The 61101-nt window shown below is 43.4% G+C and overlaps 4 protein-coding genes across 11 annotated transcripts; 2 read left to right on the top strand and 2 right to left on the bottom strand.

The window, feature by feature from the left end:
• The first annotated feature begins 1071 nt into the window (after positions 1–1071).
• On the top strand, positions 1072–14986 carry LOC308479419 (uncharacterized protein). The gene is made up of 8 exons (XM_081010120.1): positions 1072–1314; positions 6634–6753; positions 9013–9329; positions 10098–10201; positions 10951–11165; positions 12273–12383; positions 12825–12969; positions 14018–14986. Exons 1-8 carry the CDS (start codon positions 1214–1216, stop codon positions 14168–14170), a joined length of 1266 nt encoding a protein of 421 aa, XP_080866246.1. The 5' UTR covers positions 1072–1213; the 3' UTR covers positions 14171–14986.
• A 3035-nt stretch (positions 14987–18021) lies between these two features.
• On the top strand, positions 18022–30837 carry FANCE (FA complementation group E). Of its 3 annotated transcripts, none has more exons than XM_081010082.1 (11): positions 18022–18276; positions 19572–19819; positions 21052–21709; positions 22680–22724; positions 22893–22952; positions 24054–24197; positions 26714–26837; positions 27372–27447; positions 28641–28707; positions 29111–29236; positions 30212–30837. In XM_081010082.1, exons 1-11 carry the CDS (start codon positions 18223–18225, stop codon positions 30326–30328), a joined length of 1719 nt encoding a protein of 572 aa, XP_080866208.1. In that variant the 5' UTR covers positions 18022–18222; the 3' UTR covers positions 30329–30837. The 3 variants fall into 3 exon arrangements, with proteins under 3 accessions (XP_080866208.1, XP_080866210.1, XP_080866209.1); XM_081010084.1 differs by having other exon boundaries at positions 18022–18447; XM_081010083.1 differs by lacking the exon at positions 22893–22952.
• Positions 29749–41771, bottom strand: LOC308479415 (uncharacterized protein). 4 transcript variants are annotated; one of them, XM_081010116.1, is made up of 8 exons: positions 40537–41771; positions 38246–38641; positions 37558–37968; positions 36862–36910; positions 36188–36291; positions 34961–35016; positions 33786–33904; positions 29749–30135 (listed from the first exon to the last, which is right to left on the bottom strand). In XM_081010116.1, exons 1-8 carry the CDS (start codon positions 40592–40594, stop codon positions 30117–30119), a joined length of 1212 nt encoding a protein of 403 aa, XP_080866242.1. In that variant the 5' UTR covers positions 40595–41771; the 3' UTR covers positions 29749–30116. The 4 variants fall into 4 exon arrangements, with proteins under 4 accessions (XP_080866242.1, XP_080866241.1, XP_080866240.1 ...); XM_081010115.1 differs by lacking the exon at positions 29749–30135 and having other exon boundaries at positions 33547–33904; positions 34961–35013; positions 40537–41763; XM_081010114.1 differs by lacking the exon at positions 29749–30135 and having other exon boundaries at positions 33547–33904; positions 40537–41757.
• Positions 41772–43249: 1478 nt separating this feature from the next.
• On the bottom strand, positions 43250–54408 carry LOC308479447 (triggering receptor expressed on myeloid cells 2-like). Of its 3 annotated transcripts, none has more exons than XM_081010172.1 (5): positions 54257–54408; positions 51312–51656; positions 49939–49993; positions 44494–44660; positions 43250–43563 (listed from the first exon to the last, which is right to left on the bottom strand). In XM_081010172.1, the coding sequence occupies exons 1-5, from the start codon at positions 54297–54299 to the stop codon at positions 43559–43561; spliced, it is 615 nt and encodes a 204-aa protein (XP_080866298.1). In that variant the 5' UTR covers positions 54300–54408; the 3' UTR covers positions 43250–43558. The 3 variants fall into 3 exon arrangements, with proteins under 3 accessions (XP_080866298.1, XP_080866299.1, XP_080866297.1); XM_081010173.1 differs by having other exon boundaries at positions 51312–51653; positions 54257–54405; XM_081010171.1 differs by lacking the exon at positions 43250–43563 and having other exon boundaries at positions 43570–44660.
• Positions 54409–61101: the final 6693 nt, after the last annotated feature.

Raw genomic sequence — 61101 nt, 5'->3', positions numbered from 1 at the left:
ATATTACCTAGTGGCTGGAGGGGATGCAACCCTCACAAAGGAATCCACCTTCCACTGGTTGTAAATTCTACCCTGAATGGCTGGATTTCCATAAGAAAAAACCCTCCTAAATCAATAGTTGGACAATGCCTTTATTGAGCTATAAAGCCCAATATAAATTGTCAGAAATAGTAATCAGTCATGACTGCTTTATCCTAGAACCGTAGGTGTACCTCGATACTTGCAGCAATTACCAGAAAGTATTTCAATCTGTAAACTCTATTTTGGATCTAAAAGAACCAGGAGTTTTGTAGCACCTTATTGGCTAATGAATTTATTGTGGCATAAGCTTTCATGGACTACAGTCCACTTCATCAGATGCATGAAATGTTATCCTGAGGAGTGTATAAAAATCACTAACACATACAGAGTTGCGGGGGGCGGAGTTGTAAACAGTGAGGTCGGAGGGAAATGAAAGGCAGGAAAAGTACTGACGATAATTAAAATTAACATTGGCAATTCACAAAACTTGATGCCAAAGGGAGCCTGGCATCGGTAAGCCAATTGGCACACGTGCTAAAAATCCTTTGTTTCGGTTCAGTCCACAAGCGACTATAAATTCCACCTGCTACCACGTTGCTTGGGCGCTTAGCCTGCCCTCCCCTTACGAGTAAACGTTAGTAGCTCTAATTGTGCTACAAACGTCGCAATGTGCACAGTTCCACCCTTTGCTAATAAAATAGTGCACTGTCTTACGTTGCAAAAAACATAAGCATCCTCCTCCTTTTATTATTCTGGAAGATCCAACGAAGACGTTAACAATGCAATCGCAGGCATTTTCCCTGGAAGAAAATCCCGCTCCGTTCAGTGAGTCTTACTCGTAAGTAAACGTGCACAGGATTGCAGCCCCCCAAAGTGCAAGCGGCAGGGCACCGGAAGCCAAACATAGGATGTTGCGCCGCCTGGCCGTCCCTCCATCCCCGCGCCTGCTGCGTACGAGGGCGAACGGTTTCCCGTCAAGGACGGCTTTATAAGACCGGCACGGCGGGGGAGGAGAGTCCTTTTCGAATTGAAGCTCTTCCATTCGACGGCCGACTAAAAAGCTGGGTGTGCCCGCCTGCTCTTCTCCAATGGGCTCTCCTGTCCTAAACCACTCCCCTGCCCGAAGTATTTCTGCAGGGAGAGGAGGCGGGTTGCATTTCGGAGTTTCTGGGTCCGACTGCAAGGGACACCGATGGAGCCGTGGCTATCTGTTGGAGAAGGCGGCGCCGGTGGTGGTAGCGGTAGCGGCCGCCGGGCTTCCAAAGGGCCTGGATCCCATAGGATCCCTTGCAGGTACCTGTATAGAGAATGTGCAGGAAAGGGGTCGCCGGGCTCCTCGAGCGCTGTCTTTTCCTCCGTCCCGTCGTCCAGAGGCGCGCCAGGCCCCGAGTGCGCTCGGACGGCAGCGGCGCTCCAAAGCGGAGTTTTCCCTCCGTCATGGTTGTTGGGCTGTATGCTTCCATATAGGTAGCTGGGACAGGAAGTCGGAATTGCAGGAAAGTGATTCAGCAGCACTGTTGTTTTGCTCGACAGCTGAGCGGCTTCTTCCCAGTGACTGGCAAACTTTGGCGACCTCGCTGCTAACGTGCATCTTCTTCCCCCAGCAACCGGGAACTTGTAGCGCACTTGCTTGCTTTGCACCCCTCGGAGTTCCGGAGACCTTTATCGGCACCGGGCAATCGGGTTGGGTTTGCACCCCCGTCGGAGAGGGGGGTGGAGGAAAGATGGTGGGGGGGACTCCTTCCCGGCCTTCCCGTAGTAGTGTTGCTGCTACTTTCAGGGCGTGGCGGTGGCTGTAGTGTGGCCCGAAACAAAGCCGTGCACAACAACATGATCACGCCCTGCTTTTCGGCAGCAAAAACTTCGAGAGGGTCCCCTCCCCATTCGTCTTGTATGTAAAAGGATAGGGGAAAGCGCACGCGCGCGCGCCGTTACCGGGTGTATTTGCTTTTAAGTAAACCAGGCTAAGGAGTGGTGTGTTTTGAATGGCTGGGTTCCTTGCGGCGGGGGGCGCTCGCAACTTTTGTGCAAGGAGCTTTCCAGGGCTGGTGCCTCTTAGCCAAGGGACTGAGAATTTCTAATAAACTTTTTCAAACGCAGCCCCCTTGAAAGGGGCTAGAGCAAAAGTCTCCCATAGCAAGGGCAGAGTCTGAAATAACACTCGGAACTTCATAGAGCAAGATTTGCTGGTTTTACCAACTCTAGTGCTGTTTATATACCGGTGAAGTTTTACTGGCTTGGGTCAATATATGGGAAACCTAGTTTCTCCTAATAACTTTAAAAAGAAATATATGCACCCCTAGTGGTTCTGCTGATTTTAAATATAACTTGGTGTTGGGCAGTTCCTACTGAGGTGAGGGTCTACTAGGTGCAAATCACATGCCTCGTTTTTAGGTGGTTTATGGTTCCCTTCTTCAGTTACCATGCACTCTGCCTGCTCACCCACTTTAAAGCGCTTTGCCCACTTCAAATGTCTCCACACAAAAGGGAGGGTACATTTGCTTTGTATACAAAAGTTCCCAGGTTCAATTCCTGGCATCTTCCATTAGGGCTGGGAAGTACCCCTTTCTGATACCCATGGAGAGTCATTGTAGACAAAACTTAATCTGCCCTTTATTCTCTTTCCCTTGCCCACCTAAAACATTAAAGCTTATTTTGAAATTGGCATCGATCCTATTTGTGCACAACTATAAGCTGTAGTCTGGAACAAACTGTGGCTTGCCACAAGTGAACAGTGAGCTGGTGGTAACCCACCTGCCACACTGCTCTTTTCTGAGCTGGAGGAAAACAAACCACAGTTCTGGATTAGTGTTGTGTGAGAACCGGTGTTCATGGTTTGTGCTTCTTCAAACAAACTACAGGTACCGGTTCCTACCCTAAGCCAGCACTGTAGTTTGTTTCCAGTTTAGAAAAGAGTGGAAAGGGGCAAGTACCATTTAAGCTGCTGTAGCCAGCCCTCTGCTCATTCCTGTTGTTGTTGTTAAAATTTCTATACTGTACTGCCCTTCATTTGAAGAGCACAGGGTGGTTTACCATATAAAGTAAGCTGTAGTTGTTTCATACTGGCTTACGATTGTGTGCAATCCAAGCCCATACAAGCTATTTGCTTAATGCCTTTGTTGGGTGTGAAGCTGAGATGCTATCCCTGTCCCGTCTTGTAGATATACAAAGTTATCATTGGAGGTTTGGTTCATCTGAGCAAATCTGGACACATTGCAAATGTGATTGTCTGAATATTGTAATGATTTCTTCCTGACCTTGGCCATGCAGGGAAATTTGAAAGAATGCTGCCTGATTGTAGTCTGAGAATGGATGGGAGATAGTATGATAATGGCAGGAAATAATTCAACCTGCCAGGGGTGTCAAAAGGATTTTCTGGGCCCAGGACACTGTTTGGATTGGGCTCTATGCTCCTCTTGTGAAATACGACAAGTTTACATTACAATTTTATGTGCTTTGTGCCACATGCAAATTTCGATCATCTTTTGCAGGGCCCAAAAATAAGTCTGGGATCACAAGCAGGTAGTCTTCGAAATTAGCTAGGCGGATTTTGCACCTGGCTGTTGATCACTTGCAACCAAGTGAAGATGCCTGGGTGCCAGGATAGTGCCTGATATCTCCACCATCTGGAGGTGCATGCCTGGGGATCACTGAATCTGGACTGTTTTCACACACTAATACTACACCCTCTAGAATTCTATCAGTTATATTTTATCTGCACAATCAGAATGAATTTCAAGAACCAAAATGCTTTTTCTGTGCAGCAGGAGCAGTGAGCCACATTTTGGTTAATTGTTGTAGCTTGTCTTCACTTGCACCACTCCACTGTCCTGCTCACAGTTGTGAAGAATATCCATATGTTATGAATGGTCTATGTCACCATTAAGAAAAAGAGGCAGGAATATGCCTATATAGTGGTACCTCGGGTTAAGAACTTAATTCGTTCTGGAGATCCATTCTTAACCTGCAACTGTTCTTAACCTGAAGTACCACTTTAGCTAATGGGAGCTCCCACTGCTGCTGCACCGCTGGAGCACGATTTCTGTTCTCATCCTGAAGCAAAGTTCTTAACCCGAGGTACTATTTTTGGGTTAGCAGAGTCTGTAACCTGAAGCATCTGTAACCTGAAGCGTCTGTAACCCGAGGTACCACTGTATACAGGGTAGGTCATTTAAAAGAGGCCCCATGGATACAAAGCACACATGTTCCACGGGGCCTCTTTTAAAAGACTTACCGTATTTTTTGGCTCTATAACACGCACCCGACCATAACACGCACATAGTTTTTAGAGGAGGAAAACAAGAAAAAAAATATTCTAAATGAAACAGTGGATGTATGATTTTTGTGGTTCATGCTGTGGCCACAGACATGTGATCTGACGGTGAGTTTGGGGTAGCCCAATGCAAAAATCCTGAGGATCCATGTGGATCCATGCTTTGTAACCATGTTTTTGCAGCACTGTGGCCCCAGGCAACAGTGGGTGCGTGATTTTTTTGGTGCAAGCTGTAGCCATGGACATGCTATGTGATCTGATGGTGAATTTGGGGTGACCCAGTGCAAAAATCCTGAGGATCCGTGCTTTGTAACCACATTTTAAGTGGGGAGGGAAGGAAAAGCACTCAAGGGACAAGGAACACGCATGGGGTGGGTGGAGAGAAGGATGCTGTTAATAATGCAGAAGAGGGGTATAAGAGGAGAAGGCTCCTCTCATCTCCCGCTTTGCTCCTTTAAAGGTTCTGCTTCTCTCCCTCCTCCCTGGCTTGCTAAAAAACTTTGCTGCTATTTAGCCAGCTGGGTGGGGAGGAGAGAGGGACAGAGAGCCTGCTTGCGAAAAAATTTGCTGCTATTTAGCCAGCTGTTTTCTCCCTCCTCCCCAGCTCGCTGAAAAAAACAGCTCTGGACTCGTGTAAGCGGCTCCTCTCCTCTCCCGCTTTGCTCCTTTAAAGAGGCAGGCTCTCTGTCCCTCTCTCCTCTCCACTCAGCGGCTCTTCTCCCGCTTTGCTGTTTCAAAGTGAGCCACGGAGGAGGGAAGGAAGGGGAACCATGGATCCTCTGCTCAGATCCCCCCGCCACCCGTAGGCATTTGCTCCATAACACGCACGGGCATTTCCCCTTACTTTCTAGGAGGAAAAAAGTGAGTGTTATGGAGCAAAAAATACGGTACCCTGTATATATGTGGATTGCCCCTGGATCAAGTGACTTTTAAGTTCTCAATGTTCTTAACATAGATCAAGGTAGTTGTCTGAATTAGCCAGATGTTTAACTGATAAGCACAGTCACTCTATCATGTGAAAAATAAGACTTTAGAGCTATTTTACCCCAAAGTGGCAACTAGACATTCCATTTTGGCAACTGTAACCTTGGTTTACCCGTTGCTCGGTCCCTGCTCCTGCCAGCTTAGCAGTTCGAAAGCATGTCAAAGTGCAAGTAGATAAATAGGTACCGCTCCAGTGGGAAGGTAAACAGCGTTTCCGTGCGCTTCTCTGGTTCACCAAAAGCGGTTTAGTCATGCTGGCCACATGACCCGGAAGCTGTACGCTGGCTCCCTTGGCCAATAAAGCGAGATGAGCACCGCAACCCCAGAGTCGGGCACGACTGGACCTAATGGTCAGGGGTCCCTTTACCTTTACCTAACCTTGGTTTAAGGAACCATTTGGCACCACGCTTATATATCTGAGTGTCTAATGCTGTGAACAAGACACATCTGACAGTGTGAACAGACAATGCTTTCCCCCATAATTGTATTTTCATACTAGAGAAAGCTTAACCTGTTTAAATTCTGCCTGTCACAGTTCCTAAAGACATAAGAACCATGCTCTCCCCTAATGGCAACCCATCAGTACATAATACATACTTTCTCTATGACAATGCCTATCCCTCTGCAATATAAATATGCTAAATAAAAATTTAATGTTTACATACTTGGGGTAAATTTTGTTTGAAATTAATCCTGAGTTAGGAAGAGAATGAGCTCAGTCTTTGCTGCTGCCTTTTGCTTTTGTGTGGACATGCTGTTGCCCAGTCACAGCTACACTAAAATCCTGGATGTTGCCATTATTTTCTATAGGCGACAATCAATTTCTCTGCCGGTTAAGAAGACAAAACAGCTTCAAAATGAAGCAGGAAGTTTCTTCAAAATGGCAATCCTTCTTCATTACATGAATTTCTAGAGAACTCCATAGAGTGACCTATCTATCCTGCCACCTAGAAAGTTCTAAAAATGGCTTCAGAATAAACATTTTTGAAGCCATTTTGTATCTTCCCTTTGACTTGTATGACTAAATTTCTCTAGTAGTCACCATTCACAGTTCTGACTTCACTTGTTGGCTGACAATATTGACTGGTGGGGGAGCAAGGTCACATATCACACAAAGCTCTTGCTTTGAATGGTGCCTGCATATTTTGCTGTCTGTCATTTGTTCTAAGGGGCTAAGGACTTTATCATTTCCTTTTCATCTCTTTGGGAAGTGTTTGGTTCAACCCCAGTCCAGAGCGGAAAGATTTTTGCATCTCCTATTTGGCATATTGATTTTACTGGGACTTTGGTCTCTTGGTCTCATTTAGGATTGAACTCTGATTCTTACTACAATTCTGCTTTTACTTCGTTTTCAGGAACTTTGCCCGTGGGACTTGCAGATGGGGTCAGAACTGCCGATTCTCCCATGATAGGAAGTCTACTCAGATCTGCAGATATTTCCAGAATGGGTTTTGTGATTATGGAGACCGCTGCAGGTAAGGGCTAGTTTTGTTTTCTTTTTGTGTTTTGTAAACAAACCCAAAACCACACTCTTCCTTCATCCCACTTCCTGCAAAAATCTGTTAGATTGAAGGTACTAGAAGCTTGATGATTGAATATTTTTGGATGCATTAGAACTGGTTGTCCTAGTCTCAAAGTTAAGCCTTTAAGGAAAAATAAAATTCAGGGGAGGCTTAATAAGCTGTGAACTGCACAAAAATGCAGTAGGGAGAAGGAAATTTAACTCTGTGCTTATATTGCCCACCTGTAAATATTCTGATCACTTGGGTCCAGTGGAAAGTTTGAGGGGAGATGTTATTCTACCGTCTCTAGTCCTACAGACATTGACTTGACTAGATGTAGCAGAAGCCTTTTGGAAAAGACCAAACTAAGTCCTTGAGGATAGCGCTATCAGTGGCATTATTGTAAATAGATGAGATTCAGAAACTTGGACATAGACCTTATGCCCTCGTTGTAAGCTTGGTGATTTGGTAGATCTCTGGTCTGATACAATAAGGCAGTATTATAAAAAAATGTTTTGGGATGGGTAGTAAAAGTACAGTAAAACCACATGGTGCATTGGCCAAGTTGAAGATGCTTCATACTAAGGTACCTGCTGCATGATGGGTGGAGATTGTGGAAGTGGTGACTTTGCTGGGCCAACATTAGAAACAGGTGGAGGAGCAGATTATCTAGAGTGGTAATGAAATAGATGGACCAGCACCCTCATCTGGGCTTTAGTGGTTGGTTTCTGTCACTGCCAGCTGTTCAGAGAACAGGGCTCTATCTGAACTCTTAATGAAACACTTCCCCTGTGATGATTTTACAGTAGCTGTCTACTGAGTCGGTCATGTCTCTCCCGACTGATACCTAAGCTGTATTAGACAAAGCTTTGGGGCTGCAAGGTGATGGTGATTTATATAGTTCCCCTAGGAACCTTATATTGGCTTCATAATGTAGAACTGGAGTGTGTAACTTCTAGCCTGCAGGCCTGAGAGGCCTCCCTTTTTGGCCTGCCTGTCCCATTTTTGGCTAAGCCCCACTTATCTGACTTAATATATTACATCAAGTGTGAGTCAGGTACAGATGCAGCTGGATAAAAAGGGTGTGCCTTGATTTCCTTGTTGACATCAGGTAATTGACACATGGGCAGCCCCACCCACCTGCCAAACCTGACCTGTGTGGGAAATTGGGATCTAGCCCACTAACCAGATCCAGTTTTCCACCTCTTTGTAGGTGGAAGGGAAGAGGGCATAGATGGGTAAAATGCTCACCCTTGGATATTGCATTGCAGTCATTACTGCTAGACGTTCATAAAAAATTTTTTTCCTCATGTTCTTTTGAATTCTTCAGTGCTGTGGTTCCAAAATAATAAAATAAACTGCAAATATGTTTGCCTCAGCCCAGGGGAGGGGGAAGAATTGCCATCAAGAGGAGAATTGGAAAATAATGTTTGGTAGAGAATACAGTGGAACCTCGGGTTGCGGATGTGATCCGTGCGGGAGGTACGTTCGCAACCTGTAGCGCCACGTCTGCACACGCACGCACGTGACGCGATTTGGTGCTTATGCACAAAGCGTGATTTAGTGCTTCTGCGCGAGCGCTGGAACCTGGAAGTAACCCATTCCAGTACTTCTGGGTTTTGGTGCGTCCGTAACCTAAAAACGCGTAACCCGAAGCGTCTGTAATCCAAGGTATCACTGTATTGAAATTTTAAGTTCTCATACTTGTGTCTTGGTGTTTATGAGAAAAGCCTGATTGGAACAGTGGGGATAAGTTTGTTCAGTATTGGAAACAAAACCCTGCAACTGTTTTGAGAGAAGAGATATAAGAGGTTATGTAATAAAAAATGAATTGGCGGGGTCAGAGGAGAGCCCTCTTCCTATCCCCCCTGCTAACTGGGCAGTGAAGCACCTGCTTAAAAGGTGGCTTCTCCCTTGTATATGGTGTTTATTATCCCAGCATGGTATCCCTCCCAGTGTCTGCTCCACGCTGGGGAAATGGAGTTCAGCTATATACCAAATTGTGCATAGAGTTCTAGTCATCCTGTCTTGCTGCTTGTGGAAGGCCAGCTGCTCCCTTGAATGTGTGTGTGTGAGGGGGAGATGTGTGTCTTATCTCAAAGGCAGCTATTCCCTGTTTGAGCAATGAGGTAATTTTTGTTTTTCTGGGCAAGAGGATACACTTTGTTCCTGTGCTGTGAATGAGTTGCTCCTGTGCTGTGAATGACACACTATTGACATTCAATCTCTCAGCTACCAGCACGTCCTGGAAGCACCGCCCTTGAGCAGATGTGGCTCAGAGGCTGCCTACCATGGACTGCGTGGATTAACTGTGAACCGCCGAGGCTCGGAGCCAGCCATCTTGCCAGAAGCTTCAGTGAGGAGTTGGGGAGCGGCCCGGCGTGGCTCAGAACCAGCTGTCTCGGGCATGGCACAGCTACAGATGAACTTTGGGAGCATGAGGATGTCATTTGAGGAGGAGGATGAAGATGATGATAAAGCCATCCCTTCCTGGCACCCTCCAAATTGGGCCCTCAGTAAAGAATTTGTTCCCAGGCAGGCTGCTTCAGGTAAGCTCATGGAGAGGCTGGTTTTTGTGGGCTTGGGCTCTTGTTGCAGCCTTTGTTGTAGCTTCTGGGGATGGACCTTGTAGTGGGGCACATGAGCAAAACAGTTCTATTCTCTCGCTTCCCTATCTCCACCCTGCTTCTCACAATCTTTGTCATCTGACTGCTAACTCATAATTCTCTGTCAAGATGACTTTGTTATTAAGACACACACAATGGGATTTTGATTTGGCAATGTTCTAATGGAGTCGAAAAGGAATTTCCGCACACATGCCCCACAGTCTTGAGAAGTGCATCTGGGGTCCCTAAACCAATATCCCAGTTACATGGAACATGCTTTTCTGTGAGAAACTTCTGTTTGGATAGGGCGCCATTTTGAATGACTTTGTCCAGTCCCAGCCATGGAAGGGACCCAACATGACACGTTGGCTCATTCTCCAGTTCCCGTGCAGCTATAATGAAAGGCCTCTTGTTTGTGAGGTGGGGAAAGGGAGCCAGGTCACCATCAGTTGGTAACTCTGCATGGATGGAGACAGGAAGGGACTCTTCCAATGGCATCTTTTAAAGGCTATTCATTCCAGCTTTCCCCAACTGATTCTCCTTTTCTTCCTTACATGTTGCATCTTTATCTCTTTTTAGAGAAGTGTTGGGGGAGATTGTAAGCTTGTTATTATAATGTTTGCACAGGCCCTTGTATTTTTAGACACTTGATAGTATAATAGTTGGACTGGTGGCAGCAGCCTCCTAGTTAGCTGTTTCTCTGCTGCTCAGGTTCCACATCCCATGAAGAGAGACTTGACACCACTTCCCTGATGCCAGAAGAAGCATCAACCAAGGAGGCTGCTCCTGTTTCTGTGGTCTCGGAAGAGCCAAAGGTAGGTGGGATGCCTGCAAATGTAGAGTGATGAGAATAGACACTGCCATTTCAATAAAAACCAGTGGGATTCTCCTGAGCTCTCTTAGACTGAGGGATTTTGGAATGCAGTTGGAGCAGGAAAGAAGTATTAGGAGATGTGAGGTGAGACAAGGAGAGGGGAGGGATGCTTGAAACACACCCGGATTTTTAGCATCTGCCAACCAGGTGACCTCCTGATGCTCTGGATTACAACTCTTATCAGCTCCAGCAGATTAGTGAAGGCTGTCATTTCATCACCCATAAACCTCTTTTGGTATGAGCCTCCAAGAAACAGATTGCACAACGACAGGAATTTATAACTTCAAGCTTTTGAAATGAGATTGATTAATAGGAAATCAAGTTTAGGCATGTGTGGTGGTGTTGCACCCAGCTGCGTGGAACCAGTGCAGATTTTAGGTGGATGAACTTTGGAGAAGCTGGAGTGTCGTGGAGAAGGCTTCCAGGACCTGTTTTAGAAAGTACAGTGGTACCTCTAGTTACGAACTTAATTCATTCCGGAATTAACCTGAAACTGTTCTTAGCTAGAGGCGTGCTTTCACCAATGGGGCGTCTTGCTGTTGCTGCGCCGCCGGCACACAATTTCCGTTCTCATTCTGGGGCAAAGTTCTCAACTCGAGGTAACTCTTCCAGGTTAGCGGAGTTTGTAACCTGAAGTGTTTGTAACTCGAGGTACCACTGTATTCTCCAACTGTTGTGTTTCTTTCCCAGGCAGTTGGAGGTTCAGAAGCGGCAGAAGCTGCTGCTTCTGCAGAGGTGCAGAAAAGTGAGGATGTGGTGTGTGGAATCTGCATGGACAAAATCTCTCAGAAGACCTTGCCTCAGGAGCGTCTGTTTGGCATTCTTCCTAACTGCTCCCATGCCTACTGCGTGACCTGCATCCGGAAGTGGAGGAAAAGCCGGGACTTTCACAATGCGGTGATTAAGTAAGTGCTTCATGGCCCAATTTGCTTGCCTTGTGCTTGTGTAAACTGCGTCTTCTGGAAGGTTGCTGTCTGAAGTGTGTAGACTGGGTATTGGCAACCTTTGGCCGGGGATCTCCTGCAATTGGGGCCCCAGCTGTTTTTGGACTACAACTCTCATCATCCCTAGCTAGCAGGACCAGTGGTCAGGGATTATGGGAGTTGTTCTGCAAAAGCAGCAAGAGGCCCAAGTTTGGGAAAGCCTGCTTTGACCCATCAGATGCCGACAAACAACAACCATCATCATTGCTGTCCATTGGCCATGCTTGCTGGGACGTGTAGCTTTAACCCCCTTTGTGAAGGCACTTTTTATCAAGGAGGTTTCTGGCTCTGCTGTTCTGGACCACACCCCCAGGAAGTTGCTGTTAGGCTTCCATGTTGCTAAGCGTTCTGATGTTAGTGCAGTTGGGTTAGAGCGTGGTGCTAATAATGCAAAGGTTGCAGGTTTGATCACCGTACAGGGCTGCTGCATATTCTTGCATTGCAGGGGGTTGGACAAGATGAACCTCATGGTCCCTTCCAACTCTACAATTCTTTGATTCTATGATTTTGTTTAGTCATCTAGTCGTGTCCGACTCTTCGTGACCCCATGGACCAGAGCACGCCAGGCACTCCTGCCTTCCACTGCCTCCCGCAATTTGGTCAAACTCATGCTGGTAGCTTCCAGGACACTGTCCAGCCATCTCGTCCTCTGTCGTCCCCTTCTCCTTGTGCCCTCCATCTTTCCCAACATCAGGGTCTTTTCCAGGGAGTCTTCTCTTCTCATGAGGTGGCCAAAGTATTGGAGCCTCAGCTTCACGATCGTCCTTCCAGTGAGCACTCAGGGCTGATTTCCTTAAGAATGGATAGGTTTGATCTTCTTGCAGTCCATGGGACTCTCAAGAGTCTCCTCCAGCACCATAATTCAAAAGCATCAATTCTTCGGCGATCAGCCTTCTTTATGGTCCAGCTCTCACTTGATTCTATGATACGTTAGGCATATCATGCAGATTGCTTTGGGCCAGAAGCAGAGTGATTGCCCTTCTAGGGTTTGTCTGGGTATATTATATCCTCTCTATGTGCATTCCTCAGGGGCTGCCCAGAGTGTAGAGTCACTTCAACTTATTTCATCCCCAACCAATACTGGGTTTCTGATTCAGAAGAGAAAGAAAAACTGATTGAGAATTTCAAGGCACGGACCAGGTAAGCAGCTAGGTCACTTCAGCAAAAAGGTCACTAAATATGTCTAATGTTGTTGAAGCATCTAGGTCCTTGTTCTCCAATCTTGAAACCATTGTCAATAACTCCGAGAATGCCAGGCTGCTGACTGGCTTCGTGAGATGAAACTGATGTTCTCACTGTGGTCATTTGCTTAAGAGCCAAATAGGAATTTGACTGGCTTGATTAAGGGTGGAATAACTTAATCCATGTGCATACACTTTGGCGTTCCCTTCATGGTTAAGTAATGCCCGTGATTCTGGGTGCCCTTCAGTTGTTTTAGACTACAGCCTCCAAAGCTGTGCTGACTAGGGGTGGAGGGGGTGGAGGAACCAAGCTAAGTAAGTCTGATCTACAATATTTATTCAGATTTCTGAAAAGACTCGTGCCTCTTGTGGCCTAATTTCATGATTTTTATTCCTCTAGCAAAATAAGGTGCAAATTCTTCGTCAGAAGCAATGGTCACTGTCCCTTTAAATCAGAGTGCATCTACCTGCATGAGCTGCCTGGAGGTCGGCTCCCGGCTGCAAAGCCGCAACAGAGGCCTGAACGGCGGAGACGGCGGACCGTTGTAAGTAACAAATTCCTTGATGCAGTCATGATACGGCAAGCCATTATAAGCTAGTCATTGAGAGGTATATATATATTCTGCTTCCCAAAGCCCTCCATACTTAGGATCCCTATGGGATGCAACATGGAAATGCACACACTCTGCCTAGAGAGACAACTGCCTCGGTAGTTGCTGGTCCAGCCCTAGGCATTGCTGTTCATCAAGCTTTGTTTTCTGGGGGTTGAAGATGACAGCTGCAGGCTAAGTCGGTGGTTCTCAGCTGGCATACTTGGGGCTACTGCCCCTGCTCACATTGCTTCCCAACCCCCAACTTCCTTCCCCTATGCCATGGTATCCCTCTTGACTAGGGTTTCCCAAACGTGAGTCTCCAGCTGTTTTGGAACTACAACTCCCACCATCCGTTCAATAAGCCCCGTGTAATCCTTTCTCCTCCCAGTTCCACCAGCCCTCTCAGATGCCACACATATGTCTCTCCCGCCTGTCGACGCATACATCTCATACAAAGTGACAGCTCTTTGCCTCCCCCCAGCCCCCTTCAAGAGCTCCCTTTTAATCCTGCTGTGCCCCCTTCCCACTTCCACCAGGCCTGTTTTAGCAACAACACAAATTATGGGGGCTCACAGCGTATCCGCAGCCTTGACTCAAACCAGGTTTGCTGCAGCTGCTGCCCTTCCTTCCCTCTCCTTCCTTCATGCTTGTTCCCCAGAGTGCCGCCATTGGCGCAGGTTGGTGGTGGCATTCACGAAGGAGATAAAGACTTTCTCCCCTTCATTCTCCTCTCTGCTGCCAGTGGTGGTAGCATGGGAACGCCTGGCTGGCTGCTTCCCCCACCTATTCATTCAGGGCTCCTCAGGCATTGCCTTGCAATGTTGTGTGTGTGCATGTGCACTCAATTGCCAGCATGACAGCGGATAAGTACAAATTTAGTATATAGAGACATGATTCCTTTAGCTTTTCTAGTGAAATGTGTCTATGCATTCCCTGTTCCGTGACAGGTCAGTGGTGTGATTTCATCCAAAAGCCTTCTTTCTTGTGTCCTATATTGCAGGCCTTTAACCCATCTCCATCTGACAGCTCGGATGAAGATGATGACGATATGTACTTCATCCAGTGGGCTTTGACTGTTGCACTGTTGCAGAGGGAGAGGGACTTTGACTATTCAGACTTTCTCATTTGGGATTCGAGTGATTCTTCCGACTAGATGATGACGGTGATGACGACATCATTGGAGGCTGCGGGAACAATCTTACTGACATGTGAAGCTGTGGCTTGGGGAGAATGGGTGGGGAAAGAAGGGATCTTGATCAGTTGAATGGTTGTCTGGGGGGGCTTCTTAGTTGTCTGGCGGGTCTTCATTGCATTTTGCCTGGAATCCGTAAGCTGGGAGAACATAGTGCAAGGACCTGTTTTATGTTGGGAAGGCCTCCTGATTCCACAGGGCAAGATAATGGCTGTCACCACTGTTGGCATACGGTATCTTAACACGTCACCCAAGTGCACTGCCATTCTCCTATCCCTTGCTTGGCTATATCTTCACGTTCCTTTTCCCCGCCCTCAACATTTTATCACATCCTGGGCTTCCCAGCATTGGGATCCATGAAGACCCTCCCAGCTGTATCTCTTCTAGGAGGGTGCCAGGTTCTGCTAGTGCTCAGGAAGTCTGTGTATACTGGAGACACTGAGTTTTCAGGTGTGTTCATGGTGCTGCTAGTTGTTTCCTCAGGAAGGCAGGCTTGCTGAGCAGTGCTATTATCTGCAGCAGGCAGCACCTGCATCTTGCTTTTTGTCTAGCAGTGCTATCGGGTATCTATCGTAGGCTTACGGAGGAGGGGTGTAACATAGGGTAGTGTGAACTAAATCTTGAATTTTTATTGATGCAGTGATCAATTTAGTATTGGAGGCTTAGAACTCGGTGATTTAAACCCTTAGGATCTGGGATCAGTAAGCCCCCTGAATGTATTTTTAATCCTAGAAGGATCGGGAGAGAGTATCAAATAAAATGAGCTTTAAAAATGTAGCCATGCAAAGTCTCTTTTTCTACCCCTCTGTTAACTTTTTCCTGTTAACTTGTTAAAACGTGTTGTAGTGTATGAACACAAATATATTCAGTTTTTTTCTATCTTCTATAGTATCCTGGTCCGTCCCGTCCCCCGAAAAAATACTGCACATCTCTAGCTACAAGACTGTAAGAATGGTAACATTTAACACTGCTAGACATAGGGGTATCACTCTCTTGGCCTGTGGAGAAAGTACCAAGGAGTGCAATTTTAGTGCCATTCAAACAACATTCCTAAGCATGCAATCTTGTCAGTGCATTCTCCAATCTGATGTAGTCAATAGAGGCTGCCCCCACCCTGAAATCTGAGTCCAGAGACTTGGTACTTCCAGCTAATGTAAGATGTCCCCCCCCCCGTCCCCCCCGAAGGCCACCTATGCTTTTGACTGATTACAGCCTGTTCTCACTGCGTTTCTTATTTTGTGACCACCCTCCATAAATAAGTGACTATTTGAAACCTATAAATGCTTCAGCTTGCATCAGTGTCTGGGTTCTTCTAAGATGCTTACGTTGACACTCAGAATGTTTAAATGCTGAAGAACCATTTTCTGTCCTCCATTGTGTAGGCAAAACATGTCCTTGATTCTTTCCAGTAATACTAGTGAGATCATTCCAGTACTAAATTACAGCACTCAAACCCATGACATAACCTGACCCAAATAACTCTATCAGGTTTTGTCTTGGTTCATGCAAAACCTGTTCCAGTGAGTACATCACCAAGGCTTACAATACTTGTTTGGATAGACAAGCTGTAAATCACACATAATTAAATTGTGTCAGGCTACTTGAGTATGGCAGCTACCAAGTCCTGCCTTGTGGATGTGTTGAATTTGCTCTGATTGAAATTTTCCCCATTGGAAAGCAATCCCATTTCATCTGTCCCCCAGCTATGCAGAGGATGGGCTAGGCTGTATGTGGAAGAATTTAGTTTCTAAACTTAAGCAAGTGGTGAAAGCATTTGCTTGTCTTGAGACCATGAGTCCCAAGGATGTGTCACTGCAGGATTTCCAAGATTTAGAGTTGGAAAGGGACTGCAAGGGTCAGCTTGTCCAACCCCCTTCAATGCAGGAATCCTGCCCACAGCCAACCCTGGTTAATAGCCAGATGCACTGACCCATTGCGCCACAGGAGGCCCGTATATGTAAGCAATGTAGGTTATTTTCACTGGAATACATTTAATTTTAAATATTTGTTTTTCAGTTTTTTTAAAGCATTCTCTCGATGTGTGTTGCCTCTCCAAAACAAAACAAAATAGTGAAACAGGATTACATATGAGTAAACGTACATGAAACAGGAAAGTGTATGACTTAGTTAGATTTTCACATGGTAACTAATCTCATGAAGACAGACTAGGGACTGGCATTCATATGTTGAAAGAGAGAATTAAAATCTTGCATCAAACATGATCTACTGTTTTAATTAAGGATGTGCACAATTGTACGCCTGCTCACAATAAAATCAGTGGGACTTTGCTGCAGAAAGATGCATAGGATAGCACTGTTTGTGTCCCTTTAGACACATAAAGGGACACTCCTTGAAACTGCTACTGTGCATGTATAGGAGAAAAATACAGCATAATAAGAAAATTTTATTGAAAGAACACCAACACGTCACTTAACTCTCATATACAGTGGTACCTCTGGTTACGTACTTAATTCGTTCTGGAGGCCTGTTCTTAACCTGAAACTGTTCTTAACCTGAAGCACCACTTTAGCTAACGGGGCCTCCCACTACCACTGTGCCGCCGCTGCACGATTTCTGTTCTCATCTTGAAGCAAAGTTCTTAACCTGAGGTAATATTTCTGGGTTAGCGGAGTCTGTAACCTGAAACGTATGTAACCTGAAGCATATGTAACCCGAGGTACCACTGTATAGCAAGGTTTTTTGCTGAAAAGACATGGATAAATGATTGCAGTTACAACCACTTTCTGCTGGCAGTAGTTTCTGATTTGCACACAGAAAGGGAGGTGTATTGTTACATTACAGGCTCTTCCCAAAATGAAAACAAAAAGGCAAATGTACCCCTAGAGACAGAATGTATATAATTTAAACAGCAAACAATCATTGCAGTGGGTATTAAATGCCACAACAGCAAATGCTTCTGCAAATGATTCCTAAATGAACAAGGTTACAAGCTGAGTAATTATTGCTGGCAGCTGAACTACTGATGGCCCTGGTCTGTGTTGCTACATGTTCACCTTATGCCTTGCAGCAATAAAGTCTCCAGTGACTTACTGAAAAATCTCATGGTCAAGCTGGGAGGATCCAAATCCCAAGTTTCGCTGGGCATGTGCCAAGCAGGGCGCAGTGCAGGGTTTGGGGGCTCGCATGAGGCAATGCCGAGAGTTCTGGAGAGTCGTGACTGAGCAGGGTGGCCCTCCTGTTTAGACAAGCCCTGCAGTTCAGTCCACCATTCATAGTTAGTTAAAAGGCGAGGCTGGCATTAGTTTGACTCTAGCCAAAAGTTCTCCATCCACAACACAGGCCGGGATGCGGCTTGTGTGTCTCCCTTGCTCCCAGCTCCCGCTCTGCTGCAACCAGAAGCCTTCAGTCCCCGCTGAGCCGCAGGTAGGTAGCTACACGCTGCCAGGGCGCTCCCCCGCAGTTTTAAATCACGACAACGTGGAATTGATTCACAAATGCAACATTGAAAACAGCAAACAAAGGTAGTCCTCAGGCAAAACATAACCTTTAGAACATCAGGCAAAAGCCCTGGCAGAATAAAAGTGGTGGGTTGATATTTTTTTTTGCTGGTGGTTCCATTATGCGTGGATAGGTAACTGCACTGGCATTTATTATTTTTTCCTATCGTGAAATAAGACCAGTTAGAGCAGGAACTCTCTTTTATTGTGGGGAGAGGAAGGTTTTTCGGCTGTTTTCAATGGTTAGCTCTCTGCTCCGCCCCGGTGGAGAACAAAGAAGGCGGGTCTCTGCAGCGGAGTGAAGTATATACTGAAGCATATGTAACCAGAGGTACCACTGTACTCTCACTTTTTCTATGGGCAGCAGAGGGAAGTACTCTTTCACTTTTCCTATATCTTGGGGCCGTGAGACGCCTGCTAGCCCCGCCTCCCTCCCGCCGGATTGGACATTGTCTCTGAGCACAAATAGAGCGCGGGAAGGAAGACGAGGAAGGCGGAGGAGAAGGGCGCGGGGACTCCGGCCTGCGCGCTTTCCAAAGAAGCGGCTCGGCTGAGATGCAAGAGGGACGCGCCTCCAAGCAGGACTTCGCCCGGGCCACACCGGCAGAGGTAGCTGCTGCGTAGTTTGACCCTTTTCTCACTTCTCTTAGGATTCAATTCTATTGAATTCGGTGAGGTTCACTCCCAAATGTGCGCCAGATTGCAGCCTTACAGCGCGACCCTACTGTGCGTGTCTCCTCTGAAGTAAGCCCCGCTGAGTGCAATGGGTCTCCTCCCCAGGTAAGTGTGCACATGCTTACTCAATAGGATTGCAACCTCCATCCCGGCTGCGATTGGATTTACCTTTCCGTTGGACGCCAGTGGATCGGAATTTTTGACCAGGAAAGCGGCGCCTCTGCTAAGGGGCTTCTCTCACTCGGGCAACAAAGCAAAAAATGCAGTTTAAAAGATAGTGTCGGTTACTGCATTACTGTTTCCCCCCATTATTCGACCCAAGAGCATGTATGCTTTAGTTGAGATTCCTGCATTGCAGAGGGTTGGACTAGATGACTCCAGAGCAGCGGTTCTCTGGGGACCCACAGGTTGAGAAAGGCTGCTCTGGAGGCCCTTCCATGATTTTATGATCAGGCTCCAGCAAGAACAGAATCGTCTTACAGAAAGAATTACTTATTGTAGGTAGCTTCAGTGTTCTGGCAGTATGCTGAGAGGAAATTTTTTTTGTTGGTTTGCTCATTAATAGATTTGCAGTCTTTATGAGTAAGTCCCATGGCTCTTGGAAAGATGAGGAAACTGTCAAACCCCCAAATTTCTAGAATGGGTTTGTCTTGAGGAATCACAACTTTTCATTTAATGTTTGACAAAGACAAATACTTGGTGGGAAATACCTCGTAGCTAAGGATTGATTGTGCTCAGTCTTGAATGTGTGTTTGTGTGTGTATATAAATGTTTTTGAGCATGTGCAGAGTACAGTTCTACATCACTTAGTAAGCATAACTAGGAGGGCTTCTGCAGAAGATGGCAGTGCTTGCTTTCTTCTTCCTCATTCCTTTTCTCTTTTTGTATTTTTCTAGTAGATTGTGAGCCTGCAGACAGATACTGTACTAGTTTATCATGTATGTATAGTGGTTCGAAAACGTTATAGGTGAAATACAGAACATTGCAAAACCTGGAGTTCTGTGGGTCCCACTGTTGTAGTGCATCTTGTTTCCTCCCACCACTTGTGATGTGTATTATTATTACTTACAAAGCACTTAATATATTCTAAGCACAGGGTGACGATTTAAGGATGAGCTGTTGATTGTGAAAGAAATACTTGTCTGAAAAGCTAGAATGAGACCAGGTGACTCTTGGGTTCATCCCAGTTCTGCCGTTGATTTGTTTTGTATGCTTTTTATATTCATTAGAGCTTGATCAACAGTGCTATCAACATGGATGGTCCGCCCGTTCCTTGGTTGCAACGATTTGATAAAGCTTCTCGTCTCCTCCTCTGCACACTGATGTCTGGGCATTGGGGGGCCCTGGCTGCTTTCCGCACTCTTCAGCGCTCCCTGTCTGGGCAAGGAGCAAGCCAGGGCTTCAGCTGGTGGACCTTCACAGAGATTCTGTGTTCTCAAGAGCCCGTCCTCACAGGCTCTGAGAAGACCCTCACCTTGTGAGTTGCTCAAATCTCTCATTTTAAAAAGTATAGCATAGTGTCCTCATAAATCAGAATTATTTCAGGTCCTAGGAACTGCAATCATGCAGCATCTGACACTTGCTTCAGTGATGATCCAGTAGGTTGTGGGACATGCTCAGAACCAGAAAAGGTTGTGTTGACATGTGTATTCTATCCCTGCTGATTTTAGCAGACAATCTGGGTTATGAAAGATGGTAGAACTGGTCCTCTGGGCATGGGTGAAAGTTTGTGTGGCTTTAAAAATCAATTTATGTGTACTGGATTCTGGATTGTTTTGGTGAATAAGTATAATTTGCAGATAATAATGCCTATAATATGCAGTGTTGGAACGTCATTTTCTTTTCTTGCATTCATAGCCTCTCAATATTCTGGTCTCGTATTCAAATTTTGGATCCTAATGCTGCCGGATATCTAGAAGTGACAACCTGAACACACTTGTTAAAATTATGCCCCAGGTTAACCAAGGTTGTATCTACAAAGGAGAAGGAACCATAGCTCAGTAGTACAGCACAGGATTTCCATAGAGAATATTAATTCTGAAGCATCTTCAGTAAAAGAAGATCTCTGTTAGCTGAACTCAGAAAGCCCTCTGCCTGAGAACTGCTGACAGTCAGAATGAACAACACTGGGATAAATGGTTTAGCTTCATATAAGGCAACTTCATATGTTCATATAATACCATATTTTATGGTGTCATATAATGGCTGGGTCTTGTTCCTTCCTTTCCCCCATATGTCTCAGAAAAGCACACATCCAGAACATGCTAGAAAGTGACTATATATTGAGGGGAAAGGACTACTCAACACAGAGAATGTATTTTAGGGCAGAGGTGGGCAACCTGTGGCCCTTCAGATGCTGCTGATCAACTTTTCACCATTCAGGCTGGGGCTGATAGGAGCCCGATTCCAGCAACAACTAGAGGGCCACAATTTCTCCACTTTGTTTTAGGGCCAGATGCTCATAATCCAGTTTCCATCATATGGATATAAAATCCCAACATTTTATAACGGCAAAATAATAACAAACACCATTAAGACAGGTGGAAACCATTAGCAATAAAGCAACAGTAATAACAACATTCAACCCAGTATAATGTCACCAAATATTCAGGTGTACTGCATGTTGAGTTGTACTTCCTATGTTACTATAGAGTTATCATATTTCCCTGGTGATGATCTTGCTTTTCTTCTTCCAAATGGTTATTTCAGAAAACCGTTGCTGTTGCTGCTTCCAGTGTTGTGCCAAAGAAACCTCTTTTCCCTGTTGCTTACAGTGCAGTCTACAGTGCCAGAAGCATGCCTCCAACACCTACTTCAAGCTTCTAGGCAGGATCCCAGCCCTGATCTATGGGTGCAGAGATTGAGGGATTTACTACAAGTGAGGGTGCAAGAGAATAGCTCTGTGATGCCAGTCCTACTATCTGATTCATGTCGGCAGCAGCTGAAATATATTTGCCAGAAAGTTAGTTGCGGCAAACCTGGATTAGAAAGGAAATTAAGCTGGTGTGCTAAACAGGCAAGTCCCTACATAGCATGGACTGGAGATGCTCCTGGTTCTGTGCCTCAGATAAGGGAAAATAAGGAAGTAGCTGAGGAACCACTGGATCCTGAAGAAAAGGTGCTGGAGAAGAGGTCCAGACTGGAAGTTGAATTGAATACAGAACTTTGTGAACCACATGGTCTAATGCAGGGAGTTGGAGTTAACACAGGGAATGAAGTCATGATGGAGGTGTCTGAGAATGAAGGTGTTCATAGCACAAGCAATGATGTATATCAAAGTTGCCCAAAGGAGGAAGCAGAAGAAGCAAAAGTTGCCAATTGGAGTCCCCAACAGGACACTGCAGCCGGGGTCCCTGATTATATCAAGGTATGAAAAACGATTAGATTCTTTTCCTTCTTTGGCAAACTAGCAGTGCGAACATGGAACATAAGCCCTTCTTACCAGGGATGCTTCACAAGTATCATTTATCCTCCGCTAATGCCCGTTAGGAAATATTGGCCCCTTTGACAACAGAATGATCCCTTGGACAGTTGGAACAAGTTTTGCAATTGCAGGAAGATTTTGTGGGATAACCAGCTTCATATAAACAACATACTTAAATCTAATTAATGCATGAAGGGGTTAAGACCATAGAGTATGCTGTTCTGCCAGGCTTAGCTCACCTTGAGAGGAATTAGATAATCAGTACTTTGTTCTTCAGTCTACCTGAGAAGCTCCCCATGTGAAGAGATTTGAGCTGGTTGCTTCAGCTCAGACTGCATGGCTCTAATGTGTCATTCTTGAGTTCCTATTCCAATAATCTAGGAACTTTCACCACTTTGTAAGTAAGTTAATCAATTGGGGACAATTAATTTGGTATGTATTTATTATTGGTTGTTTACATGCAAGCCTATCATTTCAGTCTCTATATTGTAATTGAATGTAATGGATTTCATTTTATATTATTGCCAGCTGATGAAGAATTATCATTGAAACTGTTCATTATCCTGGCAGAACTGTTCTGTCTGCTGCTGTACTTGGAGCACCCTATTACTACGTTTGGAGCGCCTGTCATCTCACATTTGTAGGATATTGACTGTGGAAAGGCATTCTGCCTCCATTTCAGTGATCTTTGACGGTGACTTACCACTCCTACCATTCCTGTTCATGGAACATTTGATTCTTATTAGTTTGTGACTCCATAAACACATGTGTTTTGTTTATGAATTTTGAAACAGTATAGTGTTATAAAAATGTTGTCAGTATATTATTAGCCAATGTGTTGCTTGTTGTTGTTCAGAGTGTGCAACTTTCTGAAGCACATAAACGATTTAACCATTTTTCTCTTGTATTTGAGGACCATGTACCAAAACTAAAAGAACTTCTAGAGATGCAGTTTGATGTAAGTATTTGTTACCGCATTTCTGCTTGGGGCAGATGCCCTGGCAGACTTCCTTATATACCCCTTGAATAAAGTTCTGTTCAGTTGGAGTAGTTTCATTTTAAGGAGAAGCAGATTCATACCCTGCCTTGTTACATTATCTGTATTCCCCCCCCCTTTGACTTTTAGCTTTCTGATGGGATTGCTCCACCTGAGCTACAAGTTTTTAATGAATGTACTCCAAGCCAGGTTAGTAGGGCAAAATGAATGTAAGTAATTTACAGCCTGGTCTTAAGTAGGTTTACTTGAAATTAAGTCCCATTTAATGCATCTATTTATTTTTTTTAAATGTCCTTATGCCAATTGAATATTCACGATGTCTGTCTTATTTACTTATTTAAACCATTTATATACTGCTTAACTACAATCCTCTCTAATTGGTTACAATTGCCTCTTACTGCTGTGCAAGAAATACAATACAGAAAAGGTTTTTTTTAATGGTTAAACTATAAAATTAGACCTCAGTTAAAATGCCTGCTGAAATTAAAAAGAAAAAGATTCCAGTAGGCTCTGGAAGTTCAGCAGGGAGGGAGTCTGTCTGACCTCAACAGGAAAGTAGTTTTGCAGAAGTGGGCCCACGATACTGATTGCATGACTCCTTTTGGATATGAGCTGTGCATCCAAGCAGTGGGATACCACTAACAGTGACTCCCCTGAAGACCTCAGTGATCAGGCAGGGATTCAAGAGATTAAGGCAATCTTTGAGGTATCCCGAACCCAAGTTGTTAAGGGTCTTGTAAATTACCATATTTATTCGAGTCTAATGCGCCATCGAATGTAACGCACGCCTCAATTTTCAGAATCTTGAAACACAAAAAATATTAAATGTAAATGTGCCATCGAATCTAATGCGCACCTTAATTTTTGCAATGTAATTTGGCCAAAAAAGGTGAGCATTAGATTCGAGTAAATATGGTAATACATATATGTGGGCAGCTGGTGCAAGCAAGCCTTTGAGCACCAGAGTTATGTGCTGGCAATCATTTGTCCCCTTCAACATTCTAGCCACTTGTTTTTTTGTGAGAATAGGGTGGTTTTACTATTTTATGCAAGTTGTAATGTGATTTTTTCAAAAAAATTCTGTATCCATTTTAAGACACATTATTATTACTATTATTATTACTCTTATTATTAAACAGCATTTAAGAAATTTAATTAACTAACTCACTTAATGAGACTCCTTCCCAAGTAACTATATTTCCAAACCTTGCTGAAACCAACCTGCCCAGGTACTAGTGATATTTGGGAAACAGACTATTGGGTAATATTTCATGTCCTCTTTTCCTTTAGTTGAAAGTTCTGTGCTCATTACTGCAGCTCTCGGAGTGCCCAGAAAACAAACTTCTGCATTTCTGCACTTGGTTAGTCTCACTCTCACCTGATCTTGGCTATAGTAATGCAGCAGTTCTTGCTGAAAAGCTCTTTCTACCTCGGGTAAGTACTGAGAATATAAATCAGGTGAAGAAGAAACCTCCTTCAGTGGTTTATTGATGTGTGTAATGTTAGCTTATGGATGGTAGAGTCTTTTCCAGTTCTTTTGGGAGTGAAATCTTCCAGGCCTACTACCCTGAAAAATGTTTTTTTTTTAAAAAATAATAATTTCTTTCTCATATATATATATATATATATATATATAATAGCAACTTTGTATTAATGTAATATTTTTATATGTAATTGTATTTTTGTAAAATTTTAAGTTGTCTATTGTTGCTTTAGTTTTCTGTGCGTTGCTTATAGATATTTTTAATATCTTAAGTGGCATAGAAAGTAAACAATCCATCAGACACAGAATTACGGGGTTGGAAAGGACCTTTATCCAATCGTCTGCTCAATGTAGGATCTGCAGTGTAGGATGCATAATAAAACATCGCCTAGTTTTATCTTCACCTTTAACGGGGGCTATGGATTTTAATGGAGTAGTACTATATAAAGCACATATATTTCCTGCCCCCTCCTAAGTCAAAGCAGTAAGGTATATAACAGTCTCAAGTTTTTTATATTCTCTGGCAGATTTGCATGTGGGGGAGGAATTGAGTGGGAAAAAATCTGGAAGAAAGAGCTGAGCAGCCACCACCCCAATTCCTTTTTTCTTCTTGATTGCAGCCTTTCACAGCTACCTTTCATGGTTTTAAAAGAAATAAACAAACCAGGAGACTGCTACACTTGTGTCTCCTGTGGAAATATCTTAGCTTGGTGCTAAAGAATATTGCATTCCTCTCTCGGCAGCCTATTATCCCTGCTCCACATACATGTTGTTTCTTGTCCTAAATATGCACCTATGAGTTTAAATGTAAGCATTCATGCTCATTTTTTTGAGAAATTAAATTAGCCAGTTAATTCAAGTGTTTACAGCAGATTAAGTCAGGAATAGGCAACAGAGATCTGTGCATCAGGATTGAAATGCTGGAGAAATGTGAGGACTAGGGGAGCAAACCATTGAACCTAACAGAAGTGGTTTGAGGAGCAGAAAAAGGTCAGGTTGGGTGGGTGGAGGGAAGCCAGCTAATCCGATAATGGATGCAGGCAGCCTTTTATACAGACAGTTTTCCTAGGATGCTGATATGGGCTGTGAAACCTGTGTGTCTCTGTTTAGGTAAGTTTTTAATGTCTGATGCTTTATTGTCTTTTTAATTCGGTTGGGAGCCGCCCAGAGTGGCTGGGGAAACCCAGTCAGATGGGCGGGTTGTAAATAATAAATTATTATTACAGTCATACCCTGGAAGTTGAACAGAATCTGTTCCAGAAGTCTGTTCAACTTCTGCAACATTCGACTTCCAAAGCATGGCTTCAGATTGGCTGGAGGAAGCTCTTGCAGCCAACTGGAAGCCCTGTCGGACCTCGGCTTCCAAAAGAACATTCAAAAAGCAAAACACTCGCTTCTGGTTATTGATTGTTCAGGAGCTGGAATGTTCCACTCCCAAGGTGTTCAGGAGCCAAGGTACGACTGTGTTGTTGTTGTTGTTGCTGCCATATTCTGTGTTTTAAAAAGAGCAGTTCATTTAGTAAGTAAGGCGCAAAGCAAACCTACCCTACAGTTGGGAGAAGCAGGATGGAGTGGCATGGCAGATTCACTGTTACGATCACATTAGAAGCCTACTGCTTGTGTTGTCTAGAGCTGGCACAGCTCTGCAGGGACCTGCATCCTGTGGATACAAAGCTGTCAGTGCTCCATGCTGAAAAGTCCCCTTTGGGGGCTTTTTGTTAACAGTAGCCTTTTACCTACTAGCACAGAGCCCCCAGAGTGGCCTGTAGAAAGGTGACTATGCGCCATCCTAACTCCTTTCCCCATACTTTAACTTTGGGGAGCTAGGACTGCACTCCCAAGTGAAATTATTTGGCAAAAAACCATAACAATATTATACCAAAATTGGGGCTTACAAACATAGTTTTCATTTTTTAATGAGCGGAAACCACCCTGAAATATTATGCTTTATGCTACTCCGAGTGCAGATGCCATAGTTTCCTATGAGGATATGAACGTTACTGAAACTACTTTGAGCTGAGTGCAGTACTGGAGATTGCTATAGACCAGTGAGGCATTCTATTCGCAAATATCAATAGCTAGAGGATTGCAATTATTTTTGGTGCTACCAGGGCTGGCCCACCCTTGTGGCAAGGCATGGTGACTGCCTGGGTGCTATTGATCTGTAGATGATGGGACAATGATCACTAGTTATACCTATTATCCATAACTTGAGTTCTCTATCCTTCAGTGGAATAGCGGAAACACAGCTCCTGTAGATGTGTTTTGCATTTTGAGTTTCTCATCTCGTATGACATGTTGCCATCCAATTTTAAATGCAAAACAACCTGAAGAAGGTTGTCTGTTTTCCCCATCAGCCTTTTTCACTCTTTGTTAAAACAGAATTATAGCTGCCTCTGTATCCCCAAAGTATGCAAGGTTGCTGCTGATCCAACAGTATTATCTCCCTGCTGCTTCTGGTCTGTAGGTTCTCTCATTGACTGAGCCACCTTCCTGGCCTCTCACAACTGCCCTGATGATGTTCTGCTCCAAATATTCTCGCCCAGTCTGTTGTACCTTGATTTCTTCAGTTATACAGGCTCCAGCGAAAGGTGAGCTTATTTTACCTGAGCTTCTGTTTGTAGAGGTGGCATAAATCCTTCTCTCTAATAGAGAACTCGAGTGGTTGAGCGGTGGCATGATTAGAGAGGAAAATGGGACCTCTAAGAAACAGGGTGGTACTGACATGTTCTGGTAAACAGAACATGAAAAGGGGTGCAGGGCTCAAGAGCCTATTGAGGGCTGAGCAGGCCTCAGGAGATACAGAATGTTGAGTATCAGATGGAAAGGGCTGGAGGGAGAGAATTGACCTGCTTTTACATCTTACTGCTTGCGACAGGAGTGGGGAACCCATAGCCCACAGGTTCTAGGCAGGCTGGCACTACATTTATTTTACTTTTTTAAGAATCAGAACTACTGGCAGTAAAGTACAAGACACTTGTGAATCACCAGCCTCTGGCATTTAAGAAATGAGCAGATAAGAATGTCCACAATTTAGCTAAATCATCAGATTTCTGAAAACAAAGTTCTCATTAGCCCCTTAAAAATATATAAAATGCAAATTTTTGGTATCTTTGCTTTTGAAGGCCTTGAGCAGATGAAGCTGGTGTGCAAACTAATTGAGGAGTGTTTGGAGCCTGAGTATGTGAGGCTGGTATTCAGGTAAATTCTCCTAGTGTAAAATGAAATGTAATATAGGAATTGCATGAAAGAGGATTTGATTTCCAATGACGGGAATGAGTGTCAAGGTGTTCTAGAATTCTCAGTTGCTACCTTCCGATATATGAAACTATATACTGGGGAAGTTTCTGTGTCTCCCTAATGAACATAAGTTGCAGAGCAACATTGCAAACCTAAGCACTTGCTGCATGTCACACAATCTCTTTTTTTATTTCTGCTTTTTCATTATAAAGTCCCTCCATACTATCACACATATGACAATGAATAAATAACAGTCACAAGTTTTCTTACTCCTCTTCAAAAGAATTGACTAAAACAGAGGAATTTGTTGGACTCCAACTCCCATCAGCCCCAGCTAGCATGGCCAGCAGCCACAAATGATGGGAGTTGTAGTTCAACATCTGGTGGGCCATCCTGTGTCTTCCCTGTGGACCTTTTACTTTTATATGTTTTCTAGGACTAAGATTAAAGAAACCTGAGTTGATTAATAAGATGTTTTAAAATCAATGAATAGTCATAAATTTGCATATGACTAAAATAATAGTTGAGCAGGGGAGAAGTATACAGTGGTACCTCGGGTTAAGAACTTAATTCGTTCCAGAGGTCCGTTCTTAACCTGAAACTGTTCTTAACCTGAGGTACCACTTTAGCTAATGGGGCCTCCCACTGCCGCCGCTGTGTGATTTCTCTTCTCATCCTGAAGCAAAGTTCTTAACCCGAGGTACTATTTCTGGGTTAGCGGAGTCTGTAACCTGAGGTACCACTGTACTTTTGTTTGTTAGATGGTACATGCATGTCACAGTAGGAGCAATCTTAGAGGCATTTCTGTCCTTTGCGAAAGTTAAGGTGGTGCACCTAAGATGCTGCCTGCCATCTGCAGTTTTCATTACTTACATTAAAAATAACTTTTATTAAAAGTTTGTTGTTCATTTAATTAGAGATGCCCTTGAGCTGTTTTTTATCCATTAATCAAAGGTTGCAGCCCTAATGTTACACATCTTCTCTAACCACTGCTCCATAGAAGAGACCTGAAATCTTTTCAGTACTGCAATATTGTTAATAACCACATGACAATTAACATATTCTTGAGTCAGGGAATAGCCTTAGTGAGTGGCATAAAGACTACCCCTCATATAATTTTGTTATCTTTCTCCCTCCTCTGCCTTTCTTTGCAGCCATATTATAGAAATGCCGTGGTCAGAAGATCTCCTCGTAGCTGTGCATTCTTTGCTGGGAAGACAGGTGACTATGAATATAAGTCTTCCTGTGCTTCCATATAGAGTTTACTAGCTGGGTAGCAATAGAGACTAGAATCTGTTCTCTCCAAACTAGCATTTTGCCATTTCTCTGCTGCCTGCACTTTTGTCCTTTGTCTTGACAGCATGGTGTGCACCTTTGCTGAATATGATTGAAGTAAATGCCAGCATCTCAAACTGTAGTGCAAAGCTAGTTGTGATACTAGTTTCTTTTAGTGTCTAAGGAAGCCTCTGTCTGAGCAACATTTTACTGTCCTAGTGCTAATTCATTCTTGTCCAGTATGGCTTGCACCTAGTCTATCTGAACAACTAAAATGTACGCAAGGGCAATTAATATTTAGGCTGCCTCTCTCACCTCTTCCCCCTTGTTTATCTTCTTCACTTTTCAGGTAGTGTTATCCACTGAGCTCTTCAACATGTTGGTCTTGAATCTTTGCCAGATGGCTCAAGAATTTGCCGCATCAATGCATTATGCAAATCTGGTTCTGACAGTGTTGACGAAATACCAAAGCAGCGTGAGTTACTTGCAACAGGCGCTTGAAAAGAAATGAAAAATGGCAGCTTGCTTTCTTAAATATTTCTATGGAGCTTTCCTATTCTATTGCGATAGTGTGTACTGTAGTGTTTCTTTCACTTACCTTCCAGCATACATTTGAATTTCCTCTTGAGATTGTGAACCTAATTATTAGAAGTGCTGAGCAGCCTCTTTTCCTATAGCAGAACACAGATGCTCCTTCAGCCTGATAATGAAGTTTGGGCATTAGGCTGAGTTTACAAGAATTAGTCTTACAGTATTATTATATGTTTCTCTGCGTGAAAAGTATGGTTATTTTACTGTATGTGGGCAGGGTGGTGACGGGGGTTGGGGCAGAGAGAGAAGGGTGGGCATATGTTTTCTTTGCTGAGTAGAAAACCTGGTTGAAAAAGCTGGTAAGACAGAACCGACATAGATAATTTTGGTGCTAAGACATAGTAGCAAAATAGCAATCCCCACTCCCAGGTTCTTAGAGAGTATGGCACCACAAGGTGTGACTTTCTTTTTATTAATGCATGATGGGAATATCCATGTTGGGTTTGGTCAGTTAACATGCTTTGAATTCAATGATATGCAAATAATCATAGACCACAGTCAGTATACCAATCTGAAATTAAAGGTACAAGTTTATATAAACCCCCCAGATGTGCAGTAGCTATCCACATGAAATCGATGCCTATATGAAATATGTTTGAATGTTGCCAGAGTAGTGAGGTCCTCAGACCATTGTGGAATAGTGATTGTCCATTCTTCCATGCTCAAAGTCTAAGTCTCTTAAGCCACCATAAGGGCTTGCAAAATCCTCTTTTGTCCTTCCAACTTGTGTGTTTACTGTAGACAATCTAGGCAACTGGGGCAGGTCATGAGAGTGGGATCAACCTGCATAAATGTAGCAAAAGGGTTATGAGTTTTTACCAGCATGCGCTAAGCAGCTACATTTTGTCCTCCTTTTTAGATTACATTGGCCCATCAGCATCGCTTATCCTGTGCCTTGGACCTCAACAGAACAATCTTGAAGAAGTCTCTTCAGGCTGCACTGAAGCGAGTGCCTTCAAATAAAGAGGAAAGCTGAGTTCCTTTCCTATGTGGAATAATGCTAGAAGGCGACCTTTCTTTAGTATTGGTAACCATAAGATGGAGAAGACTAAAGACCCATTGAGAGGCTGGGGAATCAAAGAGGACCTGTGTCTTTTCAAATGTTAACTCTTTCTCTTGTCTTTCAATAAGAGCCAGCTGGATTTGTCTGAACAAACGGTGTGCACATTGTCTGGAGTATATCTGGAGTGTACCTGATTGCCAAGCAATTTTGCATCAGTAGTTGTGAGAAGTGAAACTTCTTTCATTGCCATTAACACTGGAAGCTCATGCAAATGGGGAGCTTTATATATCTTTGTCACTTTCCTGTGGCAAGGATGTGCCTCCTGAGAACAACAACTGCTGGAACTGCCGGGGTTGGAGATAAAGATGCCTCTAGGGTAGCCGTAGTATGAAATAACTACCCCCCCCCGATAAAAAATAAACACTCCATAATCTGGCTATTTGTGTGAATTCTGCAGTGACAGATAAAAATCAGTTAACTAATTTGTTATCTTTCAGCATGAAAAGCCCACAAGGAGTTGGTCCATGGTATAGTCAGTGCAGCTGTAATCGTCTAAGTAGCAACTTGAATTGCCTGGTTAAAAAAACTGAACACACCTGAAAGCTGGTATTTATGAACTACATCACTTTTCCAACAAGTTCTGTTGGATCATGAACCATTTCACACCACTCAGGGGGGAAAACCATGTCTGGAGGCAAAGGCTGGCTGATGCTCTAACTGCAGCATGGATTTTAGATGTGACCCATGCAACCATTTCCCTCATTCTATGGGGCACCAGCCCACCCAAAAATCAGCTGTGACCAAAAAAGAGGAGTAGAAAAGTATATGAGGAGACCTTAATGCCTTTGCATGTTTTCTCATGTAATTCAATCAACATAAAGCACTAGACTACTATATTTACTACACTTTTAAGTATAAGATAAAAGGTTATTTGGGCATTTGCCCAACAGTTATTGCTTAGGGCCAAAGTAGTTGCAGCAGAGGTAAGTTCTGTATTGTTAAGCACAAAGCTTCCTTTGTCATGTTCAAAGGGCGTGATGGGGATGCAACTTGAGCTTAGCAAAACAATTAACAACAGCAACAACAACAACAATAATGGTATTAGGGTACAGGGTACTAAACTTCCCTGCCATGGGTCTCCCCATGGCTCTTCACAAGTGCCGTTAACATCTTCAAATACTTGCAGTGTTGGAGATAAAACTGGACCTGTTTACTCTTATTCCCCCAAGTGAAAAAAAGGATGCTTGTGTGTTTAAATATACAGAATGTGCTTCGGGGGGGCCACTAGGGGGTGCATTGGAAGATGGCCGACAATACCATCTCTCCGACCCACACGGGGTAATTAAGAGGCTGTTATGGGAGTAGGAAGCCTCCCTTGTTGCCCCAAGGAAATGGGGAACACTGCCCTTGCCTGCTGTGCCCATAAATCACCCCCTAATTCGAAATAAGGGGGTGAGGGCCCTAGGCAGAATGCCCCCATGTGGACATCGGCTCTCCTGGACGCTGTCTCTGATCGCGCACTAGTTGCAGCAATTTGGAATAATTAATTACAAAAGAAGCAAATGCACATATTTCAAGTGAAGAAGGGGAGTGAAGTCTGCTAATTTAAGTGACCTCTGCAAAAGAAGACGACGGGCTGGAGAAACAGGAATATTTTACGATGAAGATACACCAAAGGCGGGGTATGTTGACAACGGGGCTGAATGGGGGGGGGAACCTTTTTTACTTTCCTTCTATGTGATTTACAAGAACCCCTCCTCATTAGAACCGTCAGTTGATCTGACCCAAGCAGGATGATTAAGGTCTGTGTGGAGATAAATTTTAACCAAAAGTATGCTTTATGGAGACCGAGAAGCAATAAGAGCTTTTGGGAATGGCGCAGCAATTAATTCGGAGTCACCATCTTGCCAAAGGATTTACAGCCGGGAGGAAGAACGGATTTGTTTTCAGACTGCATTCCTAGTGAATCTCCTGAGAGGTTTTGAGAAAGGAGGCAGATTGGTGAAGATTAATGACGCTAAGACTGTTTTGATGTATGGAAGTGATGTTATATGGAAAACGTCTGGATATGGCTACTGGATAAAAAAAAAAAAATCCACGCAGGATTACAAACTGTTCTAACCAGCTTGCGGAGACTATCAGAGGTCACAAAGAGAAAGGAAAAATATATGAAAATAACAACAAGAGATGTGGAAAAATAATAAGAAAGGACTGGATAGTACTGTGAACATCATAAGGTTAGATTTGTGGACATTAAAACAGCAGTAAGAAGCAAGAAGTTGATTGGATCCCTTCGGAACTTGAAATATGGGTACCCCCAACAAAAATTTAAAATTCGGCTGTGTAATTTGGAATTTATGTAATTTGGTTTGATTTGATGTGATTGGTCGGTTAATAAAAAATTATTCTTAAAAAAATATATATACAGAATGTGCTTCGATTAGGTTTGACCTTAGATGTTCACAACTTAAAAGCTAAGTACAACCATTTAACTAGAATATCTCCTGTCCCTTCCCAGGTTTGTAAGCTGTTGTCCAATTGTTGAGAAAAAATGGCCCAATGCTTTCTTATACAAAGAGCACTTATTCATACATGCACTACCTGCTATAACTCCTGTTACATTTTTAACAACAGGATTTTAAACCATCCATAACATGAATGAGAACTGGACTTGGGAGCCTGGTATGATGGGAAAGCAAAAGCACATTACAGTGGTACCTCGGGTTACGAACTTAATTCATTCCGGAGGTCCATTCTTAACCCGAAATTGTTCTTAAACTGAAACTGTTCTTAACCTTAGGCATGCTTTCGCTAATGGTGCCATGCCGCCGCTGTGTGATTTCCGTTCTCATCCTGGGGCAAAGTTTGCAACCCGGAGCAACTGCTTCCGGGTTAGCAGAGTTTGTAACCTGAAGTGTTTGTAACCCGAGGTACCACTGTAGCTTGATTTTTGCATCCATGCTATTCACTGCTAGAGATGGTGGCTGCTTTCCTGTGCACAGACTGGTTCAAGCAAATATGTCTCCATCTCATAGGGTCAAAGCTACTTTCATGGGCGTACCTGCCCATGTGAACTGACATGCATACAAGTTCCGGATAGGCTGATCTAAAAGCTAGTAGCAGGTCCACTTACAATAATGGTCTTACAATAATGAATATTAGTTCAACATTCCTAAGAAGTTAAAGGGGCATTTGGAAAATAGCTTTTAATTTTAATTCTCAGCCAAATGCAGCTTCCACCTTTGTTTCAGAATTGAATTTCACAATTGGAGATCTAGAATTTATACATCTAGTTTGTCTTTAGTCCTTGGTATGTGGAACCTGTGAACCAAAGATGATATTTGCATACTTCACAGATCCTGAAGAGATCACACCAGGAGAGCACTCTCCTGGAGAGGAAAGCTCACTGGGGTTTTTGTTGAAACTTGACCTTAATGGGAACTTCATGTTGACATATGTCACATCCTCTGTCATTGGCTTCTTCAATATGGCGTATACCGTGTTTGTTTCTTTGTCCAAAGGATTGTCGGTAGCAGTGCTTTCATGTATCTGAGCATGGATAAGAAACAAAAAGGCTTGTTTTTTTGGAAATAGACTCATAAATGCCAGCCTTATTTCACCTCCAAGACCAGATTCCCATTTTTGGTATTGTGTCTGCATCTGTTAAGGGTTTCTATCTTTTTTAAAATGTGTAAATACAAACTGGCTCTGACAGACTTCTTTCAAATAAGACAAACTGAACTACTGCTAGGATAAATAGTAATTTTTGTAGTAATACGTTTATAGCCCAGCAGTATAGGCATTTAAGCAGAAAATGGTTAATAGAATAATCCTATAATCACATTTCCACTAAGTGGGAGGGGGACATAGTTAAATCTGTAGAATACCCATGGCATCTCTGCCCTGGTCTAGAGTCATGCTATATCTGTGAGTGTAACTGAACTGGGAGTGAGGGTGGGTAGAAATAGAATTGGCTTGGTGTCTGGGTGGTGAACAATGCAATTTAAAAGCAAATAAAACCTTTAAGGAAAGCAAAAACACATAATTGCATTTAAAAATAGTCCCACCAGCAGCAAACCATATATAAAAGTATCAAAAATCACCTAAATGCCTGGAAAAACAAATGCATCTTTACTTGGTGAAAAAAACATAATGTTGGTGCCAAGGGAGCCTGAATTAAATGCATTTCCCATAGACCATATAAAATACCCAGTACGGAGAATGAATTATAGTTGTATATTACTAAAGTTTTCAACATGGCATTCACAGTCAAGGTTACTGCCTGGTTTGCAACTTAGTGCTGGGTCTAGAGTCATGCTATATTTGGGCAATTGTATATTTTCAGGAAATGGAATGACAACATGGATTCTTTCTTATCCCCCAGAAAGAGATGGAAGCTGTAGTCCAGATGCCAAATGTGGCCCAGGATCCCCATAGATCTGATTGCAAAATCTGAGTTGAATGTGATAATCTAGCAAAGCAAATCATATTTGAAGGTGGTTTTTTTTTCTATGGGGAATGATAATGCTCATGATTACTATATTTCCACAGTGGAGAAACTGCCCATGGTCAGATTTTCTCCTAACTTGTGAAATGGTCTCTTACCTGGAATGTTATTATTCTACAGTTTGGGTTATCACCAAAATTCAGGTCATCTGCTGCTATTAAGAAGAGAGTCTCATTTTAGTATATAAATGTGCCTGTCTGTGCGCCATTTCACATGTTAAATTTTTAACTGAACACTAAGACATAAGTGTACACCTTAAAAATGTGAAGATGGCGAAATGTAGGGATACATTCATCAGACAACTGACTAGTTGCATCTCTTTGTTGAATGTACATTCATTGGCTGCCTCTGCATAATATGTGAGATGGTTCTGTTTATACAGTCATCCCTCGTGTTGTGTTCCGCTCTGGTTATGGACTTTCAGCTTACAAATGCAGCAAACCTAGAAGTGTTTACTTCCGGGTTCACCACATGCGCAGAAGCAACCTGCATGCTTCATGCACATGCAGAAGTGCTCAATCACGCCGCGCACATGCGCAGAAGAGGTGCTCTAGTTGTGGACTTTTCAGGGTGCGAACAGCACCCCGAAATGGATTAAGTCCGCAACGAGAGGTACCACTGTATTTACTGATTGCCAACAGTGTGACATGGATTCAGTGCATTGGCTTTCTCTGAGCTATGAAGAAATGGCATCGTTGAAAGTCGTTTTGTCAAACCTTTTTGCTTAAAAGGTGACTGTGGGAAGTGTAAAAGCTATTGAGTCACATGAAGTAAGGTGTTGTACTGGATGAACATAGCTGTCAACTTTTCCCTTTTCTTGCGAGGAATCCTATTCGGAATAAGAGAATTTCCCTTAAAAGAAGGAAAACGTTGACAGCTATGTGGATGAATGGTTTGAGATGGGTGGTGATGTGCATCCCCCATGCATCCAAAGCCCATCATGCCACAGAGTGGGATAATGTCAGATGTTTTGCCACTTGGTGCATTTATGCATTGCATAAGCACGTAACTCATAGAGGGAGTGATGAGATGTAGTCAGTTGATGCTTGCGAATTTCTGTTGAGCAGAGCCTCAGATTCGCTTACTGTTTTGTATATCGTAGAGACTTTTCAGCCTTCATTTAGAAAGGCAAATATTGACATGAAAGCACACAGTCTGTTCAGATGAAGCCATTTAGGTGTGCAATCCTGACCATCTTCGATGCTACAATACTGTATTCAAATCCAATCCATCCATTTAGATGCCTGTCAGGTGCTATTACAGTTATGCATGTAATGAAATCTTTAAAATGGCTGGGCTACATGAAAAACAAAAGAAAAGCATACCTCTTGTTTTCTTCTTGATGAGCATTGTGACAACTAATATGAGGGCTGCAATAATTGTTATGCCAACCGCAATGGAAACCAGGACTAAGACAATGTGATAAAGTCTGAAACAATCCATAGTGCATTAGTTAAACCTGCTTATTAATTAATTACATTTTAAACCCCACCTTTCCTCAAGATGGTGAAAATTGTCCCCTGCCCCTATTTAATCCTCACAATAGCGTTGTGAGTTACGGTAAGTTAGACTGAGGGATATACTGACTGGCCTAAGGTCATCCTATGGGCTTTGCTAACAGGTACCTAATATATTTGTTAGACTGTCATTTACATGTACTGTACACAATAAAGTTTGTTTAGCTTTCAAAGTCAGACAGAAGTATGCAGAGAGCTCAAGGTTTTGTAGCACAGTTGTGCAGCAGAGAAAAGGCACATGCAGACTGCATGTTAGATGCAGATAATCATACCATGGTTTTTTGTAGAGGATATAAAATTCTGGAAGTGCCATAATATAATTATTTGAATGGAAAAGTCAAATCCTGTAATTGCCTCTGTTCACATAATTTTTTTGGACCCAACTGCAATACAGTATAGAGCGGTGGGAGGAATAGATACTGTAGCAAACACAAATCCCTAATCCAGTTGCCATTAAATTAAAAATAATATAATGTTGGTACCTTTGTTCATTTTCACTGGTTTCTGTCACAGCCCCGTAATTTTGCTGCCCTGAAAATAAAGGAAGAGAAATAAAACTTTTGTCTTTATTGTAACTCTTCCAAGGTGCATTCAGGTTTTGCTAACTTGCCTTCTTTTGCCCCTTATTCTCTTTAGTAAAATGTGAACGATTTATACGATCTGAAGAGAAGCCAGAGTATTGTCCCTTATTAGCATGATAATTAATACGTTAACAAACAACACAGGCCTCCTATATTGATCTTTGAAACACTGTCTTTGCAGCTTCCTTTTACGAACACTGGTGCTGTTACCATTTGTCTCAACTAAAGAGCCATTGCTTTCTTATTCCAGTTGTGGATGTGTTGCTGTGGTGGTGTATCTCAAACTCTATGCAGCTCTTACTGATGGGGAACCTGCACATGCAGATTCAAACTAGATGGGATAATCACATATTTGGGTGCTTCCACAGATAAAAAAACAATCTACTTGGAGATTTAAAAAAGTGTCAAGTAAGGGCAAAGGCTATGCTAGAATGCATTTTTCCTTGACAGGTATTTTTTATTTCTGGAAGAATAATCAAATGTGAACTCAGTTATATGCAAACTAAACTGCTACATTCCAAGGGGGACTATACCATGTGATCTAGATCAGTCCTGAACTACCACAGGAACTAGATCCAGTTACCTCCATGTGCTCACCTTTTTGAACAATGACTTTGATTTTTCTTAAAGGGGTGATGTTCAGGCCATCAAGAACCCCAAACCAGTATATCCCCGAATCTTCTACTTGGAGAGCTGTTGTGAAAAAAGCAGCGCAGCCATTTCCCAGATCCTGTAGTGCAAATTTCTGGCTTGGTTCAGAAGTGAGATACTGCCATCTTTGGCCTGAGAGGCTAGAAGGCTCTGTAGGGTTACATTCTTTCAGCAGATCTCCTTTGCACCAGACTCCCTCTTGTTGCAAATATTGCGGTGAGCAGAAGCCCTCTATGCTGAGGGACTCTCCTTGCACCTTCATCACCACTTCTAGTCTCTTTCCTGGCTTACTAGAGCTTTTGAGGAATGGAACATCGGGTGTTGGAGGTGAGCAAGTATTGGTAGGTGCAAGAAGGCCTAGGAGAATAACAGTGAAAGTACGTCTTGTAAAACAGTGTTGACTTTCCACGTGCCCATTATCCCAGTACTGTAACGTCCACCTTTGCTGTCAGTGGCTCTCGAGGACATTCTCAGCACTGCAACCTACCTTCTTAAATGGGTAATGCTGGGGATTAAATTTGACACTATGGTACAATCCCAGAAAAGCTATATCACGTGATCCCCGCGCCCTCGTGTGTCTTGATCATCCCTGATCTACCACAGGAACTAGTTCTAGTTACCTACATGTGCTTACCTTTTCGAACATTGACTTTGATTTTTCTTAATGGGGCAATATTCAAGCCATCAGTGATCCCAAACAAGTATATCCCTGAATCTTCTACTTGGAGAGCTGGCATGAGAAAAGAAAAACAGCCGTTTTTCAGATCCTGTAGTACAACCCTCTGGTTTGGCTCAGTAGTCAGATATTTCCACCCTGGGCCTGAGAGGCTAGGAGACTCTGTAGGGTTACATTCCTTCAGCAGATCTCCTTTGCACCAGACTTTCTTTTGTTGTGAACAGAAGCCCTTTATGCTGAGGGACTCTCCTTGCACCTTCATCTCTTCTTCCAGTCTTCCGGGCTTGCTAGACTTTTTGAAGAATGGAATTCCATGTGTGGAAGGTGAGAAAGTATTGGCAGACACCAGAAGACCTAGGAGAATAACAGTAAAAATGCACTTTGTAAAATAATGTTGATCTTTCATTTGTCTATTTAGTTCAATGCTGTGCTGCCTACAATGGCTCTCGGCCCAGTATATCTGAAGGAGCATCTCCACCCCCATCGTTTAGCCTGGACACTGAGATCCAGCTCTGACGGCCTTCTAGTGGTTCCCTCACTGCAAGAAGTGAAGCTACAGAGAACCAGGCAGAGGGCCTTCTAAATAGTGGTGCCTGCCCTATGGAATGCCCTCCCATCAGATGTCAAGAAAATAAACAACTATCTGACTTCTTGAAGACATCTGAAGGCAGCCCTGTTTATGCAAGTTTTTAAGGTTTGATGTTTTATTGTATTTTTAATATTTTGTTGGAAGCCGCCCAGAATGGTTGGGGAAACCCAGCCAGATGGGTGGGGTATGAATGAATGAATGAATGAATAAATATTATAATTATTTATTATTATTATTATTATTATTATTATTATTATTATTATTATCCCACCACTGCAGCCTAACTTTTTAAAACAAACTGGAAATATTGGGGATTGAACTGGAGACTATCTGCATGCAAAGTATGCTGTGCTACATAGCTGGTTCTCAGGTGAGTCAATTAAATTCATCTGGAGATGCAGATTCTGCCTACAAATTATGCTCTACCACAGAGTTAAGGACTTACTCTCTTAGGTAAGTAGACTAGAAAAAACCCTGTAGTTGGTGATCATGTGGAGACACCAGAGCTTGATCCTGAGACTGCATGCAAAGCATGTATTCTAGCACTGAGGTACCAGCAGCCCTTCATCATGTTAATCTGTTGCAGAAAGCAACAATGGAGTCTTGTGGTACCAGAAGACCCTTTGCCTTTGTTTTCCTTGAAGCACCACTACAGCCTTCCTTTCAATCACATTACATGTCCAGACTCTTTCGCTGACATTATAGTATGAACTGAAATAGTTAATCGGGATTATTTTGGTTCATAAAGGAAGGTGGTGATGACCAGTCTCCCTGCTGTCCGACTCCCACAAGCAGTGCCGGATTTATGTATAAGCTATAGCTTAGGGCCCCACTCTCTTGGGCCCTCAAAAAATTTTTAAAGGAAAAAAACCTAGATGTGCATTTCCAAAATATAAGATAAAAAACAAATAAAATAAAACCTACATACAGTTAGAGCTTAATAATTATTTCACTATTAATATACTTCTTAATTGTATTTCATTTCAACAATTTGTTGTTGTTGTTTAGTAGTTTAGTCGTGTCCGACTCTTCGTGACCCCATGGACCAGAGCACGCCAGGCACTTCTGTCTTCCACATTTCAACAATTACTTTTATAAAATACCTATTTTGTTATGTGCAAATGGCTTTAGAGACCTATTAGGTCCATAAATTACCATATAGCATATAGTCAACACAAAAAACCGTGACAATTTGTTGTTGATAAAGGACAGCTGTTGATAAAATAATAATAATAATAATAATAATAATAATAATAATAATAATAATAAAATTATTTATACCCCGCCCATCTGGCTGAGTTTCCCCAGCCACTCTGGGCGGCTTCCAATCAAGTGTTAAAAACAATACAGCATTAAATATTAAAAACTTCCCTAAAGGGCCCCATTACCTTCAGTAGCTTAGGGCCTCATCAAACCTAAATCCAGCCCTGCCCACAAGAGAATTATGATCTGGCTAACATTCATAGTCTTTCATTTTGTGAATCACTGGGACTGTATAAATGACAATGAATGTTTTCTCTATTTAAAAAATGGGAACAAAACTTGTTTCTTGCTTTCAAACAGTAACTAAAAAAAACCCAACATATTACTTTTAATTCAACACCACACTAGTGTGTACTGTACTGATGGCCATGAAAGGGTGTCTCCCTCTGTGCCTTACCTGTCAGCATCAGCCTTAGCAGAAGACCTGGAAGTCCCTCCATCTTGTAGCTGAACATAGTTTAGGTTGCTGAGCAGTGAATGAGTCAATTTGCACTTGCAGGAAGGAAGCAAATGCCCTTTGTCATTGCCTGTTCCTTTTCTTGTCCCAGATCAGCAGAGTTGGTTTGGCGCTGTGGGAAGATCTTCTAAACATGTTTTAATTTTAGTGCTGAAGAGTTGCCCAACTTGGGTTGTGGGCAGTTGCTGTCCAGATGCATCGCACCAGACAAGACAGTGGACTAAGCAGCGACTGATAAAGCCAGTTCTGCTTTCTGCAGCTTCCCATCTCAATATGATGGGACCGCATCTCAATTTGCATGCATGTGGAGGCTTAGATGTAGGAGTTGTAGTAACAGAGCTCCTCATTTGGATTCCCTTAAATGGGGCATGAACCACAACATTAAGAAAAGAGTAATTTTGTGGCATGTTATGTTAGAATAAAGCCTTAAGAAAAATTGTTGTGCTGGCTATTTTGTAATGATTTATTAAAGCTGTGTTTTATCCCCACAACCATTCTTTATCTGTATTTATTTATGGATCCAAGAATATTACAGGCCTGTGTAGGTTGCGGCATTTTAAAAGTATGTTGATTGTTGGATGTTCTTTCATCACTTCACCAAGTTTTGAAGTGAGCAAAACAACAGCATCTATGAACATTGTTGGTGCCCAGCATGATTTTTTAAAATTAGCTTTTATTGGGGGTTTTTTGTGTTACAAGAGGACAGATAAACAGGGAACAGTACATCTATCGTCTCCACTTTCAATTCATAGTCTTTTTCACAGTTTGTTTACATTTGGTGAGAGACATTTTTGTTATAGATATCTTGCAGTTGGGGAAAAGGGGAGTGGGGAGAGAGATGGGGATATTGTTATTTTGTTCTATTGTAGGGGGGTTTGTGTCAGCATCACATGGGTAGGTTCTCTATGTATTTATTTGTGTTTATTGATATTGTGAGAGGTTAGGGGTTTCGGGTGGCCCTGTGGGTTAAACCACAGAGCCTGGGGCTTGCCGATCAGAAGGTTCGCGGTTTGAATCCCCACAACGGGGTGAGCTCCCGTTGCTCGGTCCCAGCTCCTGCCAACCTAGCAGTTCGAAAGCACGTCAAAGTGCAAGTAGATAAATAGGTACCGCTCCAGCGGAAAGGTAAATGGCGTTTCTGTGCGCTGCTCTGGTTCGCCAGAAGCGGCTTAGTCATGCTGGCCACATGACCCGGAAGCTGAACACCAGCTCCCTCGGCCAATAAAGCGAGATGAGCGCTGCAACCCCAGAATCGGTCACGACTGGACCTAATGGTCAGGGGTCCCTTTACCTTTACCTTTACCTAGGGGTTCCCGAGCTTGGTTGGTTGTGTTTAGTTGATTGCAGTGTGGCTTATTTGTGTGAGGGAGGCGGACTAGGGTGTTGGGTCAGGTTAGCCATATTGATTTGTATGCTGTTGTGGTGGGGGAGAGGTCATTGTCTTGTTGTCCTGTGTATATAAAAAAGGGGAATGACACTGGGGTGAAGGCATCCTCCGTAGCTTGTCCCCTTGCTAGTTTGAGTTTGTTGGTTAACTTTTCTAGTGCGGCAGTTTCTCATACGTTTTGGTACCAGTGGTCTAGGTTGGTGCCCAGCATGATATTTGTGGATATCTGTGTCAACTTTTGATTTGGTTGAAGTGTTCCTCACCCAGGTATCAAAAAGACCTAAGTTGACCATGAGAAGTGGAAATCTTTAGTGCTGCTGCTGATTTACTCAGTTACTGGCCTGCCCTTCCAACCTAATAACAGGATGATCATATGTTAGGTGTCAAAGGCAAGGATGAAGTTTCTCTCCCCCAGCTTCTGCCTAAGGTGGCTGCCTCACTCTATCTAATGGTAGGGCTGCCCTGTTCACCTCATTCAATGGACCTGACCTTTCAGACTCCTTGCCCTGAAGACTTTGAAAGGGGTTTGAACCTGAGTTCCCAAGGTTGTGACCAAGACCTGTATGTTTTATAACATGCATCAATAAGCTTCCAAGATTCTACCAAATCATGACAAAGGACTTCATTCTTCCCAAGTTACCAGGGACATCTCTGTTTGTCTGTCCCTGTCCCTGGCAGCTCACCATCCCTGGTCCTGTCTCTTGGGGATGCCTTGTTAAAGATTTGTGACAGTGCTTTCCTATTCATGTTTGCTCAGGAGCAAGTTTTATTGTGTTCACTGTGACTTACTCTCAGATTACTGTGTCACAGGATTGCACTGTAAACATGATTTGCTAGAGTAAGTGTTCTTCAGAGTTCATCTCCCTCCCCAAAGTCTCTAGAAGTTAAATTTCTAGGTTTGGAGTTCTGAGTAAAGATGAACAGGATTCCATTGTGAGTCTGGTGTGGCAGGAGACACCTTGTCTCTGGGCATGTGTACGTAAATGGCCCATGAACATGAGGGTCTGATGTAGTGTACAACCTAACCCCAATGCCATCTCTAATGCAGCAGTTACCTTTGAGTTAATTTTTTACATACGCTCATAATTTTCATACTTAAGTTTCAAATTCACTCAAGGAACTATTATGTGTTCATACTACAATTTGTTTTTATTATCTTTGTTTTGAGTTCTTGCAGTTTATATTGTGTGAGCCATTCTTTTCTTTTTCTGCATGTAATTATTGTTATGCTCCCTTTGCAACAGAAAGAACTTAGAGAAAGAGATGTACATTCTTACATTTATTCTTACACTATACAGATTGTTCTCAAGATAATATTAAAAGTGCTTCTGGGTGGAGCATCCATCTGATACTCTTTATTGTCTACAGCAAAGCTGTTTAGTTTGACTTGCTGGCAACATCTGGCTTTATAAATGGAACCACCACAGTCCTTGCATTGGTCATGGGGCATAGGCCACAGGATAAAGCAAGCATGTCCTTCACATCTTGTCTATTGGAACAATTTCTATGCACCTATCTTTGAATTCTTACTCATTCATCTTTCCATCACATCCCATTTATGCCAAGCTTTCCCTTTTAGCCTGGAAACGAGAAAAGACATATGTGCTATGAAATTAAATGAAACAAGCATCCAAATATAACCCAAGGTCACTACTACCACATGAAGTTATCTTCTCTATTTAATATACAGCACACCAAGCTTTCATTTTAAAGAAATGAATTTGCAGTTGGAATATTGGGGTGGCGGAGTAGGAGAATGAAACAGTAATTCATTCTAAAAGCTTGTGAACAAACAGCAATGCCTCAAATGTGTCACTTAGAGAACTCGTGATCTACAAGCCCATTGCATCACACTAAATTCATGACTCATTATTTCCATTTTGGGGTTAGCAATGCCATGGGTTTTTCCAGAAGGCACAACAGGGCTTGATTGCTGGATGTCTCTCAACAAATTTATAGCATTTTCACAGAACTTGTCATCAGGATTCATTGTGGAAAGTCATGAATTTGTATTGTGAATGTGGGAGGGGGCAACTGAAAAGCACGGCTAGAATAGGCAGCCACCAGGAGAGCCACGATTCAAGGAAACAATGCAGAAATCCAAGATTGTGTGCTGTTTGCACTGTGGGTAGCTCTGCACACTAACTGAAAACAGGCCCCAGAATTCAGTGATGTCACAGGTGATTCTGGGCCGCATTAAGTTCAGGCCTAGACTAGACGTAGGCAACTCAGCTCCAGGAGGCACTCACCTTGCTGGAAACAACATACACATTTGGGCTCCCATCTTAGCATTTTTGGCTCCTTGTGTAAGCTGGTTGTATGCCGCCAAAATGCTCTGCAAGGTGGTCTAGGGTACAGAACAGTGAGGCACTCACTTTGACATTCCCTATTCTACTAGGTTGGCACAAGATATGGTCAGCCCCATACATGTTCTGTGGAAGTCATTTAAAAAGGACCTCTGCAGCAGCCCTGCTCTCAGTAGTCTCTTGCACTCAGAGTACTGACATCACCTGTGATTGGGAAGAGCTGGTGCTCATTTTCTCCATGGCTCTCATCCTTTGTCTGTCTGCTGCACTGGCTCTTGGCAGCGATCAAGATGACTACAGCAACCAGGAGCTTGAAACCCAAGAATCCAGCCACAAGGAAGCGAAGATTGACTTCAGCATCTGACAGGGTGCTTTGGAAAGATACAAATGCGACAGGGCATGAAGCAGGTAATTTATTGTGAAAAGAATTATAATAAAGAAAAGGAGGGGAAACAATTTCTCAATTGAGCCACAGGAGGTTGCTTGGCATGGCTGTTGCTATTTTACATTGCAGCCATTTCACTTGGGGTAGCTAGCGACTGCCAGTTCTAATTAATATGTCCAGGTGTCATTTCCTTTATGTATTTTTTCCCCATCAAATTTATATACCGCTTGATCATAAGTCCTTCAGATTTACTCAGGGAACTATTCATTGTACACAGTGGGACTTGCTTCTGAATAGAATTGCACTGCAAATGCAGAAATCGTGAATTAACGAAACTGCAGCGGTTTTATTGGTCTTTAAGCAGTGAGGACTCAGGCGCAATGTTCCAAAATTATTTTTGAGCTTAACTAGTTAACTATGTATGCAGTAACACAGGGAGGAGGGGACTCGTGGACCTGCAGATGATGTTGGATGACAACTCCCTGCCTGTGGACCATGCTGGGTGGGGCTGCTGGGAGTTGGAGTTCAGCAACATTTGGTGGGCAGAGTTTCCCCGTTGATGCACTAACATAAAAGCTCAGAGAGCCAAACTCTGCAGTGCAAGTCTTATTTCCTTTTGCTTGATGCCCCAACTCACATTCAAAGTTGCTTAGAGTCGCAGGGCTCATAGACGTTGCAAGAGCCTAATGTAATGTATGGTATCAGAAGCTGCCCTTAGATGGTTTGGCTCTACCTCAAAGATCCCTCCAACCAACTCTTGTCAATATTTACATGCAGCAATAGCAGCTGTGTACGAATAACCAAAGTTCAGTATCTCCTATATATGAAGAAGTCCCCAGCTCTGCTTGTTGTATGCCACTTTTAGGAGACCTTGAATAGTTCCCTAGATGATGGATAACAAATGGACAGTGAGCCTGACAATGAATGAATGAATGAATGAATCTTTATTTGCATCAGTCACCAGCCATAGCCTGACAAGATGGAGGTGCTGAGGAGTAGGTCTTGGGGTTTGTCCTGTCCTTGATGGACTCACACTTTCCCTTAAGGAGCAAGTAGGCAGTCTTGGGTGCTCCTTGATGCCACTCGATCTCATTGAGCTTCAGGGGAGGGAAGTGGGAGTGCTTTTTACAGATTTTAGCTGCTGAGTTGCCTTCCCCTGTAGCCCAGGCCATGGGCTGTGTGCACATTCCCATTCACTCAGCATTCAGTGGGGTACCACTGCTGCGTTGGGAAATGGAGTACACATGGCATTAGCCACAATCCGTATATATTCTGTCCTTTCTTATGAAATACAGTGTATGATGTGTTACTCCATCCCTCCCAACAGGATTTAGTTCTTGCATTGAGAAAAAGAATGACCCGGCTGTGCTTTAAGATGGCAATGTGTACACAGCCATGGTCTGAAGGAATGTGATGCAGCCGTGTTGCTGAAGCAAAGCTGGTCTGAGCCTGGATGGAACATGGAGCTCCATGGAAAAAGAAGAAGTGGGATATGGAACTGAGGGTTTTAACATTCACATGGAAGAGGAAAGTTAAGATTTTTTAGCTTGGCTAGATTTATGAGGTGCTTTTGCCTTCCTTCACAGTTCATTGTGTTTTGAAAATGTTCCTCCTGTCGAGTTCCATTTGTTTAACATAGCTTTTGGCAAGTATAAAATTCATTTTGCTGCCAAGAGTTTGCATTCCACATGGAAGCCTAATGAAGGGTGGAAACTCTTCCTACAGAGACTGGAAATATTCTGTTCTCTAAGGGCCAAAGTACACATGATGGCATCAATCCCGAGTGTCAAGACTGGGTTCCTGACAAATCCCTATAAAGCACGGGAGCATGGATTGGGTGTGGGGGACGAACCTTTCCCCTACCAGTACCCCAGCAGTTCTTTTAAAAGCTAACTTTTCTGACTTTAGGGGCGGAGGGTATAACAGGAAAGAATTCCCACCAGTATGGAAATAGTTAAAAAGCACTTAATTTACAGCGTTTTCATACCATCCATTAACAGTAATTTCTTTGGATGGTGTACATTTAAAACACCCACACCTAATAAAAATATTATAAAAATATGAAATCAAACAGCAGTTAAAACAACTTTAAACTAAAACCAATAGGTCCGAAGGTCTAAAAAAGTACCCAAAACATGCTTTTAAAACTGAAAAGCCTGGGGAAATAAAGAGGCCTTATCCAGATGCAGTAAAAACCACAATGTAGGTGTCAAGTGAGCACTGCTGAGGAGGGCTTTCCACAAGTAGGGGGCTACCACTGAAAGGGTCCTGTCTTCAGTAGTCTTCTGCCTGGCCTAATGGGGTTGGGGTGGGCAGGTGGAGTAGGGCCTCTGAATCTTATTTTAGCATGCAGACAGGTATATGAGAGTTGTTCCCTCAGGTACCCTGGCTGCAAGCTATTCAAAAGTCATACCAGACCTTTGAACTGAGCCTTGAAATAGGCTGGAAGTCAGTGCAGATAGCAAAGCACTGGCATAATGTCACCATTTCAGCCTGTTCACAATAATCTTGCTGCCCTATTTTGGACCAGCTGAAGTTTCCAGATCATTTTTCAATGCTGGGGTAGCCAATATGGTGCTCTGTTGGACTATAATTCCCACCATCCTGGCTGGGGCTGATGGGAGTTGTAGTCCAACAACAAGCCTTAGGAACGGTTGAGGGAATTGGGTATGTTTAGAGGAGACTAATAGGAGATATGATGGCCACCTTCAACTATCTAAAAGGGCAGACACATTGGAAGACGGAGAAAGCTTGTCTTCTCCTGTTCTTCAGGGTAAGACTCGAACCAATGGATTCAAGTTACAAGAAAGGAGATTCTGACTAAACATTAGGAAGAACTTTTTGATAGTAAGAGCTGTGGAACACATTTCTCCAGAAGGTGGTGGACTCCCCTTCCTTGGCATTTTTAAGCAGAGGTTGGATGGCTATCTGTCAGGTGTGCATTAATAGAGAATCCTGCATTGCAGGGGGTTGGACTAGATGACCCTTGGGTTCTATGACATATTGGCTACCCCTAGTATGAAGCATTGCATTAATTCAAGTTTCATCAGGAAAGCATAGGAGAGGGATGGAGTTAGCTTTCTCCTCCTGCCTCCTCATACTGTGCTTTAAATTTCCCCCGCTGCCTTGCTTTATAGGCCTGGCTTGGAATCTGCTACCAGCATGTCTGTTTGTGCCTTACATGGGCAAATAACAGCTGAATCACTCCTGAGATGTCACAGCTGAAGAGTCCCAGTGAATTATGTTCAAGGTAATCACATTTAGCAGATTTATTTGAGCCCACCCTTTGTCACTTGCTAGCAACACAAGTGTAGGAGCTGTAATGAGAATGGGTAATTTCTATGTCAGAATCATCTTGCATATCCCTGGTGAGATGTGCCAGTCAAGAAGAGGGGAGGATGCAGAGAATCAGAAATCTCCAAGGAAATACAAGGTTCAATAGGGCCTTGAATACATTTTCCCTTCTGCAACACAGGGGTGAGATGATGATTAGGGTAATTTCTTAAGAGATGGTCAGGCAAATCTAATTCCAAGGATTGGAAACACACCTGAGTCCTTAGAATCCCCTGCAGTTTAGTTGGATGGGGTGCTCCATGACATAGTATTACTATTATTATTATTATTATTATTTTTATTTTTTTGCAGCCTACATGTTGAACAGGAACAGGCCCAGGCTCAGTGAGGTGAGGTGCGGCATCTACTCTACTAACTTCCTATAGTCCATGTGCTTGTATGCCCTCACCTTCCCTTGGAGACATGTTTGACACTCAAGATTGTGAAGGAAGCTATTGTCTTCCTACAGTGAAACCAACAGGGCAGGAATCTGGTACCTCTCACTCACCAGAATGAGCAGAGAGATCTCCAAAATCCAGCAAGGTTAGACCACCACTAATTGATTTATACACATTGCCACCTAAAAACCTGCTGGACCAAAAAGCGATTAAGTCCCAAGGAAGGATGTAAGTCTATTAAAGCCATTATATCTGTCTCTCATCTCTGCCATCAAGTTTCATCAATGTGCCGTGTGCACATTGCCAACTTAAAATGCAGCAAGGTTGCTTACCTCCTCCACCCCTTGCCTGAAAAAGTAAAGGTAAAGGTACCCCTGCCCGTACGGGCCAGTCGTGTCCGACTCTAGGGTTGCGTGCTCATCTCGCTCAAGAGGCCAGGGGCCAGCGCTGTCCGAAGACACTTCCGGGTCACGTGGCCAGCGTGATGAAGCTGCAGCTGGCAAGCCAGCACCAGCGCCGCACAGGGAAACGCCGTTTACCTTCCCACTATAAAGGGGTACCTATTTATCTACTTGCACTTAGGAGTGCTTTCGAACTGCTAGGTGGGCAGGAGCTGGGACCGAACGACGGGAGCTCACCCCGCCGCGGGGATTTGAACCACCGACCATGCGATCAGCAAGTCCTAGGCACTGAGGTTTTACCCACAGTGAAAAAGTACCTGCATGTTATTATACACCTCAATATGGCTGGATGTGCTTCCGAGTTACTCACTGTCTACCCACACCAGTGTGTGGGGATGTCTTAATACGCCTTAACATTTTCAGATCAGATCGAAGCTGATTTGGAGGGGAAACACACCAAAATGCAGCACTTCTCATTAATCTGCAGGATAGACATGGATTGTGGCTAATGCCATGCACACATGGCTTCACAAACTATCTGTGGGAAAGAACCTAAATTCCCTTAATCAAAAACGAGGCTTCAAATTTGACTGTATTTGTATCCTATCTATAGTAAGAACTGCCAAGCTTGCTACTTAAAAACCTGTTGTGCACTCCCCATACCAGAGTAGCTTGGCATGGGATTTATTCATTCCAGCTCCCCACCCCCCCAGCCTTGAGCTGATGAAGTTTAGGTTTGTGCTGAGATGTTTCCTGCGCTGCTGTTATTTTTGTGTTCTAATGGTTATTATTCATTTCAACTTGCTTTTTATCCAGATTTTGCCATGTAAGCCACCTTGGCTGAATCCACACAGATATAAAAAAAACTGTGAAAATGTTTTTTTTAAAAAAAATGTTTTAAAATATATATGGAGTTTACCATTATCTCATCGGTGCCGTCTAGCGTCACATTTGTATAATGCACTTAAAATGTTATATTTGCAGCTGTACAGCTGAGTCCCTTGAGAGTACTTCTCACAGAAGGACAGGGTAGATATTTGCATATAGGCAAAATACTTGTATATGCATATATTTATTTGCATATATGACAATATGCCTGAGGCTTACCAATAAAACAAATGTACAGATTTACCTGGAGATGCTGTGCACTGCTCTGGGCTCCTCAGGTGCCTCAGTCTCCCATAGACCTGGTGGCAGAAACACAGCAATTTAGCTGGCAAAATAAGAACATCTTAAGGCAGTGGTGGGCAGATTTTTTACCAGAATCATGAGGTCCACCAATCACAGCTGGTGCAGAATAGTGGCCCAGGCAAGTGGACATATGTTAAGAATTAAGGAGCAAGGTACATCTGAGCATATGCTCTGCCCAGGGATTTGGGATTGGTGCTAAATTCTTTTTTTAAAAATTTTTTTTAGTCCTTTCACACAATAAATCCACTCTCGGTTTTCTCCCAAGACTTGTTTTCCCAGCAACTTTGTACAGAGGAGGAAAGCTTTTTCTAGTTGTTGTTGTTGTTGTTGCTGCTGCTGCTGTTGAGCAAGGATTTCTGACTCCAATTGTCTATCAACTGCAAATCAGTCAGAGATTGATCAGAGTAAACCCCTATTTACCTTCCGCTCCTTTACCCAAGGCAATGATTAAGAGCAGGCCGCTGTTGCAACCAGGAATAAACACATGACGGGCTCATCCATACTGTTGCTCATTGTGGATAGCAAGTTTCCCTGTACCTCCATCAATTCACTGTTGGTCATAGGATGTTCTCCAAACCACTGCTTTCCTCTCTCTCTCAGCCTGGATTTTTGCATGCCAGGGATACTCCAAAAAGGAGAAGGTATTAGAAAATCCAGATTGAGGAAGAGAGAAAGATGAGAAGACAGTAATTTGGAGAAGAATGGCATTCAGGCAACACAGAATTAATGGAGGCACAGGAAGCTAACTATCCCCATTAAGCAACAGTATAGCTGAGCCCAAAGACCACTTGTAGGTTTTGGACTAGGAGTGGAACCCTATACATCTCTACTTGGAAGTAAGCCTCATTGTTCTCAATGGAACTTACTCCCAGGTAAGTACCCTAAGTGTGTAGACTGCAGCCTTAAGGACATTGCTCTGTAGCTTAAGTCTTCCATCTTTGTTGAAATAGGGAAGGCCAGTGCTTTTTTTCTTTAAAAAAATGTTCAGAGGTACTCTCATTTTCCTACTCATATTGAAATACTGCCCCTCAAAGAGACCAAACTAAGATTCACAAAATGTTTAGGGGGTATGTGTACCCCTGCGTCCCCCCCCCCCCGAAAAAAAGCACTGGGGAAGGCTATACAAGAAGAGCGAGAAAAAAGCTCTTCCTCATCCTCCTTTGTGCTGAGCAAGAAGTTTACGCCTGTGCCTGCTTTAATCATGTCTTTGTACAGTGGGTCTAATATCTTATTTGGGGTCATAATTTTGTATCATAGACATGACTATTTAGAAGGCAAGGCTTACACCTGATTAAAGACCCTGGTGGGACTTACCTGTCAGAACTTCCACCTTCACTTTCTGCAGGATATTCGTAAACCCCAAGAATTCCGTCTTGCACTGATACAAACCAGCATCCTCTTTCTGGAATGGGTCAATGGTCACTGTGAGAATCCCCTTCTGGATGTTGTCAGCAATGGCAGTGCTGCCATTCCTTTTTTTGAGGAACGGCATCCAAAAACGCCGGGCGCTGACAATATTTTGACATGACATCTCACTGATGTGCTTGCACCAACTTTTCTTTCTCCACTGGTTCTCCTTGGGGTTGTAAGTGCAATTGATGGTGATGGGCTCTCCTTCGACACCATACACCGTTGGAACATCCTCAGTCGCATATGCTTCTAGGAAGGAGAGAAAGGTTGTATTCCATACTTCCATTTTTGTAATGGGAGGTGACCATATTACAGCACTGGGGCCACATCATCCAGAGCCCCACCCACATTGCTCAGGTATATGTAGCTTACAATATACATGACCTGCATAAATGGGGAGGAGATCCCGCAATGTAAGAAGGCAAATCCGCCCACCCACACCCCAGCTGATTTGCTCGCAAATTGCTTTAGTCAACCACTCTTCAAAATTCAGTTTGTACCAAACCTTGAGGTCTCTGAAGTCTCTGCATCACTGGTGGGAAGATTACTGGGCTGTTTTGGAGCCAGGTCTAAGACCTATTAAAAACATTGTTATATTCATGCTTTTTTACATTGAAAAAAAAATCTTGCTAAAGCTGGGCATTTTTGTTTGAAGGAGCTGGGCATTTTTGTTTGAAGGAGTTCCTGACCTAGATCAGGAACATGTTCTGGATTAAGGCCCCACACAGCTGCTGAGCTGTGTGGGGCCTTAATCCAGAACATGTTCCTGATCTAGGTCAGGCCCCATGCTGATTTCTGGCTGAAAATTCTCCTTCTCCTGTGGCTGTTTATCCCCCCCAAGTGCTGTTAACTTTACTTACGGTGGCACAAAGCAGCTGGTGGGGGCAATATGCAGCAGGCTGTCAATTTGGACCAGGAATAAATTCAGGATCAGAAGCCCACAAATCTGCTTCTTGTTCAAAATAAAAATGGCTAGCTTAAGCACATTTTAAAAAAGAATGAGTAATGTAAAGTATGATTTGGTCAGATGTGACTCACGCATGCTGCCTCTGCCTTAAGTCCTGCTCCAGAGTGGTGCAATATGGGGATTACGGAAGAGCAGGCTGAGGCTGCTTCCAGTCTGTCACTATTTTGTGGGTATGATTCAGTCATACGGTGGGAAAGTTAGGTTGAGCAATCAAAGTGGATTTGATGGTCTGGCAGAACAAATCCTCTCCCTGAAACCCGCAGATTTGGGGGAGTTAGAAAAATAATGGGGAAATGTAATGCAAAGTGTGGCATAATGGTGATGTCATATAACCTCCACGCAAACAAATCAGGATGCATGCTCAGTATAACCTTGTACAACCTCTGTGCAAATTTGTGCAACAAATTGGGATGAATGCTCAACAAACGGGTCTTTTGGAAGAGTTCTCTGCCTGCATTGCAAGGTTGGATTATCCAACCCTTGCGGTCCCTTTCAGCTCCACAGTTCTATGATTTAGCAACCAATTTTGAGAGAAGGAAATCTATCGATATAGACGGAGGAGCTCTTTCTAGTGCATCTTTTTTTGACACGGGCGATTCTACTGCATAAGGAAATTTCTTAGAGATTTTTGCAGTTGAATTCAGAATCGCCTTCAACCCCTTTTCTGAGCTGGAACAGGGAAAAATGGAATCTGCTGCCTGAAGAAACAGTTTCATGTTGCTTCATGGTCCAGAATGCCTCTTGTTGCAGCTTTGAAAGCTTGTGTTCACACCAGTGCAACTCCCTTGCAATCAATAATAATCTGTACATGTATTGGTCCTTTTCATTCCCTTGCAGAATGATGTATATTTTGCACATTGGTAACCTTTAATAGTGTGTGTGTTATGTTCTCCTTAGAGGTGAAAAATAGTGGAGGGGAGGATTGAGAAGAAGAGAAATGGCTGGATGAGAAAGGGTTTAGCATCCCCTCCACATCACCATCCCTTAAAATCATAGCCTCCAATGACTGTTTTTAACTACTGCTTCTGGTCCACGCAAAGATTTTTGCTAAACACATCCAGTCATGATTCAAGTGTTTCTTATCTCATCGCTACCCCATTCCTTGCCCATTTTCAGCCCTCCCCTGTGGCAAAGAGGAGGGTACAAACATTTAGATAAGCTGCTGTAAACTGCTCTGCACCCACCAAATATAGTGGGATGTGAAACAAGCATGCAAGCAAGTGGAGCAAATGGATAAATAAATAAAAGTAAGCATAAATATCATGGAGGATAAGGCTATCAGTGGCTAATAGCCATGATGGCTTTTTTCAGCTTCCACTGTTGTAGCGTTAGCATAGGCATCTGGTTTGCCATTGTGAGAACAAGACGCTGGACTAGTTGGCCTCTGGCTTGATATATCCAGGTTTTCCTTATGTTCTCATCTAGCACAGAGTGCTTCTGCTTTGCCCTTTGGCTGATCACAGTTTGAGGTTTTCGTAATCTTGTATCTGCTGTACAGAATGATAGAATGTTGGGTCTATACAGCCAGAGGACAGACCCAACAGACTCCTTTAGCTCAGTCTCTTGCACTGTGGACATAACTTTCCATACACACTATCCCTAGCCCATTATCCCATTCAATGCAATTTGCAAAGCGTGCCACATGGAGATAGCAGAAGCAAGCAAGATGTACCACTGGTGCTTGGCAAATTAAGAATGACATTTCAGTAAAAAGTTTCTTAGTTCGGATAGCTTGTTTTCAGCTGGATCAATTGTGCCTTGCCTTCAGCATCATGCATGCATATCAACCCAGTCCTTATCTGACCCATTCATACTATAATCTGTTCCTATAGCCTGCTTATCACCCGCTTATCCAACCAGCATAGGATTCTAAATCTCATACCTGACAAGGAGACCAAGAAGATCAGATGCACAAAGTTCTCCATCTCACTCCAGCAGATAAAGAGAGAAGATTCGCAAGTAAAGATGAAAACAGAGTATTGCACAACGGCAATTTTTTTGCCTTACTAGACACAAAGGACACAGAAGAGGAACATCTGTCACTCTCTGTTGTGGATTAAGCAATACACCAGCAAAATGTACTGAAAATGTAGGGATCAGCAGTGCTATGCTAGAACCTGACAGTTTTCTTTCTCCAAACCTTTATTAGGCATTACAGATATAGACCATCTTAAAACATCCATATACGAAAATTTAAACAAAGAAGCAGCCATAGAAGATATATAGTAACAGAATTTTTTATTGGAGTGTCTTCCTGCTAAACTGCGTCATTTACCACTCTAAGAGATACTATCGACAGTAACTCAATCACCCTTGTAGTTACCTCCAGGTTAATATCAGACAGGTGGAATCTGATATTTTCATTGTGCCATGATGTTTAACTACCCAAAAAGGGGCATAACATGTGTTTATGTAGCTGGTTGTGCAGTGGACAGTAGAAAAGAATATGTTCTACAGTGTCTGGCACATTCAAATAACATCCTCAATGTCTATCATTTCTAGGGATGTTTAAATATCTGCCCTTAACAAAATCTGAGGGGGAAATGGGCTGGAATTATTAACTTTGAGATATAAGTGATCCTGTTATCAGTTGAATTTAAACCATAGAACTTGGGGGGAGCAGCTGACTCAATGTTTTGTTTTTCAATATCCCTTAATCTAATTTGGATATTGCGATAAATATATTGCTCACTAGAATTATGCAATAATAGAATTATGCAATAATTCCAAGTCAATATCAGTACAGTAGATCTAATTCTGCTATGTAGGAGTTGGAGCCATCTGGATTTATAGGAGTCCTTAAGTAAATCGGAAAGCATACTTGAAGGTTGGGAACGAAAATGGCAATGTGGCCAGTATTTTATAGTGCTAGTCCACGCCCCATATTCCATCATGTGTATACCTAATTCTGCACACATTGTCTCATACTCATTGAATTTGGGAGCCCGAAGAAACTTGAGTGTATCTTATTTAAATCACTATTATATGCTTGTATCCATATTGGGATCCCAAAAAGTAGCTGGGGTGACACTTTAGCTTGAAAAATCTGAATGGCAGCTGGTATAAATTGGTTACCTAGAACTTGAAAGCGGGAGAGGGACAGCTGTCTCAGAAGAGGAAGTCATGATGATAGGCATGGACCCCCAGCCACAACCCATGCCTGCTCATCACTGCTGATGCACACCGACGTCCCATTGACTTCCTTGGCAATTTGCAAAGATTTGTGCAAGTTCTTGAAATCTGCAACTGATAGCCAGGTTCACAGGTTATATAAGTGAACCTGATTCAGTGTGTGTTATACTTATTGCACTGGGTTCACTTGTTAGGTACACAGTCTGTGCACATATAATTGGACAAAACAGAGAATACTACAGATATGAGATCCTGAGAGCAATTTCTTACACACATGAGGGTGGCAGAAGTGCACTCCATATCTTTAAAGAAGTGAACAGGCTTGAGTACATGCCATCGATGATGATTGGTAAGGCTTTGTGGAAACCTGCAAATCATATCTTTCTGTGTTGGGCATAGTCTCTGTGTTCCTGATATGTAGCAATGCCACACAAGGTTGGCACGAAAGCATCTTATTTCCTAAAACCAGACTGTCATTAGAGGGCCCTCTTAAGTTTTGTCATCATTGAATTTAGCATCTCAGTTCCTCAGGAAAATAAGGGGCTCCTGGAGAGGCATTTCGTGTTAACCTTTGATGGTGTTAACCTTTTGTGTTAACCTTTGATGGTGCTTTCTGGGAGCTGGGTATTGACAAACTTGGGAACTGTAGTTCCTGATCCTCTTTTGTCCCCCATGATCCTTGCCTGCTCTTTGCTTTGTTTAGCAGTTCCTCTTGTCTGCTTGCATCTGCAAATACCCTACGCATTCCTGCCACTTCTCCTTGGTTGCCTCTTTTCACAGCTGTACTCTGTGGGTGTGCTTGTGTAAGAAGGTTTAATGACTCACACCTCACAGCAACTGTGTACAGTGTGTGTTGCTTTTGTGCCTCCATCACCCAGTGCCTTAATTGCCACAGCCCCTTCCCCTGCTTGGGTTTAGAGCATCACTGCTCGGAGGGTCTCTAGACAGATGAACCAGGCTGGTGCATTTTGTTTCTGCACATTAGCTGCACTCGTTTCCACAGAGCTCCAGGCCAGTTGCACACCTTGCATTCTGTCTGGGGGATCACTTCTGGAAGGTCTGTGGCAAAGTTGTCATCAGAGCTGCATTCACCTGTTATATGGCTGCCCTAGCACAAGTAGGAGCAAAAACCCACATTCCTTGGCTTAGAGTCATATCTGCACTGGGGATCATGGTTTGTTTCATCCCCAAACAAACCACAATGTGAAGCTAAGGTTTGTTCTTGGCCTGAGTGAAATAAACCACAATCTCTGGTTCAGCCATAATGCTGCGTGTGGTTTGTTGCCCCCAATCGCTCTAGGGGAGGAGCTAAGTGGGGAAAATTCCTTTGTTTGCAGTAAATCATTCATTATGGCATGGGTGGGCAAGCTCAGACCTGGGGGACAAATGCAGCCCTCCAGATATCTTGAAATGGCCCTTGGGACAGACCTGGGAAGATCTGTGTGCAACCCCTCCCCCTCACTCTCTGACCCACTCTGTGCCCCCACAAAAGCTCTCTCTCCTGAGACTTCATGGGACCAGGTCCATGCAAACCCCCTCTCTCTAACTCCTACCAACTCTGTGTCCACACAAACTCTTCCACCACTCTCCACCACAGCAGGCCTGTGCAAACCCTCTTTCTCACTCTCTGCATCTCACCCTCTGCCGACACTAAATCTCTCTCTCTCAAACAACTCCTCCGAGACCCACCGCACCCTCTGCCTGTGTCCTGTGATCACTGTCACTCTGCTTCTCCCATGGACCAACCCTCTCCCTTCACAAACTCCTGCTCAGCCTCTCTCGCTCCCTTCCTCCCACCAGTGACTGGACCCATCCCCTGGCTGCACAGTTTTGAGGAAGATGAGGTCCAAGTTCAAAAACAGAACATTAATGTTTATTTTTTTTAAAAAAGATAATTTTTTTAAAAATGCTTTTTTTTTTAAAAGGACAGTCCCATTTTTCAAAGGGATGGGTGGCAAGCCTATCAAAGGTAAAAATTACATTCTTTGCTTCACCCACTTTTGCCTCTGGCTCCGCCCCCAAAGTCCGTTGGACGGGTTGCCCAGAAGAGAATGAGCTATGGTTTTGCCAGGGTGTGTGAACTGGGGAATTGTGTTATCCCAGATACAGGATTATGTACTCAAGAGTCATATCAATGGAACCAAAGCTAAGCAGAGGAAGAGCAACTGCTTCCTCCTCCTCCTCCTTCTCCTCCTCCCCTGGTTCCTGCTAGTTCTACCAAGATAAGGCAAGCTTCCTCAGCGGAAACGTAGGGGGAGGCCACCCAGCTCCTAAGAATCTAGTTGTGGGTTGAGGCCTAACCTGGGACAATTGAAAACACCTGCTTCCCTGAAGAGGTGGGTTTCTGTGGGTATCCTCCTGCAGCGACCGCAGGCCCTGCAGCCACTGTAGGAACAGCCAGAGCTCAAGGAAAGAGACAGAACACGGCCCCCACCACCCCTGTGTTTTTGCTGTTGAAGTTTTTAAGACCTGCGCCAGAACATAGTGAGACATCATCTGGTAGACGGCGCAAGAAATCTGCTTGCTATTTCCTGCCCTTGGCACTTTTGAGGAACTGGCTGCTGCTGGTTATGGTCTTGTTTTTGTTTTTTTAATGCCTGGCTGCCCTGGAAAGTTTTCACAACAGACTCTGCTTCCTAAATTTGAGCAATTGACAAATAATACTGATAACAGTGGGACGCGGGTGGCACTGTGGGTTAAACGACGGAGCCTAGGACTTGCCGATCAGAAGGTCGGCGGTTCGAATCCCCGCGACGGGGTGAGCTCCTATTGCTTGGTCCCTGCTCCTGCCAACCTAGCAGTTCGAAAGCACGTCAAAGTGCAAGTAGATAAATAGGTACCACTCCGGCGGGAAGGTAAACGGCGTTTCCGTGCACTGCTCTGGTTCGCCAGAAGCGGCTTAGTCATGCTGGCCACATGACCCGGAAGCTGTATGCCGGCTCCCTCGGCCAATAAAGCGAGATGAGCGCCGCAACGCCAGTGTCAGGCACGACTGGACCTAATGGTCAGGGGTCCCTTTACCTTTACTGATAACAGTGGTTGTTGCTTTTTAATATATAGAATGAATTTAAATTGTTATGATGCTTGTGTTATCAAAATTACTTGGCTTGCTCCATTATGTTTCAGAATGACTTGGTATTTAGACTGCTTACTGGAATGAAGGTCCATAGCTCAGTGGCAGAGATCTGCTCTGCATGCAGAAGGTCCCAGGTCCCTGGCATGCTCATGTAGGGGATGTGAATGCCCCTGTCTGGAATCCTGGAGAGCCCCTGCCCCTCTGTGTAGCCAACGCTGAGCTAGATGGACCAATGGTCTGGCTCAATATATTGCAACTTCTTATGTTACTTATGTCTTGACATTTCCCATTGTGTTGTGAGCTTCTTCGCGGGACATTTATGTGGATAGCAGCACACATCAAATTGCAGTAATAATCATAGAACTGTCTTGCTTTGGCAGGCCAAAGGTCTGTTTCATCCATCATCCTGTCTGTCAAAGTGGCCCGGTTTCCTTGATGCACAAAAAGGATTTGGGAAATGTGTGTTTTCAGTGGGGGAGCTGATGATGTCCGTGCTCATTGGAGTGAAGGTTGCCTTCCTGTGACTGAGGCTTTTCAGCCATTAGAGGGCAGACAAGGATCAGAAATAAAAACAATTCACACAACCCGTAAGCAGTCCCTACTGATGAGAGGCTTGTAATGCAACCAACGACCACTAGATGGAATTCTGTGACCACACTGCTGGTAATGACCAAGGCTTGATCGTTCATTGAGGACTCAGAAGCGTACCTGGCAGTTTTTTCCATAGCTAGCTGCACTTTGCTGACTTATGAGAAGTAGAAGCAGCTACCACTGCTCAACTTGAGCCAGTCATTTTGGGCTTGGTGTGACTGGACAAACTTGGAACAGAGATTATTTCAAACTATGTTGCCAGTGACTTCTTCTCTCTCATAGGTACTATAGTATGGATGGGGAACCTGCAGCCCTCCAGGTGTTACTGGACCACAACTTCCATCATCTCTGGCCATTGGCCTTGCTGGCTAGGGTTGGTGGGAGTTGAAGTCCGGCAACATTGTGGGCCACAGGTTCCCCATCCCCAAATGACAGCAAAGTGCTAGAGATGAAAGGTATGCCTAGAGTAAGCACAGGAACCTCCCAACTGAGGAGCGTGCAAGGAAAACACACTTTGGACAGAAGGAAGAAGAGACTATTTTGTTTTATAGCTAATGTCATTATAAGCATTACAGAGAGGTTGCAGACTTCGAGAGAACTGGGAGAATTTGTAGACGTTTAAGCGCTGTTTTAGCTAGAGATGGGTAATAGTTGTATGTAGGGATGGGTAAGAAATTTGATTCAGTTCACATTTAAAGGCAAACCTAGTGTGGTCACACTTTTTGAAACAGTATGCAAACAGAAACACAGGCATTCTTTGACTTTGCACTTACCCAGATTTTGCAATGCATCTCTCCAGCCAAGTAACTCGTACAAAAATGCACATGCTAAGGTCAAATGTGTGTATAAATGCATAGATTGGTGAAAATAACATACCAAAAAGCATTATATTAGGGGAAATGGACTTTTTTTTTAAAGCAAACTGATGTGGAAATGTGGAGAACTTGTGATTAGGAAAATGAGAACAGAGAAACTAAATTGACAGATTTTCCCATCTTTGATTGTGAGTGCGGATCTGAATTCTAACCATAGCTTAGTGGTAGTGTACAAGAAGGTCACAAGTTCAATCCATGGGTGTCTCGGGGGGGGGGGGAGGCGAGGCTAGGGGTGCAATTGCGCCCTGAAGAACCACAATCCCCAGATTGCCAGCATTCTTTTTTCCCAAAAGAATAAAGTTCTAGCATATATAAATATAAATATAAATATATAAAACCTGATATATGATGCAAAATGTGCAGGCATTATTCTCCTCATTTGTTTTGTGAGAAACTAGCCAGCTCACACTTTTCAGTATTTTTAGTCAATGAATGAAGTCATAGCAATGACTGACATTTAGGAAAGCTGATTTAGCCAATTAGACAAAGAGAAGGCTAGAGTGAAACACGAATTATGTGCTAGATTCTTAGTTTGCTCTTAAGCCTTTTCTGATGGTCTTCCCTGGTGGATTGCTGCCCCATAGAAAACAATTGAGGTGCCCAGGATTTTAGTGTAACTTCGATTGGCGAGAACAGTATCATCTCCAAAGCAAAAGGCAGCAGCAAAAATAGGCACACACGACCTTTCAAACTCTTATTGCCCCCAAAATATCATTTCCTTCTGGTTGTGAAAACATTAAAAAAATTACCTCCTTCACCCAGACATGAAAAACACAGATATGGAACCAGCTGCAACGCATGTGCCCCTACACCTCTTGGTTCAAACATTCAGAGGGTAGGGATTTTAGCACAAAATTGGTTGCTCAGTCAGTAAGCACAAGGCAAAGGAAAGAATTTGAGGTACAATGTTGTTAAGGAAAAGCACCCCTGCTTTTAGAGTTGTGACTTCAGTAACATACAGGAGCACAGATGCAGGGAGGCTATAGCTGGGGGGTGGGGGAAGGTTTTGGATGGACCGATCTGAATTGGGGGCTGGAGGACAAGCTGTGTTTG

The sequence above is a fragment of the Podarcis pityusensis genome, assembly GCF_964106645.2.
Source record: "Podarcis pityusensis genome assembly, chromosome: 6".
In the NCBI taxonomy this organism is placed as follows: Eukaryota; Metazoa; Chordata; class Lepidosauria; order Squamata; family Lacertidae; genus Podarcis; species Podarcis pityusensis.
Note: the sequence above shows the minus strand (reverse complement) of the source record. Positions and strands in the feature narration are given on the sequence as shown.

What these genes read in the sequence shown, in the direction of transcription:
- LOC308479447 (XM_081010171.1), bottom strand. Translation starts at nt 54,299, where the DNA reads ATGGAGAACTTTGTGCATCTGATCTTCTTGGTCTCCTTGTCAG. An exon ending in CTTCTTGGTCTCCTTGTCAG is followed by an intron (nt 51,657 to 54,256) that starts GTATGAGATTTA and finishes TCTCCTTCCTAG; the next exon opens with AAGCATATGCGACTGAGGAT. An exon ending in GCAGTGCACAGCATCTCCAG is followed by an intron (nt 44,661 to 49,938) that starts GTAAATCTGTAC and finishes ATCTTTCCAAAG; the next exon opens with CACCCTGTCAGATGCTGAAG.
- FANCE (XM_081010082.1), top strand. Translation starts at nt 18,223, where the DNA reads ATGCAAGAGGGACGCGCCTCCAAGCAGGACTTCGCCCGGGCCACACCG. An exon ending in GGGTCCCTGATTATATCAAG is followed by an intron (nt 21,710 to 22,679) that starts GTATGAAAAACG and finishes CTTGTATTTGAG; the next exon opens with GACCATGTACCAAAACTAAA. An exon ending in TGACGAAATACCAAAGCAGC is followed by an intron (nt 29,237 to 30,211) that starts GTGAGTTACTTG and finishes CCTCCTTTTTAG; the next exon opens with ATTACATTGGCCCATCAGCA.
- LOC308479419 (XM_081010120.1), top strand. Translation starts at nt 1,214, where the DNA reads ATGGAGCCGTGGCTATCTGTTGGAGAAGGCGGCGCCGGTGGTGGTAGC. An exon ending in TCCCAGGCAGGCTGCTTCAG is followed by an intron (nt 9,330 to 10,097) that starts GTAAGCTCATGG and finishes TCTGCTGCTCAG; the next exon opens with GTTCCACATCCCATGAAGAG. An exon ending in GGCGGAGACGGCGGACCGTT is followed by an intron (nt 12,970 to 14,017) that starts GTAAGTAACAAA and finishes CCTATATTGCAG; the next exon opens with GCCTTTAACCCATCTCCATC.
- LOC308479415 (XM_081010114.1), bottom strand. Translation starts at nt 40,594, where the DNA reads ATGTTCAGCTACAAGATGGAGGGACTTCCAGGTCTTCTGCTAAGGCTG. An exon ending in ACCAGTGAAAATGAACAAAG is followed by an intron (nt 36,292 to 36,861) that starts GTACCAACATTA and finishes GGATTGTTTCAG; the next exon opens with ACTTTATCACATTGTCTTAG. An exon ending in CATCAAGAAGAAAACAAGAG is followed by an intron (nt 35,017 to 36,187) that starts GTATGCTTTTCT and finishes TCTTCTTAATAG; the next exon opens with CAGCAGATGACCTGAATTTT.